This window comes from Indicator indicator, chromosome 19 (assembly GCF_027791375.1).
Source record: "Indicator indicator isolate 239-I01 chromosome 19, UM_Iind_1.1, whole genome shotgun sequence".
Lineage (NCBI taxonomy): Eukaryota > Metazoa > Chordata > Aves > Piciformes > Indicatoridae > Indicator > Indicator indicator.
This window is the reverse complement of record NC_072028.1, coordinates 7,587,293-7,658,554: the sequence shown is the minus strand read 5'-3', so window position 1 is coordinate 7,658,554 and position 71,262 is coordinate 7,587,293. Positions and strand designations below refer to the sequence as shown.

General features: G+C 42.4%; 2 protein-coding genes across 5 annotated transcripts; one reads left to right on the top strand and one right to left on the bottom strand.

Annotated features, from left to right (window-relative positions):
• The first annotated feature begins 13,542 nt into the window (after positions 1-13,542).
• On the top strand, positions 13,543-25,778 carry ZDHHC7 (zinc finger DHHC-type palmitoyltransferase 7). Its single transcript, XM_054389678.1, has 6 exons — positions 13,543-13,848; positions 16,519-16,643; positions 22,125-22,221; positions 22,644-22,725; positions 23,903-24,033; positions 25,594-25,778. Exons 1-6 carry the CDS (start codon positions 13,543-13,545, stop codon positions 25,768-25,770), a joined length of 918 nt encoding a protein of 305 aa, XP_054245653.1. The 3' UTR covers positions 25,771-25,778.
• A 6,232-nt stretch (positions 25,779-32,010) lies between these two features.
• LOC128973337 (hepatocyte nuclear factor 4-beta-like) lies at positions 32,011-55,760 on the bottom strand. 4 transcript variants are annotated; one of them, XM_054389625.1, is made up of 11 exons: positions 55,646-55,760; positions 55,325-55,328; positions 48,860-49,060; positions 46,977-47,071; positions 39,160-39,266; positions 37,331-37,486; positions 36,722-36,809; positions 35,746-35,898; positions 33,758-33,994; positions 33,014-33,127; positions 32,011-32,147 (listed from the first exon to the last, which is right to left on the bottom strand). In XM_054389625.1, the coding sequence occupies exons 1-11, from the start codon at positions 55,758-55,760 to the stop codon at positions 32,011-32,013; spliced, it is 1,407 nt and encodes a 468-aa protein (XP_054245600.1). The 4 variants fall into 4 exon arrangements, with proteins under 4 accessions (XP_054245600.1, XP_054245601.1, XP_054245598.1 ...); XM_054389626.1 differs by lacking the exon at positions 55,325-55,328 and adding an exon at positions 51,817-51,819 and having other exon boundaries at positions 48,860-49,031; XM_054389623.1 differs by lacking the exon at positions 55,325-55,328 and adding an exon at positions 49,868-49,877.
• Between the last annotated feature and the right edge of the window lie 15,502 nt (positions 55,761-71,262).

Here is a 71,262-nt window from a genome sequence, read left to right as displayed (position 1 = left end):
TCAAAAACTCTCCTGTAGCCTCACCAAGCACCATTGAAATATTGTGGCTGCCTTTATGGAATCTGTAACAGAGATAAGCTCCATTCCTTCCTACGAGGACAGGAAGCATGGAAACAATTTGCTTTGTGCAACGTTATGTTTCAACATTTCTTAGGTAATTTGTTTGAGGACTTGAAATTATCTCTGGCAAACAATTTATCTTGGCAGTCTTGTTTGCCATAGAAATGGGTTCCAAACCAGAGGAACCTGCAGAACCAATGTCCTGACGTGTCTGGTAATGCTTTTAGCATGGCAGAAAACAGCGCTGTGCATATTAAAACAAATCTTAAGATGTGCTCCACATGCTTAGCAAAAAAAAGTGGGGAGGAAAATATTCAACTGATCTCTTTAAGTTAAGGAGGAAATTAGGCACCTGTGATTGATACATGGTGCTAAAAATACAGACAGCAAAGAATTTAAGAATTTCTGGTTAGCATAAATTTGCTAACCTGCTCTTTTAAGTGTCTGCAATATTGACCATCAAACTTCTCACTGCATAGTGAAGGCTTTAAACAGCACTGCCTCTTTTAAATCCAGCGGCCTGGCAAAGGGAATTGGTATGTTAGGACTCTATTCCATCAGGAAAAAAAGTACTTTAGCACTCCTACAAATCAAGGGCCTGCAAAATCAGATTAAGGTTAACTCTTGAGGTCCAAACTGGTTCTCAAGGTCTGCACTGTGGTGAGCCCTGACTGCCCTTGCTGTGCAAAGCTATCCAGTCTCTGTTGGAAAAATCAAAGCCAAGAGGAAAAAAAAATGCATTATGATCTCTCTTCCTCAAAGAGCTGCAAAGGTAACCAGATTTTCAGAAGTACATCCAGAAATAATAGTCAGACTCACATCTGTAGAACAAAACCCAGACGTGCTTCAGGAAAGATCAGATCTAGGAGAAAACTTCCTGGTTTCAGCTTTTATATAAGCTACACATCATATATGTGATGTTTCTGAAAAAAGAGTCAAGTAACTGCCTTGATTATGTACTTTTTCTCCCTGCAGTGCATCTGGAGATACCACTGCTTGCCAATCATCAGAGTGATTAAAATTTTGCCTGCCCCAGGGCTGCAGAAATCACAGGTGCTCCATCCAGTGGGCAAATGTGCTAAGTTACACTGAGGTGACAAGTTACTAAACATCGGTTACACTGAAATTGATTGCAAAACTTCCACTGAATTAGAAGCTGTCACAATAAAGCATGTGAGGGAGCTACTGAAGTATAAAACCTTCTGGGTGTGAAGACATGCAGAGTCCTGTCTAGTTGATATTGCTAAAAAAAAGCTACAGAGTGCATGACTTCTTGGGAATTTTTTGGTAACTGTCATATTTTGGCCATCCTGAGATAACATCACAAAGCAGGGAACACATTTGTTTTCCCAGCGCTTAAACTCACTATAATCAGCACTGTGTCCCCAGAAATTTATACCCAAGAAAAAAAACTTTTCTTCACTTTGTTTTTATTCATGGATAAATGACTTAGGACTTACATTAAAGAAAACATGGAGGGAGAAGGAAGTTTTAGCAAAAGATCAGCTCTTTGGATTTGGTGTCTGTAAATGCACTTGGCACTGGTGAGGCTGAATCTCGAATACTCTGTCCAGTTTTGGGCCACTCCAAGAAAGACATTGAGTTGCTGGAGTGGGTCCAGAGAAGGGCAACGAAGCTGGTAAAGGGTCTGGAGAACAACTCTTGTGAAAAGTCTGGAGAACAAGTCTTCTGAAGACTGGTTAGGGATATAGGATTATTTAGTCTGGAGAAGAGGAGGCTGAGGGGAGACCTTATTGCTCTCTACAACTACCTAAAAGGAGGTTGTAAAGATGTGGGTGTTGGTCTCTTCTCTCAAGTAACTAGCAACAAGACAAGAGGAAGTGGCCTCAAGTTGCACCAGAGGAGGTTTAGATTGGATATTAGGGGAAAATCCTTTACTGACAGAGTGGTCAGGCATTGGAACAGGCTGCCCAGGGAGGTGGTGGAGTTGCCATCCCTGGAGGTGTTCAAAATATGCATAGACACAGCACATCAAGAGATGGTTTAGTGGGCACGGTGTTTTTGGGCTGATGGTTGGACTTGATTCTGTGTTTATGTATTTTCATTTGAATAGCAGAGGCATTGCCATCGACAAATTATTTTAGTATGTGAAATGCAGCTGTTGGGAAACAGGCTACCCACAAAGCCAAGCTTCTCTGAAGTCCCTCATATTTCAGCAGAGTAGAAGGGGGAAAAAAAAAAAGAAAAGAAAAAATAAAGCAGCAGAATCATACATAGCCATGTGGGCAGCTGTATGCTATTGTATTTCCCAGCACACGCAACCCCATACGCACTTGCTGTTCATGTCCCACTAGATGGTGTTCATGCTACGAGTAAAAAACAAGATGCAGAAGTGTGCCCCAAGCTGTCCTAATTTCTGATGGTTATTCCTCAGCTTTGTAAATCTGCATGTTCTAAATGTATCCTCAGCTCACACACTGCAAGGTTTGCTGTTTTGCATCTCATTTTTAAAGCTGCTGGGTTTACTTTTTTCCTAATGCACCATGGAAAATTCTGAACGAGTATCACGTGTATAAAATAATTTGTCTAACTGTGGTTGTTGAAGCCTAGCTTGAGCAAACCAATATAGTAAATGGACACAGAACAAGCTCTTCCCTTGGGTGCAAAATCACTCTTGTGAGACTCCCTTGAAATAATGAGGGACCATAATGAACTATCATCACGAACTGTATGTAGACATAAAGCAAAAACCCTGCATGGAGTAACTAAAGAAAAGTCCATTGGATCTGTGTTCAGTTATTGCAGAAGTTGGTTGATGTGCTGCCCCTGGATTGCACTGCTGCTGGTGATGAAGGGATGGAAACAGGACTGTGCCTTGGGTGGCAGCTGCCCCTGGGGAAGCTGTAGCATGATTTCGGGCAGGCCAAGGGCTGGGCCCCATGGTTAACAGCCGAACTTTCGGGCAGAGGCTGCGCTGTCAGTGCTGTCAGGAGGCCCCACGTTACTCGGTACCCGCCAGCGTCCTTCCCCCGGCCGGGCAGCCGCTGCCAAGGACGTCCCGCTCGGGGCGCGCATGCGGACACCGGGCCGGGCTCCGCTGCGTTCGTGAGCGCCTGCGCAGCGCTTCCGGGAGCCGGCCCCGCCCGACGCCGCGTCTGCGCAGTGCGGCGCTGCCCGACTTCCGCCTTCTGCGGTGCTGCCCTTCCCGCTTCCGGGAGTCCTCGGCTCTGCGGAGCGCCCGGCGACGGGCACGGTGGCGGCGGCGACAGTTCAGCGGCGGGGGCTCGGCCCCGGCTCGCCCCAGCGCGCCGCCAGCACGGCGTCAGCCGCAGCTCTGAGGGCAGCGGGGCCGCCGCCGCTGAGGTAAATCCACTTCCATTCCCTCTCCGGTTACCTTCCCCTCACCTAGACGGTTCCTCTCAGGGTACTCGCCGCCGGTTGCCCGGGCCCGGCCGCCGTCCGTTTTCCCTGTGTTTCCCCCGCGGTTTCGCAGAGGCCTGGCGCCGCGGGGAAAGAGCGTAGTGTCCCGGTGAAGTCTTGGCAAAGGACGAGCGGGGAAGGTTAGCGGAGATATTCTCTCCTGTGGCAGGTCGGGCTGAGGGCTGGGCGCCCCCGCAGCCTCCATCCCTGCCAGTGTAGGGTGTCAGTTCTTAGTGGGATGTTCCTAAGTCTTGGCGGTGCTCCTGCCTCTTACCGGGTTATTTAAAATAATAATAGCAATGATTATCTGTCAGCATCCATGGAAACAAGCGCATGGAAGTATCCCTGTGTCCCAGCACGGGTGTGTTGTAGAGTCCCAGCTGCCGCCGTGGGAAGCTAACAGGGGAGGGAAAGCAACCATTTGCCGCACCACGCGTTTTAGTCATGTCCCCGCACTTGCTCAAGGGGGTTCTGTTGATTGATGTGGTGCTGGGTTTCCTTATTTCCAGAAGGGAAGAGCGGCACTTAACAGGAAGGGGAATGCGAATAGTGCACACTTTGAAAAATGAGAGGGTAGCTTCATACAGTACAGCACGAATGTGATATGTGCTGGGGAAAAAAAAAAAAGTATTGGGAAATCATTGGCTATTTTCTATGCTACTCTACAGTTGTATAATGGGTATCAGGATGCTGAATTAGAGGCACATAACTGTTTGCTTTGCCAAAGGCATAATTAGGTTGAAGTCACTGTGGCAGTTCACATTAGCAGGCTTAAATTAGATCTTTTGAAGTGGATGCTCTCCGACTTTGAAAATGTACAGATAAAATAGAGCTGGGACTGATTAGTAGATGAAACTGATGTAAAATTTTACTGGGTTTAGATTAAAGTTAAATAGCTTAAAGCTCTTTGTGGCTAAAAGAAATTGGTTATATTTCTCATCTCTTTAAAACTTCATTTTCTTCTGAAATGGTATATTTTGTATCATATTTATCTGATGGATTTCTTTTTTATGCTTTTTGTGAAGACATAGAATTTTTAAGGAGAGTAAATTGACAAAATCCTGCAGCTGCTGAAAGACTGAAGACAAAGAATGTTGAAAAAGTATGAGGCTTTATACATGTCTGATATGAGGAACCATTGAAACAAAAGTTCTAACACTCCTTTAATCGATGTTGACAATTCCTAGTGAAGATAGTTCACGTTTGATCTATGAAGCATATGATAGATCTTTGATCTAGCTTACTTTCTGGAACCAGGAAGGATATGAATATGGGTTTAATAACTGACAGAAAAATGTTCTTGCCAACCTGAGACCACAGTGCAATCAGTAAATGTGATACCCAACCTGTCTTCAGCTGAGTGTGAGGATGCAGGGTATATTGATAAATGCAGAAATTACTGTGATTTATCCAATTGCTGTTGGCAAAGTAGGAGAACTTGATATATACATATATATCAATGTATATATACATTCGATATACATAAAAAAACTGATACTGATTTAAGCATTTAGCTTTCTGGACTGTAATTGAATTTGAGTCTGGGCTCTGTTCCGAAAGAGGTAACATACAAAACCCAGCTATAGGTTGTGTACAACCCAGCTATAGGTTGTGTACAACCTATAGCTTCTATCAAGTAAGGTTGTGTACAACCTATAGCTTCTATCAAGTAAGGTTGTTCTTTAACCACCCAGAATTGTGCTGTCCTTGCTGTTGTAGCTCAATGAACTCTTTGTGTGTTAGAAAATGTTTCAATTTTGGGCACCAAAGTGTCATAAAATATGTTTTCTTTGACTTCACACCTGTGGGGGAATAAATCTGTTATCAAACACCTCAGAATGTACTTTCCATTATACAATTCCAGAGTTTTTCTATGGCCTGGAACTTACTGTGTAATAAGAGAATAGCTTGAAACTTGACTATGTATGTGCTTACTCAAAATTACTGTCTGTTGAGTATGTTGCCAGGTGTTCACACACAAACAGCATCATATATTTTTACTTGCTTCCACTGTAAAGTGTCAATATATGTCTGCAGTAGAGCAGGGTACAAAAAAAGGGCTACAAGGCATAAACAGGAAATTAATGAGAGAAATATAAAATATATTAAGTTAGAGCAAAACCAACAAGAATTCAGAAAGATGATGAGCTGTCCTGCTCAGGGTAGGGGGTGCATTTGGGGATAAGTCAGTAACATTTGGGGGTTGTATCATGGTTTGTCATCACAAGCTATTTCAGCTGCTTTCTTCCAGAGTTGTGTACACTGTTACATGTCCCAGATCCTTGAAATTCAGCATATCTTTGGAATTACAGATTGTAGAATTGGAGTCTGTCAGGGCTAAATTGATGGTGGTGTTGATGGACTGGTTCTTCTGAATACTTCCTACTCTACAGTTATGGTTGCTGAAAAAGGTCAACTTGAAGCCCTGGCAGAGTACTTCTTGTATGGGGCTCAACTCCTGCCGGGGCTGAGCAGAAGGGATGATACTGGGTGATGTGGTCATTGGAGTAGTTTTATTTGTTTGCTAGATCAGTCACTAAGGCATTGAATCAAGCCACAGTTTACTTATTAAATGGCTTTGTCGTTAGGATTGCATGTATCTGTCATAAATAGGTTGTTTACCTAAATTAGCGTGGTTATATCTAAACATTATCTGAAGAATGTTTATCTGGCCACAGTGAATGATCCGAATTGCCCACGGAATTGGCTGCAGTAGTAGCTGTGCCCATCAGGTTGGCGGAAAATTTTTGCAGTGGTTGAAGTTAATGTTTACACTGTAACCTTTTAGTGAGACTACAGCTCTGTGATTTTGACTTGCCACCAGTGCTGGGCTTTTTAAGTAGGATTTATATCCACCATGTGTATGAACTGCAGGATTATTAGTCTGCAGTGTGATATCTGTTAGTGTCCTTACAACTATTGATTTACCAGAATGCAATGAGAAGTGTTGAAATAAAGGCATTAATCTTTCTTGTGTTGTAACTGAAATAGGAGGAATCTTAGGAACTGTCTGGTGCATAGCTTGAAGGGAAAAGCAACCAAAAGAGATGCAGGCTTTCATAGCCTCTATATAAATGATTGCCTCTATGTCTGTTTTCTTACAATAATGTTTTTCCTTTTTGTTTTCCTGAAGAAGTAGCAGGGGAGAGGACTGTGCTTAACCCTGAAATGCCTTTTTAAAATTTAATTGACAGTACAAAGGCCTCATGATACAATTAGTTCTATGGTATCCATCATCTTCTTAATACCCTTGGTAACCTTCTTCCAGTAAACTTAGAGAAGGAAGATTTGCTGTTGCAGTGGATTTTCTTTAGCTCCGCTGTAAAACTGTAAACATCTTAGACACAGTCATTTTATAGGTTATCATGACTTTGTAATGTGACATCTCCATCGTTTGGGTTTTTTCTTCCAATAATGTATCTGCATTTTGGAACAATGCTTCGTTAACAGTGTGCTCCAAGTTAATGACACATCCTCAACCTGAGAATTTCTGCTAACACCTAAGAGTGGAACTGCATTGGATTAGGTTTGATATAATCACCTTTGCAAACAGATGACTTTTTGCATGAAGCAGTGAATAATTTAGTGTTATCTTCCAGTGATAGATAAAGATTTTTAAAGGTCAAATTAAAAACTGCTGCTTGGCATGTTAGAGATTGAAGTGTCGTTTTACTGGAGGTTTGTGCTTTAAGCACATACCCAGCAAGGACTCAATGTAAATTGGGTTAGGACAAGCATTGAAGCAAATAAATGAATCGTCTAGAGGAAAGCTGTGGGCATCTCAGTGGGGATGCTTAGCTTTTTATAAAGTCTAAATGCTGTTCTTCAAGCACTGATCCTCTTCCCCTTGAAGGAAACGAAGATGGGGGGTAATACTGTAGGCAGCTGGAGAAAAGAACAACATGCAGGAGGAGCAGGGGAGGGAGAGAGCACATGAGAATGAGTAAATCTATTATTCTTGCAAAGCTAAACTGTGGTGGCACTTCCACCTAAACCAGTAACTGATGAGGCTATGATAAACCCTGCGATTTTGCACAGAATTGCAATTAGGGTTAGGGAACTGATTGAACAAATCACGTCCGTGTCTTGTCAGTGAATTCTCTGTTAGCAACTTCAAATGATTACTCTGACTTTAATGTCTCCCCTGCATGTCTTCTTCTATTGCTTGTCACCTTCCACTCAGAGAGCTGGTGGGTGACATTGCAAATTAACTGGTAACACTCAACATATCTCCCTGTATGTTTCTACTTAGCTTCTATGAAATGCCATGCCAATGACAACTTAATGATTGTGGGTTTCACAATATTGTGAAAACTTGTTTAACGAAAGTATAAAAGCTATTAGTAAAGCAAAACAGAAAGCAATCAGTGGCTTCATGCAGTTATATCTGCATAATAAGAACTCACATTACCTTTTAGGCTTGCAATTGAATATATGAATGTGTTTATATAAGATAAGAGACTTCTCATTCTCAGGAGAAGTCTGCACTGATCTAATTCCTCAGGAACACTAGAAAATGTGTACTGAAGAACATCAGTAGTGCTGTACTTGGGATATTTTTTGTAACAAGCTAGTTTCAGAAGCTTTCTTTTACAAGTAAGTGGCTTTGTAGTTTCTGTAGCTATTAAATATCACAATCTTTACAGTAAGCTCAAAATAATTTGAATTAACCTTCCAACAAATAGAATGAGGCTTCCATGTCACAAAACTTGGTTTAAATACTAGTAAATAAGGTAACTGAAGAAATAAGTGCTCCATTAGCCAACTTTAATCACACATAGAGTTGAAATACCTACTCCAAGCTTGTAATTTTATCCTGTACTACATAAAACAAAGGAAGAAAATTGGGGATTTAATTGCCAAACATTATAGTTTGCAGCAGAAGGACTGGATGAGGGAGCAGAAGGGCAGTCAATGTTGTTGTGCAGAGCAGGGGTACCACCTCAGTTTTCCAGACACCAAATGCAGCAACACTTTTCTGTGCAGCATGTGTGTGATAGCTAACTTTTCTAGTCAGAAACTCAGGCCCACACCTCTTCTGTTCTCTTCCCCAAATAGAAATCTAACTGAAGGTTTGGTGCTGTAGTCCTGCTCCAAATGCCATGTGGTGATTTCCAGAAGCTATCTGCTAACAGTTTCAAGCTTTGAAGTACCTGGTTTTCTAAGTAAAATAAATTCCTCCTCCTATTCTTTCATTAGGGAAAAAGAAATCTTCTACACTTCTAAATTTACTGATGCTCACTTTGCACAGTGTGTTGGATTTGAGTATTTTGTCCTTGTGAAAAGGAAGGAATGTGATTCAAGACCTTGGAACATTTGTGTTGTCAAATGAAGCATGGTTAGAACAGCTTAAGCTTGTATTTCAGAATCTCAAGTTGCATGATAATTATTTACCTATATGGAGGAATTCTAGCAAGAATTTTCTAGGTGTGTATTCTCTTTGGCATACTTGTGGGCCATTTTCTTTTCTTTGCAGATTCTGTAATGAGTAGCTGCTGTATTAGAAATTAGACATAGCTTGGTCTAAGAATTAGAGTTAAACCATTTTTTCCTACCTTATCTTAAAATTATAAAAACAGTGGCAAGTGTGTTATTAATAACCTGCTACCAAAAACCTTGCTGTAAGATATGAAGACAGTCAAGTAAGATGATTCTTTTTTTCATGCTCTTAGTCATATTTTTCCCATATTTTTGCATATTTCTTAGTCATAGAGGAGTGGCAAAGAGCGAAAAGAAGCAGGTCTTTGGATACATTAGTTTGGAGTGCTAAACTCGGGATATCAACTCATCTTAAACAGTTAGCAAGACAGATAAGATGTTCCTTGAAACACTGTTTATAGAGTTTTTTAGTTTGCTAACTTAATCTAAAAGCTTTTTTCCTCTTGGACAGAAGCCTGTTTGCTGAAGTACATTCAGCGTATTTCAAAGTACTACTGTCTATGGATATCATTTATCATTAACACTATTTTCTTGATGAATCAAGAGGGCTTTGCTAATCAGCTCATTGATGTCTTTTCAGATTACATCAGATATGACTATGTGAATAGCCTGGGATAGCCCAAAGGAAGGACATGATGTCAGAATAGCATACAAAACATTTGTGAGGTATGTTTTGGTTTTTGTTCTGTTGTCCTAAGAAATTTCTTTCTTGTCTTAAATGCAATTAAATAAAATTAAAACAGTAATTTTATAACACTTCATTTGTATCTCAAAGGAGTTTCTTGCACAATTGATCTCAAATTCACATCTATCTTGATATGCACAAATATTGATTTTGTTTTTTCCAAGAATCTTGTTGTCTGTTTTCATTTATGATAACTTGTTGACCTGAGCAACTGAAATCTTGCCTTCTGCTGAAGTACTGCACCTTAGCTGGAAGGAATTCCAAATTTGTATTCTGTAGGAAGTTTCAGAATAGGGAGATTGGTTTTGATTCATTAATTCCTCTCAGACACTTTAGAATTTCTGTGCAGGAGGAGGTCTTGAAAGAGTGAGATTTCTAAACAGTGGTTTGGTAGAAAAAAAAAAAGACATTTTGTTTGAAAAACAAAAGTTCCAAATTACTTAAAAAGATAAAATGGGTGGAGAAAAAGAATACCAAAAGTAAAATGGAAAAAGCTGGTACTTTGGCATTGTGAATTTGATTGAATTTATTCTAAATCTGAGTTTACAGACCAGAATTTGCCAGTGAAGAAGTGCTTCAACAAAGTACTGAGATGTGGGTGCACTGCATTTGCCTGTTTCTGCAGTGCTGCCACTTACTTCTTTAAAAATTTGGCTCTTGAGAGTATTTTGTGAGGTGTTTTGTGTGTGTGATAACTGCCTGTCTTCATATACTTCAAGGCTGAGTTTAAAGCTTTTATTGTATGGATTTTTTGGTGGGTCTTTTTTGAGAGAGAAAAAAAATGAGGCAATAATGTGTTTTAGAAGCTTTATATGCCCGTTTTGGGTAAAATAATAGCTCATTTGCCTCGTTATCTTCATATTCCAGCTGCTGTTTATGCAGGCTTCATGAAACTGGAATTTTCTTTGACAAGTCTTGATGACAAGGAGTGGTTTGTTGGTGTCCTGAAGTGCTGATGAAATTAATTGTCATAGTTGGTAATTTTAACTGTAAGCATATGGAAAGATTAGGATAACTTAAAGGCTGAAAAAAGGCCTTGTCTAGGTTAAGTTAAGCTGGAATTGATTTTAAGGGAGGTAAAGTTTATTCTTTTCTGAAGTATTTTTCTAGTATGTGACTACCTTCACCCACACCTTAGTAGCTGCATTCTGGTAAGAGAGGGGACTTCTGTTTTAAAAAACAAACCAAGAAACACCAACATGTAGAGAGAAAAGGCAGTGTGACTACTAGGAATTGTAATATTGCATTGTTAATGCCTAGATCCAAGTACCAGAGCTGTATTTCAGTTGTGTTTTGCAGCCATAGAATGTAGCCCACACTGAACTGCATGCTAGGAGTGTCTCAGCTACTTTCAGTGTTGCTCTGGGTTCTCTATGCTGCAATCTGCACGTGCTTGCTTTCGATTCTAGTCTCTTGGATTATTCCTGCCTAATTCTGGCATTAAGGTTTAAGGATCAGAAAGATTAACTGGGCAGAAAATGTTTATCTGCTTCCTGGTAGATAGGACTGAGAGCTTTTTAGAGTTTAGAAATACGAAAACTATCCCAGGATGAGTCTTTCTACCTAGTAATGGCCACTTTGACCATTTTAGACTAACAAAGTGATTCTATATTCAAGGTTCTTGGGATGTAAATCAAAGTGCCATAGTTTGTATGTAAGGCTAGCATTAATAAGGGGAAAAACCAGAGACTTCTTAGGTGGCCATCATCAATCAATAGAAATGCTTTCAAGTTTCTCTTAGGCATGGCCTTTGATAGCATGAATCAATAGGGATTTTAGAACACTGTATACTCTTAAAGTAGCTGGCTGTTCTTGATACATAATGTTTAAACTTTCATTTCTCTCTTGTTTGTTGCTAGCACTTCAGTTCTCCTGTTCTATATCTTTGCTCGTTAGAGATGTCTGGAAAATAATTCTGGTTTTATGAAAACTATTAAGGTTTCAAAGCTTGGTTTTGTTCCATGTTGGAACAGCAACAAAGCCCTAAAAGAGTTTTGATGAAATTCAGTTAATTAATGGATTCTTTGAAAAGCTGACTCGTGTAAACCATTGCCATGCTAATATAACCACTACCATTTGCTTCCCTTAAGTTTGGTCTGATTTGAGACCATTTTGTAAGTTATCCAGTATATTTTTGTAACAGGTTTGTGGGTTTTTCAACACAATAGCACTTTGGTCAACAAATTCAGCTGCTTTCTAACTTGCTGTGTTTTTTTGCTGTGAACAATATTCCAGAATAACTTTCTTTCCATTCTGGTTTTAACTTCTGCTCATCACTGGGATGCTGGAGCAGTATGAAAAGTCAAAGGTCTGACTTGCTGGTTTCTGGGAGGCAGGAACTGTAATTTAATGAAGACTTCGCCATTGTAGTTTGAGATAAGAGAAAGAGGTTGCATTTTTAACTAAAAGGGAAGAATGGTTTATGTGCACAGCAAGATGGAAATGAAAATCTAAGATCCCTTTGTCAGGCATTGAAGTTGCATGATTGTGATGGGCTGACCCTGGCTGGATGCCAGATGCCCACCACATCTGCTCTATCACTACCTTCCGAAGCTAGTCAGGGAGAGAAAATATAACAAAAGGCTTGTGGGTCAAGATAAGGGCAGAGAGAGAGCACTCACCAATTACTGTCATGGGCAAAACAGATTCAGCGTGGGGAAAACTAATTTACTACCAATCAAGTCAGGGTAGGATAATGAGAAATAAACCCCATATGTTCAGACACTTTCTTGTCCCTGGCCTTCGTTTTACTCTCAAATGCTCTACTTTCTCCCACCAAAGCATCACAGGGGGATGGGAAGTGGATGTTTCAGTCAGTTCATCACACATCATCCTTGCTGCTCCTTCCTCCTCAGGGGGAGGGCTCCTTATACTTTTCCCTGCTCCGGGGGTGGGGGACAGTCCTCCGTTAACTTCTGTAGTGTTAGTCCTTCCCATGGGCAACATTGCTTCTTGAACTGCTCCAGCAGTTCCACTTCAACAGATTCCTTCCACGGGGTGGGGTCTTCTTCTGTGGAGACTTTCAAAACCCACCTGGATACATTGCTGTGCAACCTGGTCTAGGTGTACCTGTGATAGCAGGGGGGGTTGGACTAGATGATCTCCAGAGCTTCCTTCCAACCCCTGTGTGGAGTCCTTCAGGAAGAGAGTGCACCAGCATGAGTTCCCCATGGTGTAACAGGTCCTGCCAGCAAACCTGCCAGCATGAGCTCCCATCTCTCCATGGGGTCTTGCCAGGAGTCTACTTCAGCATGGATTTCCCACAGGGTCATAGCCTCTTTTGGTCGTCCATGTACTCTGGTGTTGGGCTGCATGTGGATATCTGCTCCACTGTGAACCTCCAAGAGTTGGAGAGGTACAACCATGGCCTTCACCACAGGCTGCAGGGGAATCTCCAGTGCCTGGAGCACCTCCTGCTTCTTATTCACTGACCTCGGTCTCTGCAGAGTTGTTTCTCTCACATCCTCTTTCCAACTGCAGTTCCACAGGGATTTTTTTCCTTCTTTCTTAAATATGTTATCTCTGAGGTGCTGCCACCATTGCTGATGGGCTCAGCCTTGGGCAGTGACAGGTCCATCTTAGAGCCAGTTGGCATTGACTCTGTTGGACATGGGGGAAGCTTCTAGCAGCTTCTGGCAGAAGCAACCCCTGCAGCCCTGCTACTACCAAAACTCTGCCACACAAATCCAATACAATGATTACAAAGCCAACACAATGATTAATAAAAAAGTTAGAGAATTATAAAACTCAGTAAAAGGTTTACAAAATTGTGGAGGAAACGCTGTAGGTGACTATTTCTTGATGGCGGAAATAATTCATGTTTATATAGCCATAGACTTGTTCAGGGTTTGAAAAAATAAGTCTCAGTAATCTGTATTTCATTTTGCAGAAATAAGAAGAGAGAGCCATCTGCATTTTGAGTTTCCTCATGCATAATAATGGTGTCTTTGCTTCCTGCAGGGCAAGGCCAGAAAACCATGCAGTCATCAGGGCACAGATTCCGTGATGTCGACCACCACCCGCTTCTTGCTGAAAATGACAGCTACGATTCCTCTTCCTCAGAGGCTGACATGGCAGAGAGGGTTTGGTTCATCCGAGATGGCTGTGGTATGGTCTGTGCTATAATGACCTGGCTTCTGGTTGTCTATGCAGACTTTGTAGTGACTTTTGTCATGTTGCTGCCTTCCAAAGACTTTTGGTACTCTGTGATCAACGGCGTTCTCTTTAACTGCTTGGCAGTGCTAGCTTTGTCATCGCATCTGAGAACCATGTTAACTGATCCAGTAAGTATGCAATCCTTCCTTGACCTTGGGTTTTCTCTCCTGTGCCTCATCATCTGCAGAGAAACTTGGAGATGTGGTCTCAGCCTTCTACTGCTAGGAAAAGTAGTGTTAGATTCAAGAAGGGATGATATCTGTACTTTTCCTATTGTTCTGTTAATGAGACCATAAATAATTTTTTACTTGAGCAGGCAATATAAAATTCATTCATGAGGGAGAGATGGGCTCATGAGAAATACAGTTTATTTGGAGAATATTAAACCAGGTTAATAAACTTCATTAGTAATGAACTCATAAAGTTTTAGTTTTTTCTATTGTTTTGTTGGGGGGTTTTGTCAGATATATTTTCAAAACTTCATGAGAAGTTTTAGCTGCATCCTGTCTTATCATCTGAAATTTGTCTTTTGTGGCACATGAAATAGTTAGACATGAGGAAGAACCTCAGTCACATAGTGGTGTAAAGAAAGAACTACATGAATCTTGCATTATTTTGTTTAGGTGTTTGGAATCAGTGGGAAGGGGGATTTAAGTTGAACCTACATGGTGTAAATACTCATTTCTTAGGACTTTTCAAGTTATTGATTTTATACTAAAATCGATTACTCTTCTGGGGAAGTAAATCTGGGGAGAGAGAGGTGAGAGGAGAAACATCTATTTTCTCCAGGTTTTTGAGACAGTGACACAGAATCAGAGAAGAGAAGTTATGGGAGTGTTCAAAAAAACAGCAGGGTGTAGTAGTTAATGGTTTTCCAGGTCTTTGATTTACATCTGAGCCCACGCCCAGTGATGAAATGTTATGACTCCTTCAAGCTCAGACAGCTCAAAAAGTTAATGATTTAAGGATAGATTGGTTAAAAATACAGCCTGGTTAAACTGTGTCTTTTTAGACCTACGTGGTTCTTCAGGGATAGAACATGATAACAATTGAGATGATTCACTACTGTTTTTAATCCACTCCTTTCCTGCTGACTCCCAGAATGGAAGACACAACTGTGTGGTAGAAACTAAGATTGAAGGGAAAGAAAAAAAAAAAAGGAATAAACTGCCTCAAAACATATGTGAATCAAATTTACTCATAACTATAAAAATAGGTTTTTCATTGAAAGGAATTCTGACCGTCAGAAGCTATGAATGATGTTTTTGACATACAGCATGGTTTTAGCAGCACAATGCTAAAAGCATGGGCTGAATTTACCAGCCTTAGTGATAGGTGAATGTGAGATGTGTTGAAGCATAAGTGTAACTGGAATGAGGTAAATCTGTGCTTTAGCAGCTCTCTCTGAGAGAATTCACCATATTTATACCCAAGTATTAACTTCAGTGAGAACATTTTTTATTGCAGAAACCACTTCAGAAATAAAACATGAGAGTGTTTAACAAACACTTTTTGGTTTGTGCCTCTCCAAAGGCCAGCTGGCTCAGGTTTGAAGCACCACTTAGGCAAAGAGTCCATCTAGGGCACAACTTGGGCTATGTCTGGGACAATACAAGCACAGGATTGTTATTCCAGGCCACAGGCAACAAAAGCTTGATATTTAAGTAGAGAGGTGTTTTGCAATTGAATCCGAAGTGCCTACTGATTTCTTAATCCTGTCCCAAAAACTTCCTTAAGGTGTCTGTATAAAAGGCTGATGTTGCCAGTGAACTTACTGAGAATGAGAAATAATTACAGAATGTTGCAAAAGATTTTGTACAACCCAAAGAAGGTTATCCCTGTGTGAAATTAAGTGCTAGCTGCAGGAGTTGGTTCAGAAAGACCGTTGCAATTTGATTTCACTTCCCAGTTCCTTTCACAATCACTTCTGCCACAGATAAGCCTTTAGCTCTATAAATAAGCAAGGTAACAGTGGCACTGCCCATTAGAATTTAGATTTGTGAGAAGAAAATAATCTCATGAGGCTCTAGATTAATATTGTTACTGGAAGAAGCAATCCTGACTAATATTCCTGTCCATTCATCATCTTCCTTGTTGTGTTGAAACAGTCACTAATGCAGCTCTGTGGTGAATCGCTCAGAGAACTAACCACTAAAATATAATTTCCTGATGGGTTATTTTTTTTCTGGATCAGTTCTTTGACCCTTTACCATGTCACTGCCCAAATTTCCCCAGTAGCAGAAGGCAGCAGAGCATACTAAATGTAGGATAAAGGATGTAGGTGGTTCATGCTGGTAGTGTCCAAGCTAAAAGTTTAAGTATAGGTAGCTAAGTCTTGAATTTAGAGGGTTGAAATAAAAGAATTCAAATAGTTGTTGCTGATTTTGAAGATGGCTTGGGCTAATAATCAAACATCACAATTGTATGGTGCTTTAAGTAGTGCTTGTTTAGAGGCACTTCTCAGTTACTCTTCTCAGTTGTACCTGTAGTGCTTTGTAACTGCAGTGTAAAGATGTCTTCCTCTTCATTTTATGTATGCTGGTGATGGTAGAATCTATCAGAATTATGCTAATATTTGGTCAGAGATGAGTGGTGCTGAAATGAAGCTGAGTTTGAGGTCAAGCAGAGGTAATTTATCCATTTGGAAAGGATTCTGGCTTATGGTGGACTAGCTGTGAATAAATGAATTTATTTCAGCAGTTATTCTGAGATTACTGGTATGAAGCCTATAAAATGTGTTTTTAAATGCTCTCATACCATTTAAGAAGCTTTCTCTCCTTTAATTGAAATGATTTCAGGGGGCTGTACCCAAAGGAAATGCCACTAAAGAATACATGGATAATTTACAACTGAAACCAGGAGAAGTGATCTACAAATGTCCAAAGTGCTGTAGTATCAAACCTGAACGTGCACACCATTGCAGGTAGGCCATGGTGCTCTTCAAATAGTTATATGTTGAGTCTTGGAATAATGGTTCTGATATATTCAGGCATTGCAGGGTATTTTATAGATATATTGTGGGCAAAAATGGATGTGGAAGATGGGAAAGAAGCAGGGACTCGAGATTTTAAATGTAATCGTACTGTGGTGTCTTAAATACATTTTGATTTGTGAATTTTTTGTTCCTGTGCATCATTCTAATTGTTGTGTCCATGTAAAGTAAAGGCATGAATCTCAAGGACATTTCTGATGGAAGCTGATTTAAGAAAGGACTCCTGCAATCTTAAATTAAGAAAATACAGATTACTTTGAAATTGTCACTTGAATTTGTGTCTTCTTGTCTTCATAGTGTGTCATATGAAGTTAGATGTGAATTGGCAGATGATTTTCCCAAAGCTGTGTGTATAATTGGTTAAATGCACTTCTGCTTGATTAAGATTCAGTTTAATAAGGACAGAAGTGATGATAATGTGAACTAAACATGCTATGGAAGAGAGAGTAAATACATCCATTTTTAATTCTCAGTCTTTTGAGTTTTTAGGCACTAGATATGCATTTGTAATGTGTATTGTGTGAGGGTTGAAAATAGATATGCCTGTGTAATTGAGACTTACATAAATATGTAAATGTTTCTGGTGGCTCTCTCTAGGTGTGAGGAGTGATGTGTATTGAATTGTGTGGTGTATGAAATTTAAGTCTGTGAGCTAGTGCCCATCGAAAGAACAGTGAAGTCTTGTCAGGACTCTCAAATTATTTTGTAAATTTGTGGTTTCTAAATCAAATGTCTCGGAGTGTGGCACTTCTCTGTGTGAAAGTTATGGCTGAGGAGTTATTTCCATTATAAATACTCAGCCTTGGCACTGAGGCCTTGTTCTTCTCTCAGATGTGAGTGGGTTTTTGTATCTGGAGTGTGAAGGGAGAAGTTTCATGCATAAATAGCCAAGTATGGAATTATGAGTTTATCTGCATCGTGGGTTAGCTTTTGTGTGGATGCAGGTACCAACCCTGCCTTCCTGTGCAAAGAGTTGATTCTGGCTGGCCTTAGTAGCTTTGGTAGAGTTTTAGATGCATGCAATCTGTCCTGATTGCAGAGTGGCCTGAGGCTGGAAGCAGGGCAGCTGCTTTCCTGCAGCAGAACATAAGCTGTTCATCTCTGGGGATCCAAATGAGCTTTGTGCAGTCTGCTCAGTTGTCCTGGCAGCATGTTCATGGAATGTACAGGGACACCTGAGAGCATCTGCTGAGTGTAGATCTTGCTAATTTTCTCATCTCAGATTTAGGCTGCTTCCTACAGAGACTCTGCAGGTATCTTTGTAAAGTGTTAACCACATTTTGATAGGATTTATGAATTTGGAAGTAGCACTAAATGAAGACGTTTTATGCTGAACTTCGCATGTGAGCAGAAAAGCTGTGCTTTTGGAAAGCCTAGAGCCCATACAGCTCACAGCTCTGTGTGGACAGTGCTTACCTGTTACACCTGGAGCTAACAACTTTATAGCTTTCAGACCAGCCCTGCAGAATCCCTTGGGTGCATCTGGGCCATCACCCTTACAGGCACTCTGACCTTGGATGTTCCAGTAACCTCTAGTCCCAATTATGGTGATGCTGATTGGGAAGTTAATTCTTTGTGGAAGAAGAATGACAACACATTAATTAGAGACTCCAAATACATTGTTTAGAGCAAGAATTTGAGTAACATTTATCATTAAAGCAGAGCAAGAATGGTTAGTGTCTGCAGTGAAGGAAATCTGTGATGCTTTCATAGGGTTTTTTATTCCCTAACCACTGGGATCTACCTCCACATGTCATGTGAATTGCTTTATTTTTCATACCTTGGTAAAATATGCTGTGAGATGTTCCCCACTAGGACAAAGGATGCATTTTGGTGTTTGCACAGTGGCTTCACAGAATATCTGAAAGTCAGTGTGTGTGTGTTTCCCTTTTGTGAGCCAACTGTTATGTGTTTCTCAGCAGTTGGATTTATATTTTAATTGTCTTTGGTTCTATTACTCATACTTTGTGTACTACTAGTAGTTACTGTTAACTTTAATAAAACAAAGAATTGTTTTGCAGTGTCTTGAATGTTTAATGCATACTGCACAGGCAGGTACATGGGCTGGAAACCAGCTGCCAGGATCTGATTCTTTGCCATAGATTTAGCACTAAAAGAAAGCTTTCTTTGATTATACTGCCAACTTTTGATTGGTTTACAAACCCATTCCAAGGACATCAAAAGGGTGGTCTAGTCTCAGTAGTCACAGAGGCAATTTGCTGATAGAAGAGACTTGAAAATGGAAATTGAAGTTGGTTCTTGTTGGGAAATACTTAACACTGAAAGCCACAGTGCATGTTTAGAGTAGTAAATTATTAACAGAAGAGACTCTTATGGTGTAGTTATGAAAATTGTTGTGCAACACTGCAGCAGAAATTCTTCTGAGGAAGGAAAATTATTTCATAATTCACTTCAGTGATGAGGAGGAGAACAAAAAACTTTTATTTACAGCTAAAAATAAACTGAGACTTTACTAAGCAGTTAACATTTTCAGTGTAAGGAATAGGCTTATCCTGTGTGAATACTCTTTCATTTCCACTGAAGGAGCAGAGCTGTCCTTATCTCAAGCCTATTCTGGGTGCCTGTGTTTGTGTGTGGGAAAACTATTACTCATGATGAAACAACTGGGATGTTTATGAATTTCTGTTACCCAGACCAGTTCTCTTAAGCCATTAGCTGTGTGTTTCTGAATGTTATCTTTGGCATTCAAAAGGTAATTGCAGCCGCAGTTGCCTGAGTGCATTCAGTATCACTGCCACGCTGCAGAAGACTTTGCCTTGTCCAGAGGTGCTTATTCTCACTACCATATTGCCCCTTCCTCTTGAGTGAGTGTTCATGCACAGTGAAATGACCCAGGTTGCAGCTAATGGAGTGACTTCCCCAAACTCTTGCCACACAAACATCTGTGCTTGGACGGAGGAAGGACTGCAATACAAGTGACAGGGGTAGGAAGAAGGCAAACCACTGCTTTAAGCATTTCTGTGAGTTAGCTGGCTGGAAGTGTTTGGTGAATTATGGGATGAGATTAGAAATGAAGGCAAGGTTCCAGACATCTGATGTCTTGAAGAGCTCTGCGTGGGCTTGTGAGAAATACTGAATGAGCAAATGTGAGTCCTGCCCACCTCACATTCTCCAGTGTTGGGTTTGATTGAGTTTGGATATGATTTTACTCAGCAATTCACGATAATATTCTCTTTAGAGTGAGAGTAAATATTCTGTGTTACATTAGGAAACTGGCATGGTTGTGGTAACTGAAGTTAGCTCACCTTTCACAGAGCTTGGGAAACTACCTAGAGGCTGAACTTAAGAGTCAGCAGACTGTGAAATGAGTCTTTTGGAGAGCTTTCTAAATGCATTCTCTTGAACCATACCTGTTTCTTCACGAGAGAATGATGTCAATGTTTAGTTATGGTGCTGGGGTTTTCATATGTAACTGGCTCTATTTAAAGAGTAATTTGCATGAGAAGATGAATCATCTTTAATGTCCATAAAATAAGAGGCAGTGGGAATGTAGGGGCTGGGTTATGATAGCTCAGGGCAAAAGAAGCTTCAGACAAGCAGTGGGAGACCTGTGATTCTTTCATACAACATGCACAGGAGTATGTTCTGCCTCTTGCTGAACTGCCTTAGAATCATGCCTATGTGATGACTTAGAAATTATTTTATGCCTTGGAGCATTGATTTTTTTTTTTTTTTTTCCCCACACACACTTCCTTTCTTCACTCTAGTGACAATAGTTAAGCATTGCTTCGTGGCTTGTCACCACAGCACCCATAGATACTATACACAGATAAGCATGCCTTAAACCAAAGGATTTTTAATAACAGTGCCTGCATCTTTTAGTTTGAAACGAAAATGCTTAATATTTGGCTGTTCTGCAGGAAAATCTGGAACACTTGGAGTGTGTGGCTGTCTGAAGTACAAAGCTAGGAAGACGAAATATCAGCATTATTTAAACTATTGATTTATGGAAGAACTTCAACACATGCTGGAAGTCGTTTGTTTCTCATGCATAGATGTTCATGTTTGGCTGCAGATGGACCTGAATATAAGAGGAGTGAACCCTCTGGTGCTATAGCAGATGTAAAATGGAGTTATTGAGATATTTGACTTTTCTTTCTGGAAATAACCTTGACTCAAACCTGGGCAGAAACTAAGCAATTAGTTGCAGAACTAGAAAAGAAACAGTAGTGTTTACGTATTCATTGACAAGCAGGCAAAGAATTTGTGCTGCTTGCAGTTCCAATATTTTTGTTTATGTTGAAGTGTGACCTTGTAAGCTGTTCTTTAGCTTTGATTGCATCCTTTTAGAATTGTATGGCCAGTTGAAATCTCAACAGTGACAATTTTTCTCTTGAAAGTGTGCATTTTTGGTGTTTTTTTTTTCTGATTCACAAATTGAATTTACAACTTGAAAGTCTGTAAATTTGATGTAATTACTTTGTCTAAAAAAAGCTTCTCCAGAAGGGAAGGGATTTTTTAAATACTGAATTTAGAAAGAGCTGAAGCTTTGCTCATTCAGTGCCACAAGTGTCTAAAACAAGTCAGTGATTTGCTTGATTCTGTTTGGATGTACATTGATTCTCTTAGTAGTGAGTGTATTGAGTATGTATTGAGTGGCTTGCATGAGGAATGGTGTGGAGAGTTAACGGTTGTAGTTTCTCTGTGGTGTACCAAATCAGTATGACAAGATAAATTTAAGAGCACATTCAACAGGGACAGGGATAGGGATATCCTGGAGAGAGTGCCAATAGAGATCTGTGAGGATGATTGAGGAACTTGAACATCTCTCCTATGAAGAAAGGCTGAGTTCAGTCTTGAGAGGAGAAGGCTGAGAGGAGACCTTATTAATGTCTATAAATATCTGAAGGGTGGGTGTCAAGATGAAGTTGCCAGTCTCTTTTCGCTGGTGCCCCAGTCATAGCACAAAAATAGAAGCTGGAACACAGGAAGTTCCACCTCAGCATGAGGAGAAGATTCTTCACTGTGAGGGTGATGGGGCACTGGAGCAGGCTTCCCAGAGAGGTTGTGGAGTCTCCTTCTCTGGAGAGATTCCAAACCCAACCGGATGTGTTTGCGTGTGGCCTGCCCTAGGTGATCCGGCTCTGGCAGAGGGGTTGGACTCGATCTCTGTAAGTCCCTTCCCATCTCTGACATTCTGTGATTCTCATGATAATGCTACTTTCCTTTTATGAAGAATATGTTACGTACATAGTTTTGCAGCAACCAGCAGCTGAGTTGTAAGGGAGCAAACAGTTTCTTTAAAGAAATGCAAATAAAATCACTGTTTGCAGTTTGTCAGGAAAGATTTCAGCACATCACCGTATGACCACTGGTTACCCCCGTTTCTGTTTCTACATCAAAACACCAAATGTTGTTTCTCAACAGAACTCTCTTTTCTTTTTCCTTCAGCATTTGCAAACGATGTATTCGAAAGATGGATCACCACTGTCCCTGGGTGAATAATTGTGTGGGGGAGAAGAATCAGAGATTTTTTGTTCTGTTTACGGTAAGTGAACGTCAGCAGCAGCTTGGTCGCACTATGAATCCGCCTCGATTGTAACCGTTCTGGTTGTGCTTAGGACTGAGTAATGGCTTGAGTTGTTTTGTGGTGGTGGTTTTATTTCCCTTCTGTGCAGGATATTCTCCAAGCAGGAAGATATTTCTACTCCTGCTCATTTTAATCTTGTAAAGTGCTGTTATTTCAAACTATCATAATTTTGTTGTGTTTCAGATAGTAACAATTAGTGAAATGGCACTGTGAGCTAATCCTTCAGCTTTCATTGTTGCCCACGGGTTTAGATTCAAGCTTAATTAGAGTTTGTTTTTACATCATTGTATTGAATTAAGCTGAAATGGGAAATGTCTGAAAGGAATGTCTGCTTTACTACCTGGCAGCAGTCAAGAATAAGCACTCTTTCTTATTTCCAGATGTACATAGCCCTAATTTCAGCTCATGCACTCGTACTGTGTGGGTTTCAGTTTTTCTCCTGTGTCCGAGGGCAGTGGACTGGTAAGCAAATACTTAACTTTCTCTGTCATAATCTAGCAGATATTAAGGCAAAGTCATAACATCCCTCCTATTTCAGTCCCATTTTTACAGGACTTCAATCTTTTTAAAGTGAAGTCCTGAAAATATTTTGTCTCTCTTTTTCCTTTCCTTTAGTCTTTTGCTGGAAGAGCTGTAGTTGTCAAGGGCATTCTCACTCCCTTTCCACATAGTAAAATTTTACCTCCTCAGTAATAGGAAGGAAACAGCTGGTCCTTAACCACCTCAGCACTATATTAACTGAAGCTGCCAGCTGGGCTTTGTGTGTCCCACCACAATTCTGTGAACGACAGCTGAAACCTAAACTAATTTCTCACTCATTCTGATACTAGAACCAGCTGTGGGGCTCCTGTAGAAAAGAAATGTCCTGAACTGTCCCAGTTGTTTATTTAGGCCTCTGACTCGCATTTCTTAATGTTCCAATGTGCCAGAGCTTATTCTGATCTTAGGGTTTTGACAGAAGATGGTTGATTGTATGTTATCCCTGGTACTTGAAGCAAGAGGGGAATCCATGTGAGTGGTTTTCGATACATATTCCATTAAAAGGATGGAATTGTAGTCCTTTTTTCACTTGAAACATTCAGCTTCCTGTATATTATCCCATTTCTTCTCTGTAATTTTGTTCATTAGTTAATCAAAGGATTTCCAGAGGTCTGACTGTAAGTGGAAGTTAGAACCTGATTAATTTGTGTGATGAATTGAAAAAAACCCATAATAAAGCAATCACAGCAAAATGGAACATCTGGATTAACTAGCAAGTCAGAGCTGACAGTGGTAATGGCTTTTACACTGAAACATCAGCCTGCTTTCACCTTTATATTTGTGCAGTTCTGAGTACTTAAATTGCCTCCTGTACAATCATTTATCTGATACCCTTGAAATACTGCAGCAGGATTGCAGTAATGCAGTACCACGTGATTTGTAGGAAGCCAAAAGGGTTACTTCCTTAGAAGTCTTCATTTCCTTGGGCAGCAAATTAAGCTACTGCAGTGCTGAAAGTGAGAAGTTTGTGTTAATTGTGAAATCTTATTTTAAGTGTCAGATATTTACCTTTTTGTTGCTGTTCATCGCAGAGAAGATGTCTCAGTTTGAACACACTGTATTGGTTGTATTAATTTATTTACATGTATGGTTTTCACAGAATGCAGTGACTTCTCCCCACCTGTTACTGTGATCCTGATGATCTTCTTGTGCCTTGAGGGTTTTCTGTTTCTCACTTTCACTGCAGTCATGTTTGGCACCCAAATCCACTCAATATGCAATGACGAAACGGTAAAGACCTCTGCTTTTCTATGCTCTAATGATTACTCTAGGAGGATGTGATTAGGTGTTGGTTTATTTGCATGAGGGGAGGCTCTTACTGTAGAGAAAACCCCCAAATCTGAAAGAGCTCTTAATTTTTCTTACCTATAGTTGTATTGAAATACTTCTGTGGGGTTTGCTTTCTAACAGAAATTCTTGTATTATTTGCTTTTCTGACTTGAATTTTATAATTAGGTTTTCACCTAAGATTGCACAGCTTCTGGCTTCAGTTTGGACTTTGACTTCTCAACTGTCACAAACTCCTGATATGTGTGATGAGAAATGTCTGCTTATCTCAGGTTCATACTTAAAGTATCTGTCTTGCATCAACACTTCACACTGTTCTCTACTCTGCTATACGTGGATTAAAGTATAACCATAGTTTGGATCTTACCCTTCAATCTTCAGTGTTAAACTTTGATTTCCCCTCACTCCATCAAAGACATTGAGGTGATGTCCAAAGAGCAGCAAATCTGGTGAAGGGTATAGAGCTCAGGTCTTGTGAGCTGAGGGAACTAAGGTTGTTCAGCCTAGAAAAAAGGAGCCTGAGAGGAGGCCTCTCCCTAAAAGGAAGTTGGAGCCAGGTGGGAGTTAGAACTGGTCCTGGTCTTCCAAGGAACAAGCAACAGAACAAGGAGAAACAACCTCAGGTTGTGCCAGGAGAGGAGCTTTTTCCTCAGACAGGTTGTCAAGCCCTGGCCCAGGCTGCCCAGGACAGCAATGGAGTCCCCATCCCTGGAGGGATTGAAAAGCCATGGAGATGTGGTGCTGAGGGACATGGTTTAGTGGTGACCTGGCAACGCTGTGTTAACAGTTGAATTGGACTTGATGATCTTAAAGGTCCCTTCCAAACAAAACAATTCTGTGATTCTAGTCTATGATTTTATGAGGATGTTTTGTGATAGATAATTGACTGGAAAAAAGGAATTTGCATCTTGTGACTGTTCAGATTTTCTATGTGAGACTGTTTGAAAGTGTACTTCTGTACTCTAGAGTAACTGTGAAATACAATTGGTGAGTGTCCAGCCTTCATTAGTGGGAAGTATGAAAAATCATCATCGAAACAATGCTTCAGTAACTGCAGCACAAGAGCCTTCCTGGAAGCCTTGTTGTCTGGTTGTTTCATAACTGAGTAAACAACTTCTAATGTAGGTTACTGCCTGTAGATCCTCTACTATAACATCAGCTCACCTGCTCGTTTTGTCCTTTAGTTTGAGTGGGGGAATAGGTAGAGGTTAGTCCAACCTTCTTGTCAACATTTTATGTTCTGAGTTTTCTGCCCTGTACCCACAGGGCTAAATTACCCAATCTTAGAATTATAGAATCATTTTGGTGGAAAAAGACCTTGAAGATCACCAAGTCAATTCACAGATCGAGTCCAACCAATAAATTCTTCCTTAAAAAGTAAAGAAACTACTCAGCTCCCTGGCTGTACATTAAATAATGTAAAACAGCCATCAGTTTTCTAACTGCTGTTAGACTTGACTACACTTCAGACTTCTCAGTGTCCCTGCATATCTGTTTCTACAGGAGATCGAAAGACTGAAGAGTGAAAAGCCAACATGGGAGAGGAGACTACGCTGGGAAGGAATGAAGTCTGTTTTTGGGGGTCAGCCTTCACTCCTGTGGATCAATCCTTTTGCAGGATTTCGAATCAGGCGACTTCTACTGAGAGGAAAAAAAGGAGGATCTGAGTTTTCTATTTGAGTCTAATTATGCTGGAACTTGCAAGAATACTATATAATATTTATTTGGGGCCAGAGAAGGCTGTCTACATATGATCTGTGACCAGGTGGAACTGAGACCAGATGTTTGCTTGTAGCAAGCAGAGTTTTATACATTTATTGTCACAGACATCTCATTAACTTTCAGAGACACAAACTGGATCTGCGATGGTCTTTACAGCAAGATTGCAAAGGAAAAGCACGTGGTCACACTAAAGAAGCCAAATGTTGTCATGCTACTGTAATTTATTTTATGAGATTACCCATTTTTGTTAGACCCTTTTTATTTGATAAATGTTTTTGGGAATTACCTGTGTGGGTTGTTTTTTTTTTTATACTTAGGTGCAGTTGTCAATCATAAGGAGGAGCAGTATGGTGAAAGTTGATCTCAAATGAGACCTAGCCTTCTAAATCCAGTTTTCAGGGAGTAGTGGTTTGTTCCATTTTAATTTCTATTTCAGCTTGTCCTAATAAACAGAGCTGTACTCTTGTGTCCCACTTCAGGCACACATTCCTCATATGCAAGTGATTCAAAGGATGGTGCACACAATAGCATAACACATCAGAGGCACTGTTATACCCCTGCCAAATGTCTTCCCAGGCTCACAAAAGCATGTCTCATCTCTGGCAGTATTAATTTCATGGCATTTAGCATTTAGGTAAGTTCTAAATCTTAAGCAAACAACACTTTTAGGTAATGGCTGCAGGCCACGTTCTGCTCTCCAATATACATCTCCAGTTCTTAATGCATTGGTTCTAGAGGAACTGAAGTGTAGCTGTTTGAGGAATATATCTAGGCCTCTGTGCAGGGATGAGTGGGACCAGTGACTGTATCCTCCTGTGTGAGATTAAAATGAATGTATAACAGGTTGGAGTTAATTAACTGAAACCGTTGTCTTTGTAAGGTCTTGCTCTGCCCCTTTTTTATTGTACAGACTTTTCATAGAAGGAAGGCTGTTAATGATCTCTTAACAAAGACATGAGAGGGATGAGGGAGGGTGCCTCATCCTCAGGTACAACAGAGCTTAAATATAGAAGGATCTACAATAGAAAGGATTATTTTGAACTCCACCATTTTCCAACTAAAATGACTATAAAGAAATGAGAGCAATATAGATCTAGAACTGCTTTATGTGGGCCTGACAAACAACAGTAGTGCTAAGAAATGTTTATAAATCTGCAAGTAGTGAAACACAAACTGTAAGTAATGAAATTCAGCTCAAAGTGGATTCCTTAAAAATGACATTTAGACTATTTTTTGTATTATGGTTAATCTATAAATTACTGACAATATAAATGATAAAGCAGGAGCCTTGATGCATAGCTTGAAATCGTGCCTAGAAAGTAAATAGCTCCCTGTTTTGGGACTTGCCTTAAAATTGTCCTGTTCTTGCTTTTGCTTCGCCAGTAGCACTGATGCTCTGTCCCACCTCAAGCAGTTCAATGTGCTGAAGAACCTTGCATTACAAAGTTTACGTACTACAGGAGCTGTAATTCCTTTTTCTTGGCGACCTGCTTCTCCATTTCTTTGTAACTGTTTGTGACACCTGGATTCCAGCTTCATCAGGTTTTACACCAGTGGGTGGGTGAAATTACTAAGGGGTCCATCTATCATCTGTGGCCCTGCAAACAAAACTGTGCAATACTCTTGTAATATGCTCATTTTGCTTGGGGGGAGATGATGTGTGATACTGGAGAAGTTCTAGGTGGACATATCCAATGACGAACAAAACCACATCTCGTGTAACTGAGGGGAAATCTGGAAGTTCTACAAGAATCTTTGCATATTCAGTTGCACATCTTAAAGATTGGGGGGGGTGGGGGGGAATGTGTCTGGCTTTGTCATGAGGCTCTTCATGTGTATATTGTTTAATAAACTATCCTGATGAGAATCAGAAAATATCACTTCAAGCAGTTGAACCCTGTGACTTAGCAAGTGCGTGCGTGTGTGAAATCAGGTTTACTTGGCTTTTCAAACCCTTATGTTGTAATTTTTTTAATGTAAAAAAAAAAAGGAAAATAAAGACATGAATTGAAGTCATAGTTGATTAAATTCTGTTCCATATGTCACTTTTTTTTTGTTTGTTTTTAAGATTACAACCACTTCAGGATAATGGTCTTGCATCTTTTGCTTTGTAATTGAGACATACACATATCAAGTGATATCATGGAATGGTTTGGGTTGGAAGGGACCTCCAAAGGTATCTGGTCCAAACCCCTCTGCAGTCAGCAGGGGCATCCTCAGCTAGATCAGGTTGCCCAGAGCCTTGTTGAGCCTGACCTTGAATATCTCCCGGGATGGGGCCTCAACTACCTCCCTGAGCAACTTTTTCCAGTGTTTCACTACCCTCATGGTAAAGAACTTGTTCCTGTCATGTCTATAAGATGATACTGCTCCAAATTAAAGATGCTACTCTGCCTGTTAAGGGTTTTAAGCTATGCTGACTGCCCTGTTGCACTTAGACATTTCCTTTCTTGCATCCTCTTTTAACTGCTGATGTTTGTCTGAGGTGAGTGAGAAGACACACAGTGAGTACTTCCTCTTTGAAAACTCAGCAGAGTCTGTCAGGCTGTGCACTTAGTATGTGTGTAAAATAAGGTTGGGACTCCCTAGGTTCTTTGCACAAATGTTGACTTTTCCCACTAGTTCTGTGACTTCAGGTGTAAGAGGGAGCAATTACCCAGCCTAGAAAGCAGCAGTTCAGCTAGTTGACAACAGAACAACTGACCCAACAAGGGTGAGGGTGAGGAGGAAACAAGGTTTACTAAAGCAGTGGAGGGTGGAGCTACTGGAAGTAGATTATTTCGCCTTTGCAATAATTCTACGAAATACTTAGGTCCCCTTTCCTGGGTATAATATCATGCTTCTGTATGTTGATTTTTCTATGGAGAACATAGCTCCAAATATGTTCACCTAACCTTTGTGGCACTGCTGCTTGTGTTTTCCAGCAGGTTAACGATGTGATTATATTTGTATGCCACAACAGTTAGGCTGTGCTGTGTTTACACATATTTTAGGGAAGAGCTTGTTTACTCTCTAAATGGAACAGACCTCTCTGCAGATGGATCCTGCTAATTTAGCTCCTATTTATTTTCTTGTTTAATTTCTAATCGTAATCTTTATTCCATGAAGCATTCCTGAAGTCTGAGACAAGTGACAATTAATTTATGGACTTCTTTGTGCCCATCCTGTGCAGAAGTAGTATGTTCCTGTGGTTGTTCTCACTTCTTTCTTTTGGCACTGTGTTAAATATGTGAATGCACTCAATGCTGTTGGAGGAAAAAGTGGCATAAGAAAGCGGAAATAGAGAAACTGAACTGTAAAATGATTCTTGAATCTGTTTAATAACACTAAAATGACATTCACCAGCACTACAGTCCTGTATATTGTTTTAGGTGTTAGTCGTCAGTTCAGTTCATGCAGTGTAATTGTAGTTGAATGTGGATTGGTGCTTGATTTGATGACTTTGTTACATTTGGGGTTTTTTTGCTTGTTGCTCATTTTCTGGGTTTTGTTCTGAATTTCTTCATGGAGAAATGCCATCATTCAGTTCTTGCAGTATTCCCTGAATGCATGGCAGCAGTGTATATGCTACTCTAATGCACCTTACTCTCATTGTACCCAAACAGAGCTCAGGAAAGAGCCAGCGTGCCTCAAAGCAATCACAGTCTTAGCTTCTTAATAACAGAAGTGAAACTTTGCACCTCTGAAATATTTATGCTATTTCTCTTTATGCTGTAGTGCAGCATAAAGTTAATGTAAAAATGTGCTAATGTAAGAGTGTGAATTAAGCCAAATCTTAAACCTGGCAAGAGAAATGATAACTTGCAGAGAAATAGGTAAGACTTTATTACATGAGCTGGTTCATGGTGTTCTGACAAAACAGCTGGCATCTTGCCAGACAAGTAAAATCCTTTTAAATTATGGCTCTGGGCCTCTTTTGTTAACAAAATCATTATTCCAATAAAGCAGAAATCCAATAAAGTAGTAACTTCCAAGTTATATTTGCATAAGACTATTAATTTGATTTAGAGTGGGGTTTAACACAGAGAAGCCTGAAAGGGATTTTTGCTGTAAATTTATTCTGACCTTTAATACAGGTCCTTTGTGAGGCAGTCAATTATTCTTGCTGTAAACCTTCCCCAGACCGGCTGAATGCTAGAAGCTGAAGCTGAGAGCTATTTGTTCATGGACAATTTTATTTTCTTCTGCTGGATAATATCCTGGATGGCTAATGGCATCAGGCTCAAGTGAAAGCTTGAGATGATTCTTTATCACTGAAATTCCCTAAGGTGAAAATCCCCAAAGTATTTGCACTGGAGAAATCAGCAGATAAGCTTGGGTTTGAATTAAAGAAAAGGCAAACTGCCCATGTGAAATAGAAGAATATGGAATTTATTTCCTTCCCCCCCCCCCCCCCCCGATTTATTTTCTTACCATTAATGAGTATAAATGTACATCTGATTGCTTGGCAAGTAATCTACATGATGGAGAAACTGGAAGCGATGTTAGCTAAATACAGTTGTGTCTATCATGCAGCAGGAATGCTTGCAGTGAAACCTGGTTTCCAGGCATAGCTGTTTCAAATCAAAGTTATCAGCATTTAATGTCAGATCAAATTCATCATAGACAGTAGAAAAATAAAACACTCTGATCGTAGGTGAAATTCAACCCAGTCCTCGATGCTTTTCAGATCTCTCTTGTGCTGTAGAATGGCAACGGTAAAATGTCTCCCCAGCAAATGGAGTACAAAGTATTCTGCTTTTGATGAGAGTTTAGTTGCTCTTCCCAAGTTCTCTTTCAATCAATGGGATTGTATTTCTGTAGTGTCCTCCAGCTGAAGATCTCTTGAGCATTAGTGAGATGATAAACTTCACCAAGCTGGGCACTATCTCTCCTTTTTGCTATGAACAGGGATTGGGGCAGTGTGGCTGAGCTAAGAGTTCTCCATCATGTCCTGCCCACTCCTGACCCCTCAAGAGCTGTCTGATGGAGAGATCATTAGACTTTTATACAGACTTTTATAAGCTCTGTAGAAGTCTGGCAGTCAGCTCTCTGATGAAGTCTTTTCAAATAAACACCATGACACAATGAGTGCACTTCAGGAATATTTGGAACAGGAGGTCATGTAGTCATCTCCCAGGATCATTTGAAGTTGTTGTAACATGGTTAAGAGTTGGTCAGCTATTGCTGATGAAGTTTTATGTGCAGAAGCACCTGATGGTTTAAATGCAAACCTTTTTTTTATATAATAAATGGCTCACAGGAGACCTGCCTCTTCCCTTTTTTTTTTTCTTTTGCTAATTTAGAGCTTTGGTTTTTAGGTTGCAGACCTACAAATATATAAAACTACAGTAAAATTCTAGCTATGTAGTGGGAAAAGCGTTTTGGGGCATTTTTGGTTATGACTCTTGCTTCTTCCAAATGTATTTGCAGTAAAAGTTTGCAGTGATTTGTAAGTCAGCAGCTTTTTGAGCTTCCTGCCAGTCGTGGGTTTTACCAGACCCAGCAGCCATGGTCTGATGCAGAGATCCTTGCTTTCATTTTGTAGCTGCATTAGGTATGCACACAAAGTTAAAGGGTGCACAAAATGACTCACAACTGGACCCTAATACACTGCAAAGTATGGAAAATGACAAACTGTTGGGATTCTTGATCACAAACAATAATTGACCAGCATTAAATGTTAGCTGCTCTATGTGGAACAAGCCACATCTGTGTGGAATAAGAAAGCACTGGCCTGCTAGGGGTTAAAGAGATGTTCTTCCTAACATGCAGCAGAAATGGGAGTGTAATTAAGTTCTTAATGGGTGTAGACTTTTCCATACTGACAATTTGAGACATGCTGCACTCATGAAGGATTACCGGGAGTTGTGTGAGGCATTTGGGTTTATGAAGATAGGGACCGAAGGCCTTAAAAGGGTTGTGATCACACCAAGCAATCAGAAGCCCTGCTCCAAAGAGCTGACAGTCATGGTCCTACTGAAAAGATCATTATCCTCAAGCACTTGTGAAATGAGGGTGGTGGTGGTGGGAAGACCTGCGGTGGAGCTCCTGCTGCAGTCTGGTACTTGGTGCTCAACTCATGGACGGGCAAGATCGTGACCAGCGGATCCGGCTGCAGGCAAGGGGGTGCTGTGCTTTGCCTCTGCAAAGAGAAAGGGCCTGTTTCACTTTCAGCATAGTGCTCACATTGCTCCCAGCTTCTCCTTCCACCTCTCCCTATACAATCTCCTGCTTGGGTATCACTGTCTGAGGCAACAGCTGCGCTACAGTGCTGGGTCCTGCGCTAGAGCCTAGTTTATAGTCTTCACTGCCTGTGCTTGTAGAAGGAGATGGAAGGGATGTTTCAGGAGATGCTGTGGGAGAGAAAAGAAACAATTAAAATGGACTTGGAGACTGTTCAGTGGAGCAGTGCCCAAATAAAACCAGCAAACCATTCTATGACCCAAGGAGCAGGAGCAGGGGGATCTATCCTAAATTATTCCTAGCTGAAGCAGAAGGTGGACTGATAAGAAACATGCCAGCTCTTAGTATTTTGCAGTTGGGAAATACCCCCAACTGCCTAAAAGAAGGAAGAGACCTAAAATACACAATGTCAACAATTGATGTGGCTGAGAAACAGCAAAATCTCCTACAAGAGGTAGATGATTTTAAGTGGCTGCACACAAGGCATTATGATTAGATGGCAGTGGTGGTTAACTGCAACTCGTGTTGTACTTTTTGTTTTTTTAACAGCATGGTCTGTTTGCTACTGCAGCAGATAAATGCCTTAACAAACAGCCATTGCCTGGCAGCAATGCCCAGAGCGATTGAAGATGGTCTTGTATTCAGGTCATATTGTGTTCTGCTTGACAGCAACCAAGGTGCTTTATGTGGGGGAAGTCTTGCCACTAATAACTATGTGTGCTGCTTTGTGGTATTTCCCAGCAGTGCTTACGTTCATAGAAACACTCTGCCACCAGCTTTCATTTCCTTCTTTTGCATCATGTTATGTTAGTAGCATCTCAAAAATCTCTCTAGATCATGCTGTTACAATAAAGATCTCAATTTCTCTTTGGAAGCACATAAAGGAGTCAGCAAGGAAGTGGGGATAGACTGTGAACTCTGGTTTGGGTGTAATTCTTAAATATATAAATAACCTTCAAAGGTCTTTTTCTTAGCTGCTTCTCCTCTCCAGTCCCTTCATTATGCTGACACTAATAGTGTAAGAATGGGTACGTACGGTCAGAAGTGGTGTGAATCACAGAGCTCATGTTGCTTGGGAGGACATGTCCTGGCAGTGGTTCCATGTTGAGGCTGGGAGGTCCTGACTGGTACTGGAGATCAATGGTGTTTCCTGCAGTGGAAGTGGGAGAACACATCATTCTTTGCACAGTTACTGAGAAGCCAGATGCTCTGGGCCAAATCTCTTTTTTTCAGTGAACGTGGCAGTCCTCTGTGGGTAGGGGTTAATGTCTTGCTCATCTTTGTTTCCTTCCTGCTGCAGCTGTCCTCTTTGCTCTCAGCCTTCTTACTGTCTACAGGCAGCCCCCTGGGATGGCTGGGGTTTCAGCTAATACCCAACTGCACTCTGCATCTGTTTCTGTGTCTGTCCCAGTTACTGCTCTTACCAGGGTTTCCCGTAGAGTTATAACCTTTGCGTATTGCTAATGAAAAATGAATTGTCTTCTTGCAAAGGGCATCAGTTTGGTAGGCTGCCTAAAAGTCAAGTGTGTGAAGCCCCACAGAATGTACCCTTTTCTTTAAGACTGGTTTTCAGAGACAATCTGGAAAGAAACAGCTTAGGGGTTGGGCTGGAGTGCCAATGCCCCGTGTTCAAGCTACAATGAACCTTCCCTTCTTTCCTCCCAAGACCAGGTTCTCTCTGCTATACATCCTCCAGAGTAGGACCCAAACCCAGACACGAAGCCCTGTAATGCCTCTGAAATTTAACAAATCTTCTGTCCTTTCTCAGCAAGGTTCATACCTCCCAGCAGCATCTCCTGCAGCAAGCTGTCAACCCTGGCCACGCCGAAAAGCTTCGCAAACTGGACTTGCTCTATCATCTGCCAGGTGACGCTCTGCAGCGGGGGCAGCAGGAGCAGGATGTCACTGAACCGGCCCCGAGAATCATACTGCCGATCGTTGATGTAGTCTTCTAGGTTGACTTGGACTTGGAAGCGCATGTTCTTCACCTTCCCAGGCTCACTCAGGCCTTTGCAGTCTGGGAGAGGGGGGGAAATTGAAGTTATTGCTGGCCTGTGGAGCCAAAAAGTGTTAGAGCCAGGCTCTGCAGCAGGGAAAGAGTGAGGTGACAGTGATCCTGTGATAAGTATCTGTCAGTTCTCAGTTCTATCTGCCAGAAGAATGGGCTGCCACTATTTCATATCTCACATGAAACAGCAAGGGAAAGAGTAACTTGAGGGAAACAGTAAGAAAAGAGCTTGCTTCATATGGAGATGTCTGCCATCAGTGAAGAGGAGGGATGTAGAATTTAAACCATATTTGTCTTTTCAGGGAAACAACCTGGAATCTTCCCCTGAAAGCTTTGAGTCCCTACTGCTGCCACTAAATCCCTGCAGGTTTAGTGCCTGTATGTTGTAATGACACCCACTGTAAGATCAGATTCCTGTCTTGATTTTCTGGCTTTGTCCTGTGGTTGATCCATTTCTCATGCACCACTGGTTCAGTTTTTCTTAAGCAAGTAAATGTGCACTCTGGGTAGGGTGAAGTGCCAGGATTTAGAGCTGTCCACTGCTGTTATCTAAAACTGAGATTTCTGGCTCACTGGACTATTTCCATCACTGTCTACAAAGAATCCACAAGCACCACATTTTAGGGATCATCGTCAGGCCAAGAGACTAAGATACAGTGGTTAATAAATTATTATATGTCAGCATGTCTGTAGGCATCCCTACTTGTTAGCACAAAGTAATTTTATTTCTGTTAGAGCTTTATGATTTTCCTTATGGAGTTCACAGCACCTCACTGTCACAGTGACCTGAAGCTTTGCTGAGAGACCGATCAGCCCAGAAGGTAATTTGTCAAACACAATTTGATAATGCCACCTTTACTCAGGTTTACAACAGGCTCTGGTGAGCAATTAGTTCATGAGGTTTGTAAACTGCTGTATCTTAATTTCAAATCAGTGAACATAGCAATAAACAACAAATGGAAATACTCTCGTTTCTCCATGCTAATAGATACCAAAGACAAAAGGACATTGTTCTGGGCTTGGGAATGTTCTCCCACCTCTTCTCCAAGCTACAGGACAATATACAGCAAAGGGACTTGAGTGTTGTCCTGAGAGGAGGTTGTGTGTTGCTGGAGGCATGTAGAAACAGGAGTGTTTGGGGGAAGCCTGGGCTGAGACAGGACCTCCCATGTTTGTGGTGTGAGAACACAACAAAGGTTCAAAACAAGCTTTTGTTTACTTCTGTGTGTTTCCCTGTTCTCCATCCTGAGGAGATCAGCCCTGCCCTCAGTTCGTACCAGCTGCCAGCACCATCCATTAACAGATATCCTTGGTATTTCTGGGCACTCTGAACAGTCCATCTCTGTGGTTTTTAATGCTGCTTTCTGAACTCTGATGGATGCTCCACACTGCTGCTCACACTTGACTCCCTTTGCTTATGCATAATTCAGTATAGGCATATATGTCCTTAATAGTCATCTCCTTCAGTTCAGGCTAGTGGGCTTTCCTGAAGCCAAGCTACAGGAGCAGCAAAACTCTCTCTAAGGTCTGCAGATTCTTGCACATTGGTCTGGCTAGAGTTAATAGTTGCTAAGATGTAAAATGTTCAGAAACAGATCCCTTGAATATGTCCTTGATGCACTGCTAAGCATTGCTCATTACATCAGAGACAGGGAAGACAGGGTGAAGTGTAAAGCTGCCTTTGAGGTGGTTCCCTGCTTATTGGAGAGCCCTCTACTCCTTTGCAAGCCTGATGGTTCACAATCTGGAAGGAAGCTTACCTGGATCAAAGAAGATGATGGCTTTGAGGCAAGCATACTCGTTGTCATCGATCTGGATGTCTCGCAGAGGCTTCACCAACTCGTCCAAGATTCTGGTGGCCACACGAGCGATTTCCAGTTCTGGGCAGTGCATTGGGATGATGAAGTCATTCCCTTGGGAGACAAGAGAAGCTGACTATCAGATTTTCACTCTAGCTCTGCAGGCATGGTCTCATCCAGAAGTTACCCCAAAGCATGTTACCAGACAGTCCCAGTGCCCTTGTGCAGATTTCCAGTGTGCACCTTCATACTCAGATCCACGAATGAGAAGCAAGCTGTGGAGCTCATTCTTTGATTCCTAATTATCTCATGTACACATGCTGGTGCACTCACACCATGCACAAAACCTTCTCCAGGCTCAGCTCTGATTTACCCTCTGCTATACCTGGCATCTGGTGGCACATGGTGTTATATCTTTATTTTTGGTGTGCTTTTTTTTAAAAAAAAAAAAAAAACCAAACCAGAGTTCTCCTCCCTCTTTTCTTTAATGTGTGACTTTCAAGGTCAATATTCTCATTTTTCCAAGAATAATCCCACCTGTGGTTCTAGTGACAAGAGCTGCATGAAAAGAAAATACATGTTTGCACTGGGGCTTTTAAGAGATCTTTCTGCTAAGTTTTTAATCACAGATACCCAAACATCTCACTGCCTGTGTCCTGGCAATTTCAGTTACAAAACCAAGGCAATGCAGTTTGAGATGCCATATAAATATTGGTGGCTTCCTCATCCACAATTTCAAAGCAGTAAGGGAAGGATTATTAAAGTCCCAGAGAATTTGCTTGGTCCTTTTTGTGCTTCTCCAGAGACTTTCTCTAGCACTTAGTTGTAAGTGCAGACCATGCCCAGAGAGGATATTAAGCTCGCAGAATACTTGGCAATGACTCAGGAGTGAGAATTATAAAAGCAGCAATGTGACTGTGTAGTTTCACTCTTTTACCTAATAGCAGAAAGTCGGTGTATGGAATGGACCTCTTGGCCACCCCAAGGAGCAGGTGTTCCCCTGCATGGGCTCTCAGCAAGGCAACCTGGAGAGATCACAGAAGAAAGAAATAACATTGTGTTTGAAAAGCAGAGAACAGAACAGGGAGCTGCTGATGTTAAATGAAGCCAAATTTAGTGTTTGCTTAGATATATCACACCTACAGATCCAGTGCTACAAAGAACTAGACATTATTAGGAGAGCTTCACTTTTCAGAAGTGCTGCATTCATAGCAAGCTAACTAAAAAGTGGGTTTCAACTGAAAGAGCAAAGAGGCATTGGAGTAGTTTGGATTCTCAGGAAATAAGTGGCTTTTGTAGGTATCAAAAAGGGAAAAACAGTCTTTTGGGGCTGGCTCCTTATGCAGACTGGTGTAATTTGGGGGACTTTGGCTGCTCATCTTATTCTTATGGATCCCTTGTCCTCTATTATTCTTTCTCTCCTGCTCCTTTATTGGCTTGCATAAAGTGGTCTATATGTTAATATCACACCCTCTGGTTGAAGGCATGGCTTTGAATTGCTATTGAAGGCAGTGGAACTGGCAAGGAAGAGACATTTGCATTTTACCTGGTCATCGAGTGGAAGTTCACAAAAGGCTGGGATGTATTTTGCCCATTCAACCAGCAGCAGAAGCTGCTGTTTCATGGATTCACACACATCGGTGATGGTTGCAACCTTCTTCATAGCAATGTCTGCACTGTGCACGGGGTTCAGTGACGAATACTGAAAGAGAAATAACCTGGTTGCACTGGGACCAGATCTGTGCTGGTTTGTCATCCTCAACAGCAACAATTCATTGATAACATTGATGGGAAACCTTCACAGACATTAACCTCATCAGGTCACGGACAAGACATTTCCTGTGGTGGTTGCACAACTGTTTGCTTTGTGATGCATACAGTCCAACCTACAGCCCATGGCTAAGCCTCCACGAGGTGGTGCTAGGTCCCAACAGACACCCCTCCCTCCTCCCCCCCCCCCTTCCCCACTCTTCAGGCTGGCTGAGGACAAAAACACTGATTTAATATTCCCGTTCCTAGCAGTAGCCAGCAGCGCTGGGTCACAGCTCCCGATCAATCACCTAAGCCAAACCAAATGCATGATATGCGTCCAGCCTTTTCCCCCAAGTTGCTTTCTGGGACACAAAACACCCATTTGGATCTCTGAAGAGCTGGATGATGAGGAGGAGAGGGTTAAAACACCACAGATTTTGAAAAGGAAGTGGATGCATTGCTGCATGTAATGGGCAACATCTGGACCGTATGTTTCAGTGGAGAAAGGCTATTTGCATAAGAATTTAAAGGAGAGGCAGGGTGAAATTTATTGTGGGACTTGAAATAAGAAAGCAATCAGCGTTAGCTGAAGCCCAGTGATTTTATTAGCTTTATTTTTCCTCCCTAAAATTGTTACCCTGCTAAAGAAGTTACAAAAAAAGATATAATCGACCATGACGGGAACATTATGTGCTGAGCAGGACAGGGAGTGCAGCAAGGAGGGATAAACCTCTGCATGAAATGAAATGAGGTTTTAGGGGCTGGGGACAGAGGGGACCTGGGGTCCAGGACATCCCTCACGTCTTGGAATTTCAGCTTGGCATCTCACATGCCAAAGGCTGCACCTGCTTCTTGTAGGATGTGTTATCCTAATGCACCAAGGAATTTCACAGTTTGCTTTTGGATCTCTCTAATGTGTTTTCCTCCCTGTGGCTTTGTGCAAAAGCCATCCAAGGGCAGAGAAAGGTCCAGCTCTGACAGGTTTAGTGAGTTTGGAACCCCATACAGAATAGCTGAAGGCCACATTCTCACTTGAAAGTCTGTCCCTGCATGGAATCAAGAGAGGTGATCCTGCCACTCTGCTCTGCTCTGGTGAAACCTCACCTGGAGTACTGTGTCCAGCCCTGGGGTGATAAACACAGGTAGAATGTGGTCTTGATGGAGTGAGTCCAGAGGATAGCCACAAAAATGAACAGAGGGCTGGAACACCTCTCTTACAAAGACAGGCTGAGAGAGTTGGGGTTGTTCAGCTTAAAGAGGAGGCTCCAGGGAGACCTTACAGAAGCCTTCCAGTACTTGAAAGGGGCCTACAAGAAAGCTGGGGAGGGACCATTTACAAGGGCTTGTAGCACTAGGACAAGGGGCAATGTTTTTAAACCAGAGAAGGGTAGATTTGAATTGCACATGAGGAAGAAGTTCTTTACCAGGAGAGTGGTGGAACACTGGCACAGGTTGCCCAGGGAAGGGGTGGAGGCCCCATCCCTGGAGACATTCACAGCCAGGCTCACAGGGCTTTGAGCAACACGATAGATCTAGTTCAGGATGTCCTGTTTACTGCAGGGGGTTTGGCACAGATCACCTTTAAAGGTTGGTTCCAACCCAAAGCATTCTATGATTTCCTACCTGCTGTGCCATGGCCTCAGCCTGAGTGAGCACGTTGATGGAGAGTGAGCCGTTGTCCTCGTAGCTGCTCCGGCGAATGCTGATCCTGTCACGCTCATTCTGCACAGCTGGAATGAGAGGGAGCAGTGGTTGTGTTAAGCCTCTGGTCCCCAAACAAGAATGGATGTGGCTTTAGTGCCTGCAAAATCTTCCATCCTTGTTGGATGCTGGAATAAGATTAAAGAGATCCCAGGGGAGGGGAAAATGAGAGGGAGAAGACCAACAACAGGAGCAGGAGGTGGAGATAAGGCCATTTGGCTGTCAGCAGCCCCTATGGGATGTTAGTTGGTCCCACTGGGTGATGAACTCAGGGCAAGTTTGGGGGTTTTATGTCAATAAAAACACCTGGCAGTGTACCCACACTGCTGGAGTCCTGGCTTCTGATGCCCTTTTTGCCAATGCCTGCACTGAGGACACCTCTTCTGAGCTCCCCCTACAACAGGATGCTCTCAAGGTTGTGCCTAGTTCTCCAGCAACACTTGAAAAACCATCGTCTTATCCCTCCTCAAAGCAGCCATGTAAGTGTCCCTTGTACCTGAGGCATCACAGGTGGTGATCCCCAGGGGACATCTCCATCACTTACAGGAAGCAGGAAGTCATCTGAGTAAGGAAACTCCAAAGAAAAGAAGCTTAAATTCACCAATTCCCCCTGAAAACCATTCCCTCAGCCTTGTCCCTCAGCTACTGAGTTCAATGAACCTGTAACCCCAAAGGCAATACTGGAACACAACTGAAGGAACAGAACAAGCCAGGGTTGGTCTCCAGCTCTGCTGACACACTATGCAAATCATTGCTGCAAAACAGTTCAAAATGTGCTTACTAACAGTGACACAACTGAGACCTTCTTGTGGGTTTTCCACACTTAAAAGGACCAATAAGAAAGATGGGGACAGTAGGGCCTGTTGTGACAGGACAAGGGGTGATGGTTTTAAACTAAAAGAGGGAGATACAGATTATAGAGAAGGAAGACATTTTTCAGGCTGAGGGTGGTGAGACACTGGCCCAGGTTGCCCAGAGAGGTGGTAGATGTCCCATCCCTGGAAATATTCAAGGTCAGATTGAGTGAGGCTCTGAGCAAAATGACCTAATTGAAAATGTCCCTACTGACTGCAGGGGGATTGGACTAGATGACCTTGAAAGGTCTCTTCCAATCCAAACCATTCTATGAAATACACCTTGGACACACTACAGTGACCACAGCAGAGGGAAGATCAGCCCTGGGCTTTTTGCAAACAGAAAGGTATGTCCATGCTATGGTGAATTAGAAAAAGATTAAAAAAAAGATTAAAAAATCCCCCAAGCCAGTCACTTTTTTGAGGTCCATTCCATGCTTTAAACTATTCTTTTTCCCTGAACCACAAGCCAAATTGAACCCCATGCTCCACCAACTCTGCATAAGGAAGCAGCTGATTTGTGGAAGAGCTGACTCACCTCCACTGCAGCCACTGTGTAAAACAGCAGCAGAGCAAAAAGCAGAATTTAGACTTAGTACAACCTCATTTTCAGTGTTAGTTTCTCCCCTGAGCCCTATCACCTCTGTCCAGCAGCAAACAAGCCCACAGGGGGTGGGAGGAAGAAGCCTGAACAGAGACTCAGCATCTTCCTGACAGCTCGTATGTCTTGGCTACATACAGCTTGGGAAGGCAGTTGTCAGGTCCTTAAAGTAGAGGGAGCAGGAAGATTTAGGATGTGGTGATAATGCAGCACATCCCTCCTCCTTCAGACTGCAGTTCCAGGCTCCTTTTGGTTTTATTTAGAGGCAATGACTCAGACATAGCTGTCAAAGCACGACTGGCTCTGTGCTTTAACCCCTTGGATGTGGAACAGTGAGGTTTTGTCTCAGAAGTGGCCACTGGAGATTTTTCTAACAAGGAGGGGGATATTTCTGCACAGTAAGCAAAATTATTTTGCCATCCCTCTTTCATTATTCTGCCTGGCTGCCAGGCCTTGCTTTAGAGCAAGCATCACTCTTTGGATGGGCTGTGTTTCTCTGAACACATGCAAAGGAATCATAGAATCAGAGAATCTTTTTGCTTGGAAGAGACCTTTCCAATCAGGTCACCACTAAACCATGTCCCTCAGTACCACATGGGCTTTTCAGTTCCTCCAGGAATGAGGAACTCCACCACTGGCCTGGGCAGCCTGTTCCAGAACTTGACAGCCCTTTCAAGGAAGATATTTTTTTCCCCTTAAGTCCAACCTAAACTTCTCCTGGTGGAACTTGAGGCTGTTTCACACACAGGGTGGTGGGAAGGTGGAGGTTTGTTAGCTCAGATCCAACCACTCTTCTGTGCTCCTAAGTGGCCTTTGATGAGAGGCCAACAAAGTGAAAGGGTGGAAAACAAACATCAGTGACAAAAATCAATAGCTCCTGTTATCTCTAGGAGCACAGTATTTTTTTTTTTTTCAGGATTTGGAGCCTTGCTGTCAGTCAGGACCCACTTGCTGCTGGTTTGAGTGTGTCTGGGGGAGGTCTGCTGGGGTCCAGCCACCAAAACCACTTTGCACCTTGTAGTTAGACTTTCCTGAATGCATGAAAGGGGATTGAAGGGTACACTGATTTGTAAAAAAACCCACACACATATTACTAGAGCCTTTTCAGGCTATGGATACTATGTAGAGGCAATTAGACATCAATGTGGGGAAAAAACAGACTACAGTCCTTGGAAATCTCTGCTAACCTACCTTAGAAAGCAGCATACAGAATACAACTGATTGGAAGACACCTCAAACTTCATCCAGTCCAACCCTTGACCCAGCAGTGATGGGTCAATATTAAATAAACCATGTTCCATACATTACCCTATGCATGGGAGGGTGGTGGAAAAGACTGTTCAACTGGGAACCTCTACCAGTCTGAAGGTGAAGGTGGTTACAAGAACCATAATCTATGATTAATCTTCAGAACAGATTAACTCTATGGAGGTTTTTCTTGCTACATCAGAAAGATGAGCAACAGCACCCAGCATTATCACAGAATCAGGAGTTGTTTGGGTTAGAAAAGACCTCTAAAATCGTTGAGTCCACAACACACCACCACTATGACCATTAAACCATGTCCTGAAGTGCCATGTGTTTTTAATACCTCCAGGAATGGTGACTCCACCACCCCCTGGGCAGCCTGTTCCAATGCCTAAGCACTCTTTCAATAAAGAATTTTTTCTTATTATCCCTGGCACAATTTGAAATCATCTCCTCTCATTCTATCACCTGATACTAGGGAGAAGACACCGACCCCCACCTCACTACAACCTCCTTTCAGGTAGTTGTAGAGAGCAATGAGGTCTCCCCTCAGCCTCCTCTCCTCCACGCTGAACAACCCCAGCTCCCTGACTTGTTCTCTAGGCTCTTCCCTGAATAGAAACAACCCCACCCCAATCCATGACATCACTGATATCCTTGGAAAGTTCCCACCCAACCTTCCATGCCTGATTTCCTATCAGATGCTCCCCTGTGTAGCTCTCTGGAGGTGACAGGGCTCTTTTTGCCCACTTACAAGAAAGGGTAGAAATTACCTTTCCAACCAAGGTATGCATTTTACCAAAGTCCTACCAACAGCAGCAGAGCTGGTCCTAGTCCCTGATGAGAGACTCCTTTACAAATCCTCAGCCTGTTTTTCTCCTGAGCCCTTTTATGGCACATATTTCAGTGCTTCTCTCATGCTCTGATAAGCTCAATCTTCCAGTGGAAGTGGATGGTACAGACTGACTTTCTCAAGGTGATTTGGGTGTTATCACTGAAAACACCCAAGATGTGATGGAATTAGGTACAGAAGGGAGTTAATGTTTTACCTGCCACAAAAATTAATCTGTGACTGTGGGGTAATTATATTGCTATATTTATTGTGCTTGTAAAAGGGAAGGGATAGGTCACTCATGGTGAGGCTGTGGGGGTGCTTGAGGGGTGTGATGGTGCTGAGGGAGTTCAGGCTCAGACCTGATATGGTTTTGCAGTCAGTAAAACTCAACAAATTTGCAGGAAGGAATAAAATCTAAATGGACTAAAACCCTAGTGTTGGATCTCACTGTCTCACAGGGACTACTATTTCCAGTACACACCTGGCAAAAGCTTTCCTTGTCCATTTCTCTCCTCTGATCCTGTCCTCTGCATAGCAGTATGGCTTCCAAAGCCAATAGCACTGGGAAGGACCACTTCAGCCCTAGATGGGGGGACGTCAGCAGGAGTGAGTCTCCACAATGCTGCTGGCCAAGGACAGCACAACCCTGACTCATGCTTTCCCTTGAGGAATGGGCATAGAGGATGAGATGATGCCCCAGTTTCCCTCCAGGGAGTTGTCCATGGCTACAGCATGTTCTGACTCTGGGAAGAGGGCAGAAAACCAAATATAATCTCCATCTGCCACGCAGGAGCCATCAGAGGGCTTTTGCTGTTCGGAGGAAGCCTTTTGCCACAAGCAGCTCAAGGCTGCCGGCAGGCTGTGGAGCACGCGCAGCGGCTCCCGAGCAAACAGCAGTGTGTGTGTGGGATTGCAACAAACCTCTCTTTCCCAAACATTTTGTCCTTGCTGACAGAGCCAGTGATGAGGAACCTCCAGGGTGTCCAATAAATACAGGCACTGTACCATCCACTGGTTGAAAGGGGACAGCAGCCAGCGAGTAACTTCCCATGGGTAACTCCAGAGGTTAAAGCCTACGTGAGAGTTGCTGTTTCTGTTATTACTCCACTAAAAGCATCTTTGTTTAACATCAACTGAGTTGGAAATATGTCATAAATGGCATAAAGGGAGAGCAGGAGGAGAGAGGGGTGAGTGCCCCAGCACAGTGGTAGCCTTCACAGAATCACAGAATGGTAGGGGTTGGAAGGACCTTCGGAGATCATCCAGGCCAACCCTGCCACTAACACAACTCACCAGGGCTCAGAGGGCTTCTGTCTCCAGCAACAGATTTACTCCTGCTGCTGCCTGACAATTTATAGGCACAAAGAATTTTCTTCCCCAAGCTACCTCTGATTTTGTAGGTGAAGTGTATTTTATTTACAAGCAAATCCCCATGGTACATGTTCCATGTTCCTTTAATACTTTCATGAGCTTTTGGCCTGATTTATGACTATCACAAAGTAGGGAAGATCCTTTATCTTTTTCATCCATCTTTGCATTAAACTGCAGCTCCAGCCTTCTGAAAGCTGGCAGAAGAGATGTGCAAACACAAGGTACGAAAGAAGATAGAGGTCCTGTGAAAGACTAATAAAATTGTCCTATAAACCTGTCCAATTTAACACAAATAAATAAAAAAATACCCTCAAACCCTCCCACTGTGTTGTGGCAGTAAGAGATTCTTATTGCTTCTGCGTGAAGCTGAAGGAGTTCATGTACATTCATAAATTACTTTAAAGGGGATGAGAGGTTAAATATTAACCCCTCTTGCTGTCACCAGCAAACTGAAACCTGACAGTGCAGTGCTGGCATTTCAAAAGGCTTCCAGGGTTTCAGACACTCAGATCCGTGCGAGTAGCTGACCTCGATCACTTGAAAAATCACACCCTGCTAATCTGTTCAAGGTTAAACATGATCTCAGTAAGATGTTAAGAATAGTATCCTGCTGTTTTCTTTGGGTATTTAAGAATCTGGTGCACTCCTCATCCTGGGTGGCCAAAAACCTGTCCAGTAACATTGTATAAAACAATAGAAATCGAACCTTCTCCTGTGCAAAGTGGAAAAATCAAAGGGAACAGGCAGAAATTCCCTGAAACACTTAATCATCCTGTGGTCCCATCTCAGCCTTGACCACAAAAAAAAAAAAAAAAAAGAAAAAAGAAAGGAATCAATCTCCTGTAAAAGTTTTAAATCCTGTTTTGCAAGCCAAGGAGGAGTTTGCCTACAAGAAAGCCTTTTCCTCTCCCCTTGTCCCAACTCTAATGATTGTTTACTTGTAGTTATTAAAGTGAGTTACTGATACCCAAAATGTAATTGGGTCAGGAGGGTTTCTGAATCAGCTAATTTCTAGGAAATCTGGGGACTGGATTTTCCACAAAACTCAAGTTTTGGCCCATTATTGCTCTCACTGGCACCAGTGGAGCCTGGATCACATCTAAATGCATGAGCCTAGAGGCACAGAGCTCATGTCGGGGACAGTCTTGGTCCTTTCCAAAAGCAGAATCAAATTCAGAGTGTACAAACAAAACAATCTAAAGGAGCCTACAGAAGCTTTTCTCAACAACTTCTGCCCAGCTACCCCAAACCTATAATGAACCTATAGCCCAGCTGCACTGTGCTCCCAGGACCAGCTGTCTTGAAACTTTCAGACCTGCACCAATGTTGCTGCTCCTATAGAGAGCTGGTTCCAAGCTAGCTCAGGTATTTACATCATATGGCCTTTTCTTTAGACACAAAGATTAATAACATAGCTCCTTGCAATTTCTTATCCACTAGAATGGGTTCCAAAATGGGAAAAAAAAAAAAAAAAAAGCTCCACATCTGTCACATCATGTCTTACAACACAGGAAGACTGGGGGGAAAAAAACCATTCTGTGTCCAAAATTTCAGTTTATCAGTTAGTTTTGCTGGAGAGCAGCAAAACACATATCAAGCAAAAAATACACATATCAAGCAATGGGTCAGTGGGGCTGTGGGGAGCATGAAAGGGTGACACAGCCCTGCCAACCCCACCCCAGGTGTATTGTCCCAGACAGGCTGGGAAAAGGATCCTTTCCAGCTTCTTCCCCTCTGCTGTGAATAAACAATGCCGTTGCCACACCCTGGAAAGTCTGATTGCTCTTATATGGGCTGGCTGAAAAGTAGAGTGCCAGAGAAGGAGTGACAAACCCTTGCATACCAGTGCTGGGACAACAGGACACACTGAATGTGGATGTCACAGCTGTGGTCTCCCAACACGCCACCAAAAAATGATGCACAAACATTTGTATCACCCTCGTACTGCTCTGTCCCAAGTCATGGCTTCTCTTTGTGGCTTTGCAATACTGTTTAATATTAATCTAGAACCACCCTAAAGCAAACAGCTGTGTTCTTTTTGTGCACACAATTGTGCAAGAGAATTTCTTTCACAGCCATGGCCATATGCTTTGGCTATAGCTCTGGTCAGCTAAGCTCATTTCTGCAAAGCCATTGCTCAAGGTGCTTTGAAATCTTCCTGACCAAATGTGCGAGCAGTTTGTGAGCACACAACCTGACTGAGCACTCATAAAAAAAAAAAAAAAAAGAGTTTCAAGGAATGTGACTATGTGGAACCTGAAATGAGTCATCTTCCATTCAGCTGCAATTAGTAACGAAGGCATGAGCCAAGGTTTTATAACTTTTACCATAAAACCAATGAAAATAATCCTTCAGCTCAAAGAATGGAGCTGATAACCAGATTTCAGCTTTTCCAAGGTGTGGAGCTTGCTGCATTGGCAATTGGCTTCATCCTCACCTAGAGCTGGCCAGATCAGCTTTGATTTGCCCTTCATCAATTTGAGGGATAGGGTTTTTTTTTCCTATCTGCTATATTTACTCCATTTCTCCTAAATTAAACCAGCAAGCATTTTTGCTATATCCAAGACTTCTGTCAAATTTCAAGACACTCTTGTTTCCCAGGAATACATATGGTCAGAAGGTTGGAAAGATTTTTTCATCACCAGTGTAATCTTACGAATTACCAGAAATCAGAGACAAATTTCCCCTTGGTTTCAGTGGGACCATGATTTCATACATGAGCATTGTCTCACTGGGCCAAGGCTGCTGCTGCTGCTCTTCACCATGCTCTGCAGTGGGTGTAGGACCAGAGACAGCAGCAGGCAGTTTGGAAATGTCTCTTTGCACCTACCTTCTTTCTTCATTCCAGCTCTGAAGCACTTCTTCAGCCTGCAGTACCTGCACTGGTTCCTCTTGTCTTTGTCTATCACACACTGTCGGCTGAACCTGGGAGGAGATGGGAAATAAAACATGGAGCAACCAGCCTGGCATCTGCAGTCCACTCACCCCAAGCAGCCCCAAATATAGTCTCAGACCTCACTGGCCTACACATTGCCTGAACTCAGAGAAGAGCCAAAGATTTGCAGGAAATAGATTAAATCAATATTGTCTTGGCCCAGTTCCTCATTTTCTCCATCACTGCTCCTGCCAGCTTGGAGACCACCCACCCTGTGAAGAGTGTGATGGTTTTGGCTGTGAAAGCATGACTGTGACTCAAGTTGTGATGATGTAGAAACTCCATCTCCCACTTTCAGACAGTTTGCTGGGTGTTCAACACCAGGGTTTGTTTGATCCCACTTGTTGACACTGTCCATCTTTGTGTAGAATCATTCCCTTATGTACAACAAATCCTTTTGTGTCTGCAGCCAAGTTCTTGCCATGGTGGGTGAAGCAATGGAAGAGGGATGTGCCACACAGAGAGGAAATGATGTGAGTTTGCTCCAGGACCATTATCAGGTTTTAAAAGCTGAGGCACTTTCCAAGACTTGTGAAAAGCCAAAGGTACAAATGCCCAAAGATTTTCCAAGGAATCCAGACCTCTGAGCTGGGCTAAATACAGTCTGGTCACCAAATAAGGATTTGCAGGAAAGTGAGCATTTGCCATTTGCTTGGCTTCCATTCTGAGGATCTTCCCTGAGCTGCCAAATATCACAAAGATTCATAGGTTCCTGGGGAAAAGAAACAGTTCTGCTCCCAGGAGACTGATAGCTGAAATTTCAATGAAATTAGTAGTAGGTGTTGCTTCTTCCTGCAGGGATCCACCCAACAGTTGCTGGAAAGATCATTGTGTAGGTGGTCACCCCAGGTGTCTTTCATGGCTGGTGTGTCCTGGAGTGATAAGGACCCCAGCAGCATTTTGAAAAAATAGGGGTGACTTGTTTTTCAAAAATCTGGGATGCCCTTAAAGAGGAAGGGCCTTGGAACAGAAGGCAAACTTCCAGGATTTAATCAGAGATGAAGGGCTTGAGTGCATTCAGGGTTGGGTTTTTTTTCCCTTCCTCCTGTGCTAAAATAAACATCATTTTTCTAAGGTCAACCAAGATAGCTGCTTTGTGATTTATGGCCTCCTCTTGGAAGAAGAATTCTCCCAAATGTACACCTGTGTGCCAAAGTGGGTGTGAATCATTACTGGTCTATGCTCAGTTCTCAGAATGATTGTAAAATCACCAGTGGTATGTCAGTGGACATAGCTTAATGTATTTCAAAACAAAAACGGAGAAACTAGGGGGAGGTGGAGGCTTTGGAGGTGACAGACTCTTGGCTGCTTGTTGTTTTTTTACCAAGAAAATCAAGAAAAACTGTGTTTGAGATGAAATCTCTGGAGCTATGGTCTTTGACTAACTTGGCTTTCCCTTGCTGGGCCCAGACAAGGTCATGGTGTCACTCCAGATGGAGACTCTGTACTTACACATCATACAGCATTATCCACCAGTTAAAGCTCAGCTCTGTGAGGTTCCCTTGATTTATACTGTGGGGAAAGCAGTGATGGTGAACTCACCAAATGGACTGCTTGGTTCCACAAAAGTTGTCAGGGTCCAAGATGAGATAGGACTGAATTTACTCCTTGGCTCCCTGTCCTCCAGCCATAAACCAAACTGGAATATTACTGTTAGCATTCACAGCGCAGCAGTTCGGAATCTGGGGCAGGGATCCTGTTGTACAGCCTGATCCTCACCTCCAACTGTGTACAGCATCAAAGAATTGTATTTATTTCTTTCAGAAAAGGGCTGTTACCTGCAGGAATAGACATGGTTCTTGCGAACACTCCTCCTGAAGAAGCCTTTGCAGCCATCACAGCTGGACGCTCCGTAGTGCTTGCCGGTAGCCCGGTCCCCGCAGATGGAGCAGAGGGAGCTGACGCCGTTGGTGAGCAGGTTGGTGCTGGCTGACTCAGTTGTGATGGCTTCTGTGGGCGCAGAGCAAAGACCATTAAAACTCTGTGATGGAAACCAAAACCAGCTGACAGCAAGATGGTGGGTTTTTTTGTAAGGCTGAAGCACGAACTGCCCCAGCCACCCCAGGTGTGCACATGCAGGATGTGTTCCTAGTAAAGCCTCCAGACTGATGGTCAAGCTCTTCTGAACTTCAATGATAGCAACTCAGTTGCTCCTGATATCAGTATTCTCTGCTTCAGTGAATGGAGAGGTTTTAAACTCCATAACTCAACATTCTCGTGAGAATTTAACAATTGCTACTACTTTTCTTGACAGATGCTGAGGAACTTTGCCTGTGTGTGACATACATGCCTCTGAGGGATGGGAAACCACCTCCCCACTTAGACATCTGAAGGGCATTGTTCAAAGCTGGTTCTCACAGAAGACAGGGGAAAGAGAATCATTAACTTGAATAAGTAGAGAGCAGAGAAGAGACAGAAGAGGCAGGAAGGATGAACATGCACATGGCAGAGGTGTCAGAGAAAAAGGCTGCCCATGAGAGCTCCTCTGCAGCTGGCAGACAGACAGCAGCTCCCACAGAGGTCACTTTAGTTCTCCTAGGTCTGATTCCTGCTCTGAATTGCCCTCTGAAGAGGCTCATTACTTTCAGCTGAAAAGCAATAGAGGGGTGCAGGAAGATCAGCTTTCTAAATTAAGGACCTTAAATTAGGTCATATGAATGCCCTCTGTCATGTCCTCTCTTTGCACCCACTCATTTGGGGAAGGAATAGCTCTGCCCCTGCCTGGCCTGTGTATACACTGCTGCAAACTCCCCTTTCAACTCCTTCCCTGGCCTTAACCACCAGACTTGCTGCCCTCTTAATCCTCCTAATTTGAGGCACTGCTTGGAGAAGGAAAACAGGGAAGAAAAAAAAAAAAAAAAGGAGACAGTTGAGAAGATGCAGATGACAGTGTTTACATCTCACTGAGAGGAGGAATGCTTGTGGAGTCTGTCCTGACCTGGGCACTCACTGCAGGACTGCTTTATGAATTTATCACACCTCTGGGAGCAAGGTCTTTGCTCCAGAGGAGTTGATCTCATGCTACCTCAGGAAAGGCTTTGGGAAGCCTCATGCTGCCTCAAAGAGGAGGCAAGGGATGAGGAGAAAAGCTCAGCTGCCCTCACATTAGGCAATGACAAGTCTTAGAGAAAATTACTCAAAAGGGAGGAACTGGCATCTGAGTTGGACACTCTGAAGAAAGTTTTCTGTTGCATGATGCATAAAAATAGCTTTGGGCAATCCACATACAACATGGGTATATACAGAGAGAGAGAGGAGGCTATTTTTGTATATGAATACACATCAAAAATTTATAGTGAAAATATTTGCTGTGCAATGAAAATTGGAATAAGAAGCCAAAAAAACAGGGAATAAACCTTTAGGTTTTCAAAAACTGGGAAGTTTTTTAGCTAAGGGTAAGATATTTTTAGCTAAGTCTTCACAAATGCAAAAGTCAGACTTCCTTTCACCCCCCTCAAAAACACCTTTTGATCTGAATTTCACCTTCTAAGGGATGGATGAAGAAATAAATAAGTTGAAGCAAGATGGGAGCAACATTACAAGAAAAAATGACAACATCAAAATTATTTTTAGGTCATAATAACAGTACTTTGGGTTTACCTGCTCCCAAAATCCAAGTAAGATGCTCCCACCTCTGACATTTGTCAGAGTCCTGGGTCCTTTGGGAAGGCAGTCTGATTCAGAAGTGCTTAATGGATATTTATGTTGATCTTACAAGGTTTTTTTACATTGATTCTTCATTTTGTTTAGCTTGATAACTCAGTATTAAGGGAGCTATAGTAGAACATTCCTTTGAGAGTGACTGTACTGCTAAACATTCAAGCATGTTGCTCCACCTCTTTTTTTGAAGTAACATATGACCATAAACAAACATGCCGAGTGTGCTGGATTTCATTAACAAAATGACACAACCAAAATTAAGATAAGAAAGCAAATATTCTCTTCACTCCACTACATGCTTTCTCTACTGATTCCAGTGGAATCAAGATAGGGTCACACAGTTTGGGTCTCCGATGGACCCTTCGCCTTTCAGTTGGGTCCACACTGCAAGATGCTCCTGATGATGCATTTAGTCACCAGAGGAGACTTCATTCCCTTATCTGAGTAAGACATGTGAGGAGCTGCTTGCTGATGTAAGGGAGAAATTGATCATCTGGCCTTAAACCAAGTGCTGGAGGAAGGGCCATGAGCACTGAGCATGTGATGTCCCATGGAAGCCAGCAAACCAAATTTTGGCTTCACTTCCACCCATGAAAACACAGATAAGCTCATGGGCTACAGTTGAGTTAGGTGGCTTTTTTGTAGGGCACATACATAGCTAGAAGTTCAGTCTCTATAAGGTAGCCATGTGTCCTTTTCAGCTTCATTAAACATGAACAGAAATGAAAAAAACAAAAACAAAAACCCAAGGAAAGTCCTAAGCCAGCGTGCACATGTTAATTATGATGATACATTTTAATTAGAAAATCCTGTCACCAGCTAATGATGAGTTCCAAATGGGAATTAGCTCAGAGAAAAGCAAAGGCACAACTGATGCCACGTGTATCAGCAGAGTGGTTCAACGCGGTTTTCGCATTTACCCTGTGCTTGTAGAACCTCTGAGTTTTCCCTGGGGTGATCATTGCTAGGAAAGGCAGAGGAAAGCCACAAACCCCACCAGCTGAAAGTGAAATCAGTTGAAAGTTGTGGACCATTTCCCCATTTCCTTCAGCCCTGTCTGACACAGGGTGGTAACCTGCTTAGAGCTCTGTTTAACAAGTTGTGCCTCTCTAGAAGGGTTGCTACCTGGAGCTCAACCCTGCACTGCGATAGTGCTTGAAGGCTGCTAGGATGGATCTGGTCAGAGTCCAGCTGACTCACAACAATTGAAACAAGCTCACAGCTGTCCTCACCACCCTGGAGAGAGATGCTCAGAGACATGTACTGGTTATAGATGCTCATCACTGTGGTATAACAGAACAGTTCCTAGGCTGTGTCACTCTATGGTATTCCAATAAGAGACTACAATTCATCTTTATCTTGTGTGGGTCGCAGGCTGAGCTAAAGAACTATTTGCTAGGGCTACCCTGGACATTCAGTGTCAGAAAAATCTGAAGTTTCAGCCATCTTTGGTGAATTATACAGAAGCAATGTGCAAAGTGAGAACTGCAGCCTACCTAATGCTGAGGAGAGTATCCCCAGTGGCTTCACCACTTTTGGGGTCAACCAAGCTCACAACTGAAATGCATACAAATTTGTGTTGGCCACTGCTTCTGTATGTAAGTCACCACCTAACCTGGCTGAAATGAAGATTTCAAGTTTTACAATCATAAGAAATGACAGTGAGGATGGTCTTAGGATGCTGCTGGGGAATGCTACCTGGTTTCCAGTCAGAGATGGAGATCTACACAATACCTGACCACTGCAGACCCCTTTGCTGCTGCTTCTTTCAGTTAAGTTCCTAGCTACATCTCTTTTAGATGCATATTATATAAGACCATCACCTTGCAATACCTTCCAGAATGGCTTTTGCTTTTGTCTACACAGAAATCCAAGCCAGTCTGGATGCACATAATTTTTAGTTAACAAATTCCCAAATTGCATGTGCTGGGCTAGAATGAAAAGAGATCACAGTATGGTGATGGTTGGAAAGGACTTTTGAAGACCATCTAGTCCAACCCCTTTGCTAGAGCAGGATCACCTAGAGTAAATCACCCAGGAACACATCCAGCAGAGCTGATAAATGCAGGTTTTTGGGCATGTACACAAGTTAAACTTGGTGGCCAAAGCCAGCATTGTGAAACCTCTGCATAGAAATGTCGAGCTGGATGGGGGCTAGGGCTGAAGCCCTGATCATGTGCAGGTCAGCTGCTTTCTGTATCAGCTTTTAGCAAATAGAGGGGGAGTTTTTGAGATAGAAAACACAGCTTTAATTTAGTCCTCCCAAATACTACAGTAACAATGAGAAAAAAGCCAGCCAGAGAGACCAGAGCTCCTCCCAAGCACAAGAAGCTTGAGGGATGATCAAACAGTGTCAAAATATCTTTGATGGATTTTTCGTGGTCTGAATTGGGTCAGAGTGCAGCTGGGCTGCTGCTTTGCCAGTCTCATGCCAAACTCCCGAGGATCAGCATGATGTTTGAGCACCGAGATGGGAGAACAAGCAACGCCATGGGAGAAAGTGTTCTTCAACGCTCAGCTAGAGAATTAGCCCAATGTTTCATTAATGTTTCCTATTGTAAGTGAAATGACAGAATGACAGCTCTGACACGAGCAGGAGGAGAAGAGTATTAACAGAACATAAAACCCAAGTGAGAATGGGCTTTATAATGCCAGGCAAGGTAAAGGAAACAGGTTTGTGCAGGATGGGAGAATTCCTGCAGTTACAACACGTATTTTATAAAGGAAAGACAGGATTAGCATTGATTTTTTTATTTTGTCTGTCATTTCCTTTTGCTCTTCTTTCTGTTTCAAACAGACAAAATTTTAATCCTCTTCCTCCACTGCCATAATGGATTCTATTTTTTATTTTGAATTATTCTCCAAATATTTGGAAAATTATGGGCTACTTCAAGGTGGAAAACCTAAAACTGTATATCTAGGCAAGTCTCAAAACAATAGCAGCCTCCTGAAGCAGAAAGCTGAGCACCAGGAGTGCTCCACATCATCAATCAACCCAGAATGTTGATGAAATAATATTCCCAAGAAGGAAAGGGTTGGCTTCAAAAAAAGCATGGCTTTATTTGAAAAAGAAATCTAAGTTTCAGTTTGAAAATTATTGAGAATTTACAAAGCAGCCCTGAGTCCATTAAAATAGAACTTGCCTCCCTTGTTGCTCCTGTTTAGAGAGGGCAAAACTGTCACTGGATTTCATAAGGGAAATAATACAGGTGCATCTTGCCTAATGGTATAGATGCAGTTTAAAGTAATCCAGTGTGCTTTTAAAAATTACTAAAACAAGATTAATTCTTGATTATAACACCTTTAAAAATATTTCTGAAGCTACAGAGTATCTTTGTGAAGTGTTGAGATGCCTATGGGAACTGAACTCATCTGGTTAGCAATATCTGTCCAACATGTGGACTGTTCAGGTCTTTTTTGAAGTTATTTTTACAAACCATAGAAGAGGACACTTACCCAAGACAAACAAGCCAATTTCAAAACAACTAGTTCCTGAGAGAGCCAGTTACTCATTAACAGCTAGACAAATAACACAACACTGGTCCAGATAAACTTCAGAAAGACCTCAACCTGTCAGTTCCACTGCATGAAACAACAGAGAGCCCCAGAGAGGGGTTGGCAGTTAATTCACCAAATTATATTGAGTTTTGAGGAAAATTGTACCGCTCTAGAAAGTAAAACACGATCTTGTTGTTCAGCAGCAAGGGACAAAGAGGAACATCTGTATTAAATAACATTTCTGGAGCAGGATGGCAGAAAGGAAACCTTTGCAAGAGCAAGATCCAGTATGTCTGGAGTCGGCAAAAGAGAAACATGCTGGAAATCCTTTATCTAGAGGCAGGCAGCTTTTTCCTGAAGTCAACTTTAAACTTGAATTTCTTTGAGCCTTTTAACTTTACTTGTCTCCTGACATCCCTCCATGTCCCACAATAATAAGTCTAATCACTTTATATTGTAGATGATGGCCCTGCTGAAACTCTGATTTCTTTTGATGAGCCAACTAAAGAGCAAACGTGAGACCACGAAAATCCCATCTTAATTTCACTTAGCTCCTTAAATTAAATGAAAAGCTGCCAAAGCTCTCCAAAGGCATTGCTAACATTGGAACCCTATTTGGTTGCATGATTGGTTTCATGTTGTATGACTAGAATGTCCTTTGTTTTTTTTCACTCAGGGAACAGCTAGTTTCACACAATAGCATTCACTTTATGTCAGACTACTTTTGCCTACTTAAAGCCTAAACATCACACGCTGACGCTTTATGCCTGTGAGCAACACGGAAGTCTTTGCATGCAAGCACTCACACCTCACAGCCAAGTTCTTTGTTGTGCTGCAAAGGCTTTTAGATCATTTAGGTAGCCCCCACCCCCAATATGTATATATAAAAAAATAAGACAAGTGACAATTTGTGTCTTTCATCTCAATCTAACTACCCTGGAACAAGTCAAATTGGGCACATGGTGTATTCTCTGAGTAATACACAAATGTCCTGTGAGACCTTATTTTTGTCCAAGGAATAAATAGGAACTTAAGTCATATTTGGAATGAAATACACAGTTTAAGGAAGAAATATTGGTAACAACTCCTCTCTTAAGTCATACCAGGGGATGAACCTTTAGTGTGCCATGAAGAGCTCTACCAACCTTTGCCATACCTTGTGGGCTCTTCAGGACATGAGGATCAACCCACTGAGGGAAAGACTAACTCAGAAAAGGGTCAGTAAGTGAAAAGGTTCCATTTCAGCCCAAACAGAACTACAGTGGCAACACACATTGACAGGTCAGCTGCTTAAATATTACCCCTACCACCCTTTGCCCCACACCTCCTCCGTGCCTTTCCTAGGTGTTCAGCTATCTAACAAAGGTAGTGGAGGTTATTGAAGAGGAAGCAAACAGAAATCTCACCCGTGGTATTGGGGAGCACCCGAAGGTTGTCAAATTCCAGCATAGTGTAAGAGGAATCCAAGGAGTCGACGTAATCTGGCATATCCATGTCCATGATGGACTGACAAAGCTTCATTATTGCTTGTCAACAGCAAGGGAAGTGGCAAAAAAACACAGCCCTGCTGTCAATCACGGCCAAGGTTTCCTCCACAAAGAGAGACACCCCAGCCCTTGCGATGACAAATCATTACCCAGCTCTGCCCGCAGTCCCCTCCCCATGCCAGGAGAGAAGGGACGAAGCCGTTCCCTCCCGCGCGCTGTCCCCTCCCTTCCTGGGGTGCATCTGCGCTCTCTCGGTCCTGATAATATGATGTAGATAAGGCCTAGACTCCCGCGCCTTGGCTTGGATCTTGGGGTCAATACAACCTATTTTATGGCTGCTCCTGCACAAACATTTTGAGAAGGGCTGTGAAGAGATCTTTGCACACGTGTGCTGCTCTTCCGGGGCAAAGCAGTGGTCATGCAATATAACTCTCATGCTGATGCCCTCTTGCTCAGCTACCAGCCCTTGGGAGAAGACCACTTGAAGATGGTGAAGACAAAGAGTCAGTGTCACCACTGGCTGAAGACCGCCAAGGCAAGGCACCACTGAGAACCTGAGGCATTGCCATCGGACACCAACAGTGCTGCACACTGGATCACGTCTTAAACTACTACTGCAAGAAGAAAATGAGGCTTCATTACATCTGGCCACATGGCAGAAGGGAGGTGACTTCTCCTATCCACCACCTACTGTCCCTGTTACCTCTGCCTTCTCTCTTCTGACTCACAGCACTTCAGGACATGGTTTCATGGCCACGGTGTTCCTAGCTGACGGTTTGACTCAGTTATTTTAGAGGGCTTTTCCAACTGAAACAATTCCATGATTCTACGACTCCAGGCAGCCCCAATCTGCCAGGGCTCCCACTGAGAAAGAGCTCAGCTATGGCTGTGAGTTGTTAGGGCAGAAGGTTTCAAAGGATGGCAAAAGCTGAACATGGAAAAGGCTGGAAGGAAGCGGGCAGGCTCCCTTGCCGACGTGTGGTGTTGCATTTCATGTCGACCCATGCCTGGCTTTTCTGGGAAGAGCTTGTATTATGAAAATACAATTCCAGGTTTTCCCCACAGGACTGTGGTTGCTCAGAAGTTCTTTCCTTGTTAAGACTCATGAGCTGTGCTGCAGAGGACTGGAAAGTGATATGGCTTTGCAGTGCTTGGTTTGCTCCTGGTGTCATCCTCCAGATACCTTGCCTGAGATTACAGTTCCCCTTCCAGTGACGTTGTTTTGTGTCAGAGGGCCTTTCCTTTCCATGAGCTGTTCTGTCAGGTCCAGTTCAACATCCTGTTGAATCTGGAGGAAAAGAAGGGTCTTGAGAAATAGGGAGATGTGTTGCCAGAAAAGGATCCTTGGCCAAAAGAAGAGGATTGCAAGACTGCCTGAACTCTCACTGAACCGAGAAGTAGGGAGGATCCATGTATCCTAGCAATCTCCAAATAGCAAGAAATATGCCAAACCTGAGGTTTGAAATGTCCTAGATAGACTCATTTTGAGTTCATCCCCACTCTATTTTTTTTTTTGTTTTTAAATGGATTTTTCCATGTGTTGGAGACTTACAGTGGGCAATGCAATAGGTTAAGTCTCGAGAGGCTTTTCCCCTATAAAGATTGGGTACAGGAACACCTCACTTGATTTTCTTATCATTTCTGGGGCATAAAATAATTTCATGTGCCACAGATATTTTTTTTTCCTTCTTTCCTTTTTTTAGGGACGTGTTGTAACTAGCGGTGTACAAATGACTCCTTGGTTAGATAAGACGTTATGTTTTTATCCTTGGACTGTGCCCCCAGGCTTTCAGTAATGCCAGCATCAGCCAAGTTAGCATCTGATTAGTCGTTCTTGCCTCTTACTCAATGTCAGTCTTGATTATGCCCATTAATCTGGCACATGGTTTTGACCTGAGCTATGGGCATAATCCTACCTGAGTCTCAGCACCCTGCTACTATAGCAGCTCACATTGAGATATTTCTACAGTTCTAGGGGTTTCTTTTTGCTTCTCACTGTTAAAATAGCCATCTGAGCATTCACCACACTTTTGGGCAGTTGTGGTTCAGAGAAAAGAAATCTGAGCTCCTGCCCAGATATTGTTGACTCTAGAGATCCCTTGATCCTCTTGATCTCTCAGTCCCAAGTGAGGGTTAAGACTTATTTCCAAAGAAATCTGGGCAGCGCAAAGGGACAATTTTCATTCTGGAATGAATTTCTGGGAGGAAAGGTTACAGAATAAATTTCATAGGTCAGGACCAGATTTCAACATCACATCCATACTGGCAATCAGGACTGACTTGTTATGGAAGGTGGTATTGGAGTGATACTATGTGGCATTCTTATTAGTTTCAAACAGATGCCAGTGCCCTGTTCCAAACCACTCCAGCATAAAAGCAGCCCTGAAGAGCACTGAAACTTTGCTGAGGGTTGAACAGTTTGTCCTCTCCCTGCTTTCTTATGTCACTTTCTGAGTCACTGATGCAATTCTACTGTGATCTGTTCAAAGCTGGAACTGAGTTTCACTAATATCAGAAATCAAGTTCACTTTGCAGTGTCTTCACATCTTCTCAGCCCGGTTCTTTATCACAATGAAGTGGATACTTGTCCCAGTTAAGAACCAAAAATCTCTAGCTTCTTTCTTCATGTCCTTATGATTTAACCTGATAGAGCAGAACAGCTAGGGAGGTAGGGAGAGATCTCTCTTGAGCTGACCTCAAGCAAGTGTTAGACAAAAATCTGCCCGCGGAAATCTCCCTTTGATGTATGAAAAGCTCTTGCTTAGACTTGCTCCTGTGCAGATGAAGGTCACTGCTGAATCTTGTGTACCATAGTGAGGTGTACCTGTGGGGAGGAACAGACAGAACAGGTGACCCTAACTGACTAACAAGGGATTCAATTCCATCTACATCACAGTTAGTGTAAAGCTGAGGGATCACCAGGGTCAAGCCTCTTTTTCAATGGCCAGCATCTGAGGATGACTCTGTCCGCTCTGCCTTTGATCCTGATCCCTGTGTTCCTGAATCCAATTCCAGAATCCAGCTCCTGAATCCTGTTCCTATCTGTTGCTGAGTCCAGTCTGGGACACAGTACCTGCCCCCAGCATCAGTGGTGACAGTGATGTCATTGCCATCAGGGATTGGGTTCACTGTTGGTTTTTATCTGTTTGTCTCTATTTCATTTCATTGTTATAGCTGGTTTAGTTTCTTTCCCAGCCCTTCAGTCTCTCCCCCTTATTCCCTTTCTTTTCCCTTTTGAAAAGGAGAGGGATTAACAGAGAGAGTCTGTCATTTATGAGGGGCTGACCCAACCTTAACTCTTGACAATGTCAGTCCTCCTCCATATGGGCATAAACCTCTTTTTAGTATGTTTTCCATTTCTTCCTTTTTTTTTTTTTTTTTTGACTCAACCAGGCTGGAAATAGCTGGAGGGTGCCAGGGAAAGGGGAGAAAAGAGGGGGAAAAGCAGTGTTATATTTAATAAAAATAGAATGAATGTTCAAAGATGGTTCCCTGGGAATGAATCCGTATGGTTTCCGATGCATAATGCAGAGAGGAGAGATGGTAGGCTCTGAAGAAACACATGGTCTCAAGAAGACAGCACACTTTTTCCTAGAAATAAAACTGGGATGCTTTGGGAATGCATGTTAGACAAGATTAAGTGTGGAAAAGATAAGAGCTCTGATTAATTAAGAGAGAACACAAAGTACTGTGAGCAAGCCACCAGAAGCAACATTTCTTTGGCAAGGTAAGTGGTGAGAAAGATGTTTGCAAGCTATGGCAGCTGCACATCAATCTCTGGAGGCTGGTTTTAAAGGAAAGAAATTCTATGATGCATATGGGGAAAGGTCTCTGAGACACCAAAGCCTAACAAAAGACTTGTTGCTATGCAAAATGATGAGGCAAACTTAAGCCAATAACTGTATTTTTGGCACCAACCTCTCTTTCTTTTATTCTTAGAAGCCCAATGTAAAGCCCTGCCACTGTTTTGAAGATTTTCTCCATCTGAAGTGCAGCAATAATTATACTCTTTGCTAAACTTGCAGGGACTAGTGAGCATAAATCCAAGAATATTCAGGTTGTTGTCAGGTGCAACAAGCAATGGTAGCTATAAACTTATCTATTTAGAGAGAAGGTGTCTGGATAAAAACAGTAATTGAAAGACAGAAGCCAGAAAGGCCTTTTTTCTGAGTAAGGTATAATTAGAAACAGTATGCTCCTGAGATTTCAAGCAGTGTGAAATCATATCATTACCATATAATTACAATGGCAGACATGACAAATTTATGTAGACCAGATGCCTATTAAATCAGCTCCCTCCTTTCTTGTGTGCAGTTTCTTATGGAATATATATATCCATATCACTGAATGATATTTGTGATGATATTTCACAGTAGAGTGAGGAGCTGCTTGCTCTTCCAGCTGATTCTCCTAAAAACATGTTGCCTGTGTAGTGGTTATTCACAAAATAAAGACAATTTCAGATATTTCTCAAGTTGTGTCTTTCTATTTTTTTCTAAAAAGCATCAGGCCAGTTATCTGCTGTGTTTCAAACTCACTGCATGTTTGAAAAGCAGGACAGTCATGCAGGTGTCCATTAGGAGGGTCAGTGCCATGGCAGCCTAAGCTGAAGTTTGCAGGACTCACCATGGAGGTCATTCAGCATCCTATGGTGCTGGGCACAGCTGCATAGATCACCATTGGTTCCAGTCCCTCCCCTCTCTGAGTAGATGGGAACCCAGCAGAGGTAGATGACTTCATTAGTGAAGTCAAAGCTGAACAACTTATTTCTTCCAGTGCTGTGGAAGAGCTGTGTGAACAAGGAAGGTGAAATGAGGTGTTAGTCCAGCCTTACTCCCTGCTCATTTCCCTACAGTTTCCAAGAGGCCCCTTCGCCCCCCTCTAACACCATTCCCTTTACAGTTAATAGCAACTGACCAAGAATCAACATGTACCCCCCTGAAAGAGTTACCCAAAACACATCCTGGGTTTGGCCTGGTGGTAGTTTTGCATTAGCTCTTGTTTTAACCCCGTGCTGGAAACACAGCCATCAGTAGCTGCATCTCAAAGACCTTCAGGAATGGCAGAGATCCTTCAGAGTCCAAAACAGAATCACACAGAATCACAGAATCAATAAGGTTGGAAAAGACCTCAAGGATCATCAAAGTCCAACCTGTCACCCAAGACCTCATGACCACTAAACCATGTCACCAAGTGCCACGTCCAATCCCCTCTTGAACACCTCCAGGGATGGTGACTCCACCACCTCCCTGGGCAGCACATTCCAACAGCTAACAACTCTCTCCATGAAGAACTTTCTCCTCGCCTCGAGCCTAAACCTCCCCTGGCACAGCTTGTCCTCTTGCTCTGCTGCTGGTTGCCTGGGAGAAGAGACCAACCCCCTCCTGGTTACAACCTCCCTTCAGGTAGTTGCAGACAGCAATGAGGTCACCCCTGAGCCTCCTCTTCTCCAGGCAAAACAAAATCTGGGGTTGTTTAAACTTACCAAATTTCTGGAGTACTCTTGAGTCGGTGGTGAACAAAATCTGAGTAATGACATAGGCTTTTCTTCAGGATGACTTGGCAACATCTCCAACAGGATGGCAGTAACCATACAACCCTTTTCAAGTCCCATGGTGGACATGACATAAGGGACGATGACTCGATGGACAACGCATAACATCACCTATCATAAAGAAGGATGGAGAGGAGAAAAGCAAAAGACATGAGGATCAGGACTTGCACCTAATTTACCTCCACACTAAATTCTTTTCTTTACTACTGTCAAACCCATTCATTTAGCATTTGCTCATTTTTCTTTTAGATGAATTAGATTCAATCTTCCATAGCAACCCTGTGGGAAAAATAGAAAATTAAGCAAGCTCCAATCATTACATTGAAAAAAATGTTTTTTTAATATGGTTTAAAAAACAATTATATAGATATAGATATAGATATAGATATAGATGATATAAATATAAATGATATAGATATAGATAGATATAGATACAGATGATATAGATATAGATATAGATATAGACAGACATAGACATAGATAGATATAGATATAGATATAGATATAGATATAGATATAGATATAGATATAGATATAGATATAGATATAGATATAGATATAGAAAAAACCCAGACCCACACACAAAGAAAAAATAAACCGAAACAAACCAAACAAACCCACACCCCCCCCCCCCCCACCAACTACTAAAAACTTTTCCATCAGGTTTGAACGATGGATTCTGGTCTTTACAAACTGGCAGGCACAAATCACACAAAGACCCCACTGCCAGCAATGACTTCAGGCTGGCTGCTCCATGAAATTCCCAGTTATTTCACTGGTGTACTGACTGTTCACACAGATGAAAGCTGAAGCGGATTTGGAGAATAAATCTAAGATGTTTTACATTCTTCTGACAACCAAAGGCTAACGTGCTACCTTGTTCTTTCCGAGTTCCTATAACTTTCATTCTTGGCTGCAGTGCTTTTGGCCAAGGCCAGCGTTTCAGAAGTGCTAAGTGCTCATTTAGGTTGCTAGAAAGGAATTTCAGCCTGAATTTCAACCCTGTTGAAAAACAGGAGCTCCCACTGGGAGTAACAGCTGCACTTGCAAAGATATCTTCATGTAGCCACTGGTGCTTTAGAAATAAATCCCCATTTTTTGGACACCTGGGTAAAATCTGAGTTAAACCTCATTCCCTAGTCTACATGGGATCTCTCCTGGAGTCTGATGCCCTTTGCAAACCTCTTTCTCGTTGGCAAATGTCCCACAGCAAACACCTAATGCTCCTGCATACGCTGCTTTGAATTTCTTTTCTTTGCCATAAGCAAGTTCTCAGAAAGAGGAAATGCCTGCAATATTTCTGAAACTAAACATTTTTCCTCACATCAACAAATACCTCTATCAGTGGGTATTCCTTGGGGATATCTCAGAGGACTCCTTGTTTCTTTTCCTTTCCTGAAAGAGATCACAAATCAACACTTGAAATTATTATGAAAAAAAATAATAATAAACTTAAATACTTTGGGGGTGGGGGGGGGGGGGGAATAATATTTGTTGGCTTCAAAATGATTTCTCATTTGTAATGGAACTTTGAAAGCTGCAGAAGAAGGGGAAGGGAATGAAAATACTTAGCAATGAACAAAATGAAAAGTACCTAAAGGACAGAAGCAAAACTTCTTGGCTCTTATCTTTGTTTACACACATCAGGTTCTTATTTAAATCAGAGATTCTCAGCAGCTTGTTTTCTGCTCAGGACATGTGGCTGAGATCTTAAAAGTCATACTCAGCTTTGGTTTACCTTCTGTAGCAAAGTCCCAGGTAACAAACCCAAGAAATTTGGAGGAACAACTCATTTTTGTTTGAAAAGAGAAGATTTTCAGAATAGATCATATCTAACACCACCAATTCACAAAAGCTTGTGAAACTCCAGTCCACTCACCAAAATCAGTGAAGATATGTAGTGTTTCACAGGTGAGACTTTTCACAGTGTTTCACTCTGGCAGAAAAAAGCTCAGTTTCCATTTATTTCCTTCACAGATGGCATCCTCTTCTTTTCCACGTGAGTCTTTCCCAGGCTTGGCTTACAAGGGAAAAACCAGACTCAAATAACAGTAAGAGTTTGGGCTGAGCTTTGCTTTGTCTTAGTCCAGTCCAACCCATGAAGCCTCCAACCTGTCTATGTATTCAATTCAGAACAGAAAGCAGAAAACACACTTTGGAATATGTTGCACAAACAATCAAAACATATGATGAAGAAAACCAAAGGTATCCAACCTTCCAGTCCTTCACCCAGTTCCTTACCCTTGGGTTGAGATGTTTCCCACATGTTCATCCATATTTATGCCACTCAGACAAATATGAGACTGCAGCAAGACCACCTGCTCCAGATCACCATCTACCTCAGTGAACAGCTCAGCTGTCCTGATTTTCACCACCTCGGACTAAGGCTTCATATCTGAACTGGAAACATCAGTAAAAGAAAAATTGGCATGTCATAGAACCATTTAGAATGGAAAAGACCTTTAAGACCATCAAGTACAATCACTAAATCGTGTCCCAAAGTGCCACATCTACACATCTTTTAAATCCCTCCAGAGATAGTGAGTCCTCCACTTCCATGGGCAGCCTGCTCAAGGGCTTGAAAACCCTTTTGGGGAAGAAATTTTTCCTGATGTCCAACCTGCAACCTCCCCTGGTGCAACGTGAGGTCATTTCCTCTCATCCTATGTCTAGAGTATGATTCATCCTCAGCCTAACACAGATCTCTTAGGGAGCAGGCATGAACTGCACAGCAAGCAGAGATATGAATTGCAGAGCACATGTGGGGCATAGGTGACTTAGGATCAACCTGTAGGTTTTTTTCTGAAGATGAAGTCACATAAAATTAAATCCCTCTGTAAGCAGAGGAAATGACACACAGAACCATCAAGAATTAGGCTGGATTGCTTGGCCTCTGACTAAAGCAAATACACTGAAGTGAACTGGGACTGGCAGTGGGAGAGGAGCCAGGAAGAAGGGAGCAGCATTACCTCACCAACTGCTGCTTGGAGTAAGCATGGGGCTCATCTGGAGCCCTTCAGTGGCTGTGGGCAAGCTTTTGGCTTTTCATGCCATGAGTCAGGAGTAACCAACCTTGAAAAGTGTATTTGCTGTGACTCCCATCTCCCCTGCGAGAGACATTCCCACTGCTTCAAGCTTTCTCAGTTGCAGTGTTGACACTTCTGCAGATCTGTCATTAGCTCAGCTGAAGAGAAAACAGAGATGCTATTCAGGACCCAGATCCAGTGTGGGAGGTTAGGAGTGTAAATTCTCACTTCACACTGAAAGCATGCCGAGTGGTTTATGGTGCTGTTGGCCTTTCTATTCTAGGGAATGCCTTTATTCTTTTACAAGCCCTCTTCTCTCCTATAAAGCAGCCTTTTTAAAGCATCCTCTATCAAAGTCATGCTCAGCTATCTTAAAATGTAACATCTCACATTCCTAGAAATTAACCCTGAAGTTAGTTTTTGGGTTGGACCTAACAAATTCTTAATTCTGCGTCTGCAAACGTTCACCTTGGTCCTTTGATTCTCTTTTGTATTTTAAGGCTTTTTGTGGTGGAATCTAAATTAAGCTTTGACACTATGAAGATTCAAATTTCACCAAAATCTATTTTTTCCAGTAGTGAGCTCCATTCTCCTCTGCATTTTCACATTATATTTATGTTACATGAAATAAACAACAAAATCTGGCTCCATTCCAAAGGAGCATCAAGAATGAGGTGACCTTTGGCTGTGATGATATGAAAGAAGTTCTTCACCATGAGAGTGGTGAGAGCCTGGAATGGGTTGTCCAGGGAGGTGGTTGAGGTCCCATCCCTGGAGGTGTTTAAAGCCAGGCTGGATGAGGCTCTGGCCAGCCTGATCTAGTGTGAGGTGTCCCTGGCCATGGCAGGGGGGTTGGAACTGGATGATCCTTGTGGTCCCTTCCAACCCTGACTGATTCTATGATTCTATGAATTATCGTCAGCATGATACTAAATAGAGGAGCTGAAAGCAGTTCCTACCAGGGAAAATGTGCAGTATTTTGTTGGCTAGTTTTGGTTTCTGTTCTTGCCTCTCAGATTTTCTAGCATTGCCATTCTTCAGATGAATTCATAGTTCAGAGGGGGAAAAAAAAAAAAAAAGGAATTCCTCAAAATTACTCCTTTCAAAGTAAACCAAGTGCAAATATAAGAAGCTCAGAAAAGACAGAAGGCATACCACTTCCAATAAAGCCAAGTCAAGTCCACTTTAGTTGCAATAATCCAATATGTATTTACACATCTGATCTTGCAGCTCTCATGCAAATATCTTGGTGGAGCATCAGGGTACAAAGGTAAAACCTTCAGCCAAGATGTGCTGAGTTCTCTGGAGAAAATATTTCCATTTGCACAGGGGACTGGAGAGCTGAAACAGGCACAAACCTAGAGAAATGTTTATTATTCTTTTTTAATGATAGATCAGCTGAAATGGTTAGCCTATGAAAATTAATGAGGCTTGGGGGATAATATCTGTGAGTCCTAATGGATAACATCAAAGGGCTAAGTCTGAAAGAAAAATGAAAAACTCAGTAGGTAAAGATGGTTTAGTCTAGAGAGCTGAGGCATAGGAGCAGCCCACATTTTATCTGGTTTTAAAGCAGATGAGAAAATCCAGCAGTTCCTAGGAATCACTGCCTGCCTCTCTTCTCCAACGATGCACCCAGAGCTATTATACCACATCCATCTCAATTACACATTGAAGAGAGAAAATGAGAATCACCAGCAAGGATTTAATCCAACATTGCCATTCAGTAGCTTATCCTTTGGTTCCTTCATGAACCAAAGCTCTGAGTAGCACCAACAGTACTTCAGCCTCTATGAATGAGGGAAAGAAATGCTGGTGCTGGTTGGGGTGACTGTCTGCAACCTCAACAGTTTTCAGCAGTAGAGCTATCTCCTCTAACAAGATGTCGGTCCTACATCCCACATGGACCTTTACTTCCCCCCCATTTCTAGTAGCCATATCTTTCTAAAATGCCTTGATGACCATGGAGAAAGCTGATCTAACATAGTGATTCAACAATATCCACAAACCAAGAAGTGGCTGTTCAGCAAAATTGAGTACAAAATACCTAGATTCATAGAATCATAGCATCAATCAGGGTTGGAAGGGACCACAAGGATCATCCAGTTCCAACCCCCCTGCCATGGCCAGGGACACCTCACACTAGATCAGGCTGGCCAGAGCCTCATCCAGCCTGGCCTTAAACACCTCCAGGGATGGGGCCTCAACCACCTCCCTGCACAACCCATTCCAGGCTCTCACCACTCTCATGGTGAAGAACTTCTTCCTCACTTCCAGCCTGAATCTCCCCAATTCCAGCTTTATTCCATTCCCCCTAGTCCTATCACTACCTGATAGCCTAAAAAGTCCCTCCCCAGCTTTCTTGTAGCCCCCTTCAGATACTGGAAAGCCACAAGAAGGTCACCTTGGAGCCTTCTCTTCTCCAGACTGAACAGCCCCAACTCTTTCAGTCTCTCCTCATAGGAGAGGTGCTCCAGCCCTCTGATCATCCTGGTGGCCCTTCTCTGGACACCTTCCAGTATGTCCAGATCCCTCTTGTAATAGGGGCTCCAGAACTGGACACAGTACTCCAGGTGGGGTCTCACCAGAGCTGAGCAGAGGGGGAGAATCACCTCCCTTGACCTGCTGGCCACACTTCCCCTGATGCAGCCCAGGCTGTGGTTGACTTTCTGGGCTGCAAGTGCACATTGACAGCTCATGTTGAGCTTCTCGTCCACCAGCACCCCCAAGTCCCTCTCCTCAGGGCTGCTTTCCAGCCAGTCACTGCCCAGCCTGCATTTGTGCTTGGAACCTCTGCTCAGGTTTCAGGATTTCTGCATTCATCTAGAGGTGGATATATTCTGCCTTCCTCATCCAAACTGTGAAGCTATTTCAGAAGTATTTGGGACAAATTCAGACTGATTTTGCTTTCTGAAAGCTTCGCCCACAAAAAAGAAGAAAAAAAAAAGTGGTAAGAGACATACTGGCGTGTTGAAAAGGTCCCTTTTATGCCTTTAAGTTGGAGAGATTGTAAACATCAAGTTATATTTTCCCCATAATATCCATTTTTGAACACTTGAGTCTCTTCCAAACTACTTTACTCCTAATTGCTGCTCTCTCAGACGGGTGGCTGTAGTAAAAGTGGCTGTTTGCTGAGTGAGGAACGCACACATACACAAACCTCCTCATTTCACAGATGTTTTCAGGATGCTATAACCCCTGATAAACCTCTGCAGACCACTCAGAGGGATAATATTTGTGGATGCATTTTTGAGGTGACCAAAACTGGAGAGGTATTTGTGGCTGTGGGCTTCACCACTCACATGGAAATGGGTGTTTTCCTTATATCCAACGTATAGGCTATATTTTGCACTTCTGGCTTTAATTAGACCAACCTTGTATCTTCAAGTGTAGATGGCATCAGATGAGTTATTTGGAAATTGGAGTTAACCAGCAGAAGACACAATCTGGGTTTTATTTGTTTAGTTTTGTTCGTTTGGTTTGGTTTGGTTTTGTTTGGTTTGGTTTGTTTGTTTTGGGTTTGTTTTGTTTGCTTTGCCTTTTTTGTTTGTTTGTTTGTTTTTCATTCATGAGCTGCCCCAGTGTCAAAATTCCCTCAAAGCAGAGTTTTTAACAGATGTTTAGCAAATGGCACAGCAACAGGGACAGATCTGAGATGCATTTTTATGGCATGCACGAATTTCCATGACCAGTGGCCACACAGAACCTTGTGTTAGGGAGCAGCATAGAAATCAGGAGGGGTTTGCAGATCTTAAGCTGATCTACTTAGTTCAGAAAGACCATATGAACAGTAAGACATGGACCTGTAGGAGGGGGGGGCACAACAATGATGTGAGGGATGGAACCCCTGTGGAGAGGCTGAGAGAGTTGCTTTTTTAAAGCTGGAGCAGAGAAGGCTCCAGAGAACCTTCTTGTGGCCTTTCCCTACTTAAAGGGGCCAAGAAGAAATATGGGGACAGATGTTTTATCAGGACTTGTTGTGACAGGACAAAAGGTGATGGTTTTAATCTAAAACAGGAAGATTCAGGCTAGACAGAAAGAAGAAATTTTTTACACCAAGGGTGGTGAGACACTGGCACAAGTTGCCAAATAAATGAAGATGCCCCATCCCTGGAACCATTCCAGACCAGGCTGTCTGGGGCTCTGAGCAACCTGATCTAGTTGAAGACATCCCTGTTGACTGCAGTGGGTTGGAATAGATGGCCTTTAAGGGTCCCTTCCAACCCAAAACATTGTATGATTCTGTGATAACACACTCAAACTCCCAGTAATGCAGCTGTGTTTTCCACTGCCATGTGTACAACCTCATCTCTGCCCTCCTGTTTGTTTGGGTTTTTTTTCCCCCAGATATTTCAAGAGGAGAAGGGAGAAAACAGCTTTAAATCCTGGAGGAGCTCTCAAACCCAAGCTTCACTTCTGATTTCAGTTATGTTTAGAGCATTACATGGGTTTGTTATTCTATGGTTCCTTGATGAAATAGGTCAGCGTGGCCTCCCCAGTTAAAAGCTGCTTGCCAATTATAATTTGCTGCAGGCCAAAATTCTGAATAAGAACACAAATGAAATATTAGCAGAGGGAAAAGTCTTTTTCTTGCCCTTATTTATCCAACAACACTTAAGGGATAGGTGCTTCTAGAGTAGGTGCTGCTGTTCAGAGGTACATTCACAGGTACACAAACTTCCTATTTTTGATATATTTAAGGTGAGATTTGTTATTAGACTTTGTGGTTTTAGCAGGATAATCCTTCATCTTTCTCTGTAACTTATTCTGTGATTTATTCATTCAATCCATACAGAGCATAAAGAAATCATGCCTGCAATAAAGCAACAGGCAAGCACAGAAAGAAAAAGAAAAAACACCTAAAGTGCAGCATTCATATCTTGTTTGCTGTGAGTTTTCACTAGCAAAATGACACTCAGCATCAGGCATGGATACCCTGAAACGCTGCTGGCCGTGGCAAACCTTCCGGGTGCAAACACACTTTGCCCACCAGACAGCAGCTTGGCCTGCCTAAGGTAACCAAATCCACTTTTAGCAACTTGGTCAAAGAGCAGAAGGCTGATCTGATGCTCAGACTTCCCTCTTACTCAAGATGGCAGCAGAGATATTACGAGTCACTGAACAGAGCTGGCTCCTCCATCTATTTGCTGCACCTTTAGGACTATTCTCCAGTCACTGGAAACAGATTCATTTTGAATTGGAACAAGGCAGAATCTAATAGAAAATAAAACAAGAGAATCAGGAGATGTTTCCAGATGTTACTTACTGTGTCCTGTTGCTCCTGGCCATCTCCACTTCTTTCCACAGAGGAACACATGATGTTTGCACAGCCTCGTTAGAGAAATGACTGGTCTCCAGGTTGCAGTATCAGGGAGACAAACCAGAGTAGTATCCTGGAAAAGAAGAAATGGATGATGTGAAACAGATGTTTTCCTTTAATTGCTTATTGCAGATTCAGGCCAGTAACTAATCCACCTGCTATCTTCCCACAGGGATAATTACTCACCCCACGATCCCAGCCAACTGAGTATATGTTTTTCCATGCTTCATCCCCACTTTGCCCAACAGTACACCAAAGCTCTGCACCATTGCAGTGCTTTCATAACCAGCTATGTCTTCCTGCACCTCTGATTATGGTTAGGAAGCTTCTCCTAGCTTTTTTCATGTCATCATTCACAAGTAAAGCCTCTCATACAGCTCTTCCCCCAGTGCATTGCACCTGGGGGACCTCTGAGGTTCATGAAACTTTCTAGAAAAGGAAAAGGTCTCTAATCAGAAGTGAGGTACCAGTAAATACAAAAAATTTGATGTGGTTACTTGTAGTCATAGGGCTTTCCAGAGAAGCTACAGATGCCAGTTAAAAAGAATAGTGGCATCAGGATGGTATATGTGAGAGCAGAATTTACATGTCATGGCAGTGAATAGCTCTTGTCTGAGATCCTTGTTGCTTCTCAGACCCTCAGATCACTTTTGTTATAAGCAGCATAGTGAAGGTTTCTGAATACCCAGGTGAGGTGGAGGATGACTTTTAATTTGCCCATATGCTGCTGGTCTAAACCACACTTGGCAGAGAGCAAAGGTCAAGGTTTACCTGTCATTTTCCCCACACATTTCAAGACCCACACTCAGTTAGGCGGGTCAGTGAGGACAGAATCATTTGGCAGCGAGCTGGGACTGTGGTAAACACATAATTAGCAGTTAAAACCAGCTAATTGAATCAAGGACAACATAAGCTTCAAAGGATCTCTGCTTGTCACATCCACCAAGCCAGCTTTGGAAGCTGAATCAGCTCATGTCCCCGATGCTCTAACAGTAGGATTTGTCCTGCTCCCCACCAAGGAAATCTGGCTTTGATGGAGAGGCTTGGAGGGCCAGTGATGGGAGATGAGAAATTGTCACTGACTGAATGACAGGACTGGATAAAGAACATGACCTGAGGTACAAGCTTTGTTATGGTCCTCATTAATGCAGCCTTCATCTTTACTTCTTTTCAAGGGAGCTACTTATTTCTGTGCCCCAGGCGAGAGCCAGAGACAGCTGGAGATAATTTAGTTCTACTTCACTAATGTTGATGTCTCTGGATTTAATATTGGCTTTTCTGGAACCCTACTATGACTCTTTGGCTTGGCAAGGTGGTTCAGGTAGTTATCCCGAGCATAATATTTTGCTAACCAACCAGCTGCAGATCTATTTCAAATATGAAACAGGAATCTGGTCATCCAGGACTAACAAACCTCCTCAAGCTCTTCTACTGCTTGATGCTCAGCAGCCCCCAGCTCTGGGGAATGTCTTCAGAAGCCTTTCAGTGCGTGGCTTAACTAATGCCTGCTGGAGAAACTAAAGCAAAATGAAATCTTGAGTGGGAAGACCTGGTGGCTGGAGAGAAGGGTGGATGCTGCTGGTGGAGTGGGAGATGCAGAGAGCAAGGATGTGCATTGAGTTCTGTGGATGTCACC

Excerpts from the sequence above, each read along its gene's own strand:
- ZDHHC7 (XM_054389678.1), top strand. The coding sequence starts at position 13,543 with ATGCAGTCATCAGGGCACAGATTCCGTGATGTCGACCACCACCCGCTT. Across the intron at positions 22,222-22,643 it reads GATTTTTTGTTCTGTTTACG|ATGTACATAGCCCTAATTTC; the intron begins GTAAGTGAACGT and ends TCTTATTTCCAG. Across the intron at positions 22,726-23,902 it reads TGTCCGAGGGCAGTGGACTG|AATGCAGTGACTTCTCCCCA; the intron begins GTAAGCAAATAC and ends TGGTTTTCACAG.
- LOC128973337 (XM_054389623.1), bottom strand. The coding sequence starts at position 55,760 with ATGAAGCTTTGTCAGTCCATCATGGACATGGATATGCCAGATTACGTC. Across the intron at positions 36,810-37,330 it reads AACTTCCACTCGATGACCAG|GTTGCCTTGCTGAGAGCCCA; the intron begins GTAAAATGCAAA and ends TGATCTCTCCAG. Across the intron at positions 33,995-35,745 it reads CATCATCTTCTTTGATCCAG|ACTGCAAAGGCCTGAGTGAG; the intron begins GTAAGCTTCCTT and ends CCCCTCTCCCAG.